Source organism: Lethenteron reissneri, unplaced genomic scaffold, assembly GCF_015708825.2.
Source record: "Lethenteron reissneri isolate LAM-NWPU_2019-01 unplaced genomic scaffold, ASM1570882v1 scaffold_1408, whole genome shotgun sequence".
NCBI classification, from domain to species: domain Eukaryota; kingdom Metazoa; phylum Chordata; class Hyperoartia; order Petromyzontiformes; family Petromyzontidae; genus Lethenteron; species Lethenteron reissneri.
The window spans coordinates 45,205-115,394 of record NW_026891122.1 but is presented as its reverse complement, the minus strand read 5'-3'; the positions used below and the strand labels follow the sequence as shown (position 1 = coordinate 115,394).

The 70,190-nt window shown below is 56.3% G+C and overlaps 3 protein-coding genes, 1 long non-coding RNA gene and 1 pseudogene across 5 annotated transcripts in view; 4 read left to right on the top strand and 1 right to left on the bottom strand.

Moving 5' to 3' along the window:
- Positions 1-4,471, top strand: part of LOC133362238 (uncharacterized) — a 15,650-nt gene extending 11,179 nt beyond the window's left edge. The window contains exons 3-4 of the long non-coding RNA XR_009757477.1: positions 3,737-3,821; positions 4,337-4,471. This is a non-coding gene — a long non-coding RNA (uncharacterized LOC133362238). The remainder of the gene's footprint in view (positions 1-3,736; positions 3,822-4,336) is intronic.
- Positions 4,472-15,013: 10,542 nt separating this feature from the next.
- LOC133362233 (catenin delta-2-like) lies at positions 15,014-25,655 on the top strand. Its single transcript, XM_061581166.1, has 9 exons — positions 15,014-15,217; positions 15,715-15,859; positions 16,800-16,998; positions 17,115-17,232; positions 20,258-20,393; positions 22,050-22,177; positions 22,595-22,775; positions 22,971-23,214; positions 24,091-25,655. Exons 2-9 carry the CDS (start codon positions 15,736-15,738, stop codon positions 24,338-24,340), a joined length of 1,380 nt encoding a protein of 459 aa, XP_061437150.1. The 5' UTR covers positions 15,014-15,217; positions 15,715-15,735; the 3' UTR covers positions 24,341-25,655.
- A 1,192-nt stretch (positions 25,656-26,847) lies between these two features.
- On the bottom strand, positions 26,848-35,673 carry LOC133362229 (gap junction gamma-1 protein-like). The gene is made up of 5 exons (XM_061581163.1): positions 35,523-35,673; positions 32,136-32,467; positions 31,492-31,968; positions 27,576-27,722; positions 26,848-27,100 (listed from the first exon to the last, which is right to left on the bottom strand). Exons 2-5 carry the CDS (start codon positions 32,435-32,437, stop codon positions 26,902-26,904), a joined length of 1,125 nt encoding a protein of 374 aa, XP_061437147.1. The 5' UTR covers positions 32,438-32,467; positions 35,523-35,673; the 3' UTR covers positions 26,848-26,901.
- Positions 35,674-37,991: 2,318 nt separating this feature from the next.
- LOC133362226 (endothelin receptor type B-like) lies at positions 37,992-48,520 on the top strand (annotated as a pseudogene).
- Positions 48,521-63,189: 14,669 nt separating this feature from the next.
- LOC133362228 (uncharacterized) lies at positions 63,190-68,700 on the top strand. 2 transcript variants are annotated; one of them, XM_061581162.1, is made up of 4 exons: positions 63,190-63,785; positions 64,693-64,855; positions 67,845-67,966; positions 68,150-68,700. In XM_061581162.1, exons 3-4 carry the CDS (start codon positions 67,879-67,881, stop codon positions 68,470-68,472), a joined length of 411 nt encoding a protein of 136 aa, XP_061437146.1. In that variant the 5' UTR covers positions 63,190-63,785; positions 64,693-64,855; positions 67,845-67,878; the 3' UTR covers positions 68,473-68,700. The 2 variants fall into 2 exon arrangements, with proteins under 2 accessions (XP_061437146.1, XP_061437145.1); XM_061581161.1 differs by lacking the exons at positions 67,845-67,966; positions 68,150-68,700 and adding an exon at positions 66,613-66,733 and having other exon boundaries at positions 63,255-63,785.
- The last annotated feature ends 1,490 nt before the right edge of the window (positions 68,701-70,190 follow it).

Here is a 70,190-nt window from a genome sequence, read left to right as displayed (position 1 = left end):
ACCACAACCACCACCACGACAACCACGACAACCACTACAACCACCACCACCACTACCACCACCACAACCACCACCACAACCACCATTACCACCACCACCACTACCACCACCACCACAACCACCACTACCACCACAACCACCACCACAACCACTACCACAATCACCACCACAATCACCACCACCACAACCACCACCACGACAACCACGACAACCACTACAACCACCACAACCACCACAACCACAACTACTATTACAACCACCACCACAACAACCACTTCCACCACCACCACCACAACCACCACCACCACCACAACCACCAGAACCACCACCACAACCACCACAACCAACATCACCACTACAACCACCACTACCACCACCACCACTACCACAACCACCACAACTACCACAACCACCACAACCACCACCACCACAACCACCACCACTACCACAACCACTACCACAACCACTACCACAACCAGTACCACAACCACTACCACAACCACCACAACCACCACCACAACCACCACTACCACCACAACCACCACTAATACCACCACAACCACTACCACCACTACCACCACAACAACCACCACCACTACCACCACCACAACCACTACCACAACCACCACCACCACAACAACCACCACCACAACCACCACCACCACAACCACCACCACAACAACCACTACCACCACCACTACCACCACCACAATAACTACCACAACTACAACAACCACCACAACCACCACTAACACTACCACAACCACAACAACCACCACAACCACCACTAACACTACCACAACCACCACTACCACCACAGCACCACTACCACCACAACCACCACTACCACTACAACCACCACTACCACTACAGCCCCACTACCACCACTACCACCACAACCACCATAACCACCACTAACACCACTACCACCACAACCACCACAACCATAACCAACACACTCACCACAACCACAACAACAACCACCACCGGCTGGGTTACTCCACACGGCCAGAGAAGATCCTCTCAATCGCATGGAGGGTGGGTGGTGGTGGTTGTGGTGGTGGATGTGGTCAAAGTGGTGGTGGTTGTAGTGGGGGTTGTGGTGGTTGTGGCGGTGGTGATGATTGTGGTGGTGGTGGTTGATTTGGTTATGGTGGTGGTTGTGGTTGTGATGATGGTGGTTGGGGGTGGTAGTTGTGGTCTTAGTGTTGGTGGTTGTGGTGAAGGAGTGGGCGAGTGGGTGGGTGAGTGGGTGAGTGAGCGAGCGGGTGAGTAAGTGAGTGGGTAATTGAGTGGGTGGGTGAGTGAGCGAGCGGGTGAGCGAGCGGGTGGGTAAGTGAGTGGGTGAGTGAGTGGGTGATTGAGTGGGTGAGTGAGTGGGTCAGCGAGTGAGTGAGTGGGTTAGTGAGTGAGTGGGTGAGTGGATGAGTGTGTGAGCGAGCGGGTGAGTGGGTGAGCGAGTGAGTGGGTGAGTGTGTGAGTGGATGAGTGTGTGAGCGAGCGGGTGAGTGTGTGAGTGAGTGTGTGTGTGAGTGGGTGAGTGAGCGAGCGGGTGAGTGAGTGCGTGAGTTAGCGAGCGAGCGAGTGGGTGAGCGAGTGAGTGGGTGAGCGGGTGAGCGAGTGAGCGAGTGAGCGAGTGAGCGAGTGAGTGTGTGTGCGTCTGCCCAGGTGCCTGCGTGACTTCCACCACCACAACCACCACCACCACAACCACTACCACCACTACCACCACAACCACCATAACCACCACTAACACCACTACCACCACAACCACCACAACCACAACCATAACCACCACACTCACCACAACAACAACCACCACCGGTTGGGATACTCCACACGGCCAGAGAAGATCCTCTCAATCGCATGGAGGGTGGGTGGTGGTGGTTGTGGTGGTGGATGTGGTCAAAGTGGTGGTGGTTGTGGCAGTGGTGATGATTGTGGTGGTGGTGGTGGTTGATTTGGTTATGGTGGTGGTTGTGGTTGTGATGATGGTGGTTGGGGGTGGCAGTTGTGGTCTTAGTGTTGGTGGTTGTGGTGAGGGAGTGGGCGAGTGGCTGGGTGAGTGGGCGGGTGAGTGAGTGGGTGAGTGAGTGGGTGGATGGGTGAGTGGGTGAGTGAGTGGCTAGATGAGTGAGTGGGTGAGTGGGTGAGTAAGTGAGTGGGCGAGTGAGCGAGCGGGTGAGCGAGCGGGTGGGTAAGTGAGTGGATGAGTGAGAGAGCGGGTGGGTGAGTGGGTGAGTGAGCGAGTGGGTGAGTGAGTGGGTGAGTGGGTGAGTGAGTGGGTGAGTGGGTCAGCGAGTGTGTGAGTGAGTGTGTGAGTGAGTGAGTGGGTGAGTGAGTGGGTGAGTGAGCGAGCGGGTGAGTGAGTGGGTGAGTGAGTGTGTGAGTGGGTCAGCGAGTGTGTGAGTGAGTGTGTGAGTGAGTGGGTGAGTGAGTGAGTGGGTGAGTGAGTGAGTTTGTGAGTGAGTGAGTGAGCGAGTTGTGCAAGTGATCACCATCACCACCCACTCATCACCATCACCCGGCTTTGTGCAGTTGATCACCATCACCACCATCACCACCATCACCATCATCACCATCGTCACCATCACCATCATCACCATCGCCACCAGGGTACATCGCCATCGTCACCACCATCATCACCATCATCACCATCACCACCAGGGTACAATCACCACCATCACCACCATCATCACCATCACCATCGCCACCAGGGTACATCGCCATCGTCACCGTCATCACCATCATCTCCATCATCACCACCATCATCACCATCATCACCATCATCACCATCACCACCATCATCACCATCATCACCATCATCATCACCACCAGGGTACAATCACCATCATCACCATCATCACCATCACCACCATCACCACCAGGGTACAATCACCATCGCCACCATCATCACCATCATCATCCACACCATCACCACCATCATCACCATCACCATCGCCATCGCCATCATCACCACCATCATCATCATCATAGTCACCATCATCACCATCGCCACCAGGGTACAATCACCATCATCACCATCATCACCATCATCGTCACTATCATCGTCACTATCATCGTCACTATCATCGTCACCATCATCGTCACCATCACCACCATCACCACCATCATCACCACCATCATCACCACCATCATCACCATCATCACCATCATCACCATCACCACCATCATCACCATCATCACCACCATCGCCACCAGGGTACAATCACCATCGTCACCATCACCACCATCATCACCATCATCACCATCATCACCACCATCGCCACCAGGATACATCGCCATCGTCACCATCACCACCATCGCCACCATCATCACCATAGTCAACATCACCATCATCACCATCATCGTCACCAACATCACCATCATCACCATCGTCCCCATCGTCCCCATCGTCACCATCATCACCATCATCACCATCATCATCACCATCATCACCATCGTCACCATCATCACCACCATCGTCACCATCGTCACCATCGTCACCATCATCACCATCATCGTCGATGTGTCTCTGTGTCTCTCCCCGTGTCTCAGCGTGTCTCTGTGTGTCTCTGTGTGTCTCTCTGTGTCTCTCTGTGTCTCTCCGTGTCTCTGTGTCTCAGCGTGTCTCCCCGTGTCTCTGTGTCTCAGCGTGTCTCCTCGTGTCTCTGTGTCTCAGCGTGTCTCCCCGTGTCTCTGTGTCTCAGCGTGTCTCTGTGTCTCTGTGTCGCAGCGTGTCTCCGAGGTGCAGCTGATGCACGTCTTCCAGGAGGACTTCATCCTGGGCCATCGACACCACGAACTCTCCATCTCACACGGTGATGGGGCTGGTAGTGATGGTGGTGGTGATGGTGATGGTGATGGGGGTGGTGGTGATGGTGGTGGTGGTGATAGGGGTGGTCGTGATGGGGGTGGTGGTGGTGATGGTGGTGGTGGTGATAGGGGTGGTCGCGATGGGGGTGGTGGTGATGGTGATGGTGGTGATAGGGGTGGTCGTGAAGGGGGTGGCGATGGTGATGATGGTGGTGGTGATAGGGGTGGTCGTGATGAGGGTGGTGGTGGTGATGGTTGTGGTGGTGATGGGGGTGGTGGTGGTGGTGATGATGGTGATGATGATGGTGGTGATGATGGTGGTGGGTGGTGGGGGTGGTGATGGGGGTGGTGATGATGGTGGTGGTGACGGCGGTGGTGGTGGTGACGGCTGTGACGTTCGTGGTGGTGGTGACGTTGGTGACGTTGGTGACGTTGGTGGTGGTGATGTTGGTGGTGAGCTCCGTCGACCCTCGCCCCCCCCTCTACCCCCCCTCTCCCCCCCCCCCCGTGTGGGTGTCAGGCCACCTCAGCTCATCGTCCATCTACCCGGTGTGCCTGGCCCCCCACCTACTACTCACCGCCTGCTCCGACGGCTCCGCAATCTTCTGGCGCTGCCCAACCTCTCCGCTCGCCCCGCGGTCGCCCAGTGGCGTCGCCCCCTCTCCCACCTCCTCCACCTCCTCGTCGTACGGCGACGGTCGCCACGACGACGGCGGGCGCCGTGACGACGACGAAGAGGAGGAGTCGGAGGATATCCACGGCGGCCACCGCTCCGTTTGGGAGCAGTGGCCCCTGGTCAGCCGCTGCGGCGACGACGAGCCGGCCGGCCCCCAGAGCAGCGGCCACGTCCACGTGCGGGGCCTAGCGCAGGCTCTGGGCTGCTCCTACACGGGGCGGCTGGCCCTGGGCCACACCGCCGTCACGCCGGGCGTCGCCACGGGGGGGGAGGAGGAGGAGGAGGGGGTGGTCAGTGTGACGCTGTTTGTTACTGCATTAACCACACACACAACAGTACATACATGTGGGGATACCGGAAAAATGGTCGACAATTTGTTTAAGTTAACGAAACTAAATTATTAGTTTTATTTAACCCGCTAAGGGCCCCCACGCCGAGCTTGCTATGTGCAGATCTTTTTTCGGAAGTGGCCCCGCAAATGTTTGGTACCAGTTGAAAGGGTAAAAACCTATTACTATATTTTTCCACTGGTAAAGGAGGTCTCGTAGTGTAATCTCCATCTGTTCCATCTCACTCCCTTCTACCCCGTGTGTGGACTAATCTCCATCTGTTCCATCTCACTCCCTTCTACCCCGTGTGTGGACTAATCCCCATCTGTTCCATCTCACTCCCTTCTACACCGTGTGTGGACTAATTTCCATCTGTTCCATCTCATCATCATCATATTGATCTTCATTCAGCAGTGGATAGATCACGGTGACGATGATTACGCTGAGATACAGAGGGTGCTAGGAGCAGGCCGTGAGGGGTGAGTTGACGAGTTGACTGAGCCGGTTAACTTCCCTTTGCGGTTCAGCGGTCAATCGGGGCGCCTTGCCACAAAGTGGATTTTGTTACACAACTTGCCTCCTACTCCTCATCTCTCTCCGACACCCAACATCTCTCTCCCCTCTCTCTTTCTCTCCCTCCCCTCCCCCTCCACTCTCTCTCTCCCCTTTTTTTCTTTCAATGCTTTGCTTTATGTGCCCCCCCCCCCTGTTTAAATGAAATATTTCACGAAATATTTCACGCTCCGTTCTCCTCCTTCTTACCCCTTCCCCCTCTCTCTCTACCCCCCCCCCCCCCCTCTCCTCCCACTCTCCCCTCATCTCTCTCCCCTCCCCTCTCTCTCCCCATCCTCCCTCTCCGCTCTTCTTTCTTTTTGCTACGATCAGAGGAGCTCCCCTCCCCGACTCTCTGTGCCGCACATTCCGTTGCGGCGTCGCCTGGACGTGTCCCGTTGCTCCCCTCGGCACATTCCGACCCAGACCGCACACACGCACACACACGCACACACACACGCACACACACACACGCACACACACGCACACACACACGCACACACACACGCGCACACACACGCACACACACGCGCGCACACGCACGCACACACGCGCACACGCACACACACACACGCACACACGCACACACACAGGTACACACACACACAGGTACACACACACACAGGTACACACACACACAGGTACACACAACAACAACAACCGCCATTCGCCAATAAGTGGCGGTGACGTCACCACGACGCTTGTGCCATGCCAAGTGCACCTTGAGGCCATGTGAAGTGTCGAACGCCCGCTGGCAGGAGGTCACGGGGCAGACCCAGCAGGTGCCACTGGTCGACTGACCGAGATGACCGAGATGACTGGCTGATGTACCACCTTTGCCCCCTACTGTACCAACTTGCTGTGCTTTAGCCACCCGGCGCTCCGCTCGTTGTTGTGAGCGTCGCTCCTCCGCCCTCCGTTGTTGTTGTAGGGCGACTGCCTCCCAACTGCCCAGTAGCATCCTTCACGAGCCTCCTCCACTGAGGCCGATCTTGACACCGCTGGTACCAGTCATCGGCAAGTCCACTCAGCTCCACGTCCTCCTGTACCACATCACTCCATCTCTTCTCTAGCCCGTGTCGCGCCCGTTTAGCCCCCTCGATCCGGCCGAACAAAAGCTGTTTAAGCATGCGGTGGCTGGGCATGCGGGCTACATGACCCAGCCAACGCAGCCTTGCCTGCCGGAGGAGCTCACCGATGGGACTTTGCCCAGATCTTTCAAGGATTTGTGAGCTCCTCACACAATCCAGCCTGGTTAAACCCAGGATGGATCGTAGGCAGGCCAGCCTAAATGTTTACAACCGGCGAAGATGCTCCATTAGGGGGGTCCACGTTTCGCAAGCGTAGAGAAGGGAGGGAATGACCGTGGCCGAGAAGACCTGAAGCTTCGTGCGGAGCGACAGACCAGGTAGCTTCCACACAGCGTTACGCAACCGATGAAAAGATATTGCCGCTCGACTGATTCGGAGTGAGACCTCTGCTGTTAAACTGGAGCCGGTCATAAGCACACTGTCCAGGTATGGGAAACTCTCCACTCTCTCCACAACTTCCCCATCACCGATTGGGAGTTGTGGGGGTGGAGTGTCCGATGGTACAAAATACCCAGGCAGGTGCTTAGTTTTGGTGGGGCTGATGGTAAGGCCCCACCTCTTAGTGGCACGCTCCAGTCTCAGCAGCAGCGTCTCCAACTCCTCTTCTGAATGAGCAGCTATTACCAAATCATCGGCATACATAACGTGGTTGACCAATAGGGAGCCATCCCTTGATCGCACCTGGGCATCGATCAATAGACCCTCGAGCAATGAGAACAACATTTCAGGGTTGCTTACCCCAGAGGGGGAGACAGCAACTGCCGAGGGGGAAATTGCTAAGATCGCGAAGGACTTCTATTCACACCTGTTCAAGGCTGAGCACGTACAGGACGAGGCGGTTGAAGAACTACTAGCCGCGGGCCCTACTCTGGGGGACGCGGAGAGAGACAAACTGGAAAGCCCCAACACCCTGGAGGAGCTGCACACTGCCATGAAAGGTCTGGCAGCTGGCAATCCCCAGGGATCGATGAGCTGCCAGTTGAGTTCTATGAAACCTTCTGGGATGTACTCGGCCCTTGCCTGCTGGAGTGCTGGAGGAGAGCCTGCGGGAAGGGGAACTCCCGCAGAGCTGTAGGAGGGCGGTGGTCACCCTGTTGCCTAAGAAGGGGGACCTGCATCGCATAGAAAACTGGCGGCCCGTCTCCCTCCTGTGCGCCGACTATAAAATCTTCGCCAAGGCGCTGGCAAACCGCCTCAAAGAGGTGGTGGGTCAGCTAGTGCAACCCGAGCAGGCGTATTGCATCCCCGGCCGCTGCATCTATGACAACATCGGCACGGTCAGGGATGTGATCTCCCTCGCGGATATGCACGACATGGACGCAGGTCTCCTATTCATGGACCAGGAGAAGGCGTTCGACAGGGTGAGCCACGAGTACCTGAGAAGACTGCTCCTCTCCTTCGGGTTCGGCCAGAACTTCACGTCACACGTGCACCTCCTATATACGGGCATATCCAGCCTCATAAAAATCAATCAAAGGCTTGGCTGCCCTGTTCCCATGACAAGAGGAGTCAGGCAGGGGTGCCCTCTCTCGGGGCTCCTTTACACCCTGTCCCTTGAGCCGCTCTTGCGACGCCTGAGAAACACCTTGTCCGGGTTCAAGGTCCCGGGGCCGGAGAACGCAGTCATAAAGCTCTCCGCATATGCGGACGACGTATGCGCTGTGATCAACGACGCGCAGGACGTCGCTGCACTCTGCCGGGCGGTGGAGGTCTATGAAAAGGCCTCCTGCGCCAAAGTCAACTGGCGGAAGTGTGAGGTGTTATGGATGGGGTCACAAGGTGCAATGAGTTCCGTGCTCCTCCCAGGCGGAGTCACCTGGCAGGGTGAGGGCGTGAAGTACCTCGGAGTGTACCTAGGAAAGCCCCAAGTCGTTAATAAAAACTGGACTGAGATGAGCGACGTATTTGATGCTAAACTGAGAGCGTGGGCACATCTCGCCCCACAAATGTCCTTCAGGGGGAGAGTGCTCATAGGGAATAACCTGGCAGCCTCGGTGCTGTGGCACAGATCCAAGGCCCTCCAACCCACGGGCTGGTTACTCACGAGGGCGAACAGGTCGCTTGCCCACTTTGTCTGGAACGGCAAGCACTGGATGAGGCCGGGGGTCCTCTGCTTGCCGGTGGGTGAGGGCGGCCAGGGCCTGGTAGACGTCACCGCTCGAGTGATGAGCTTCAGGCTCCAGGCCGTGAGAAACTTGCTGTACGAACAAGAAGAGCTGCCCCGGACGTCGCTGGCCCTCGCCCTGCTGAGAAATGCGGGCGGGCGGCTGGGATATGGGAGGGAGCTCTTCCTTATGGACCTGACCCGAGTCGATTGCACCGGACTGCCGGGCTATTACCAGAGCCTGTTGGAGGCGTGGCGGAGCCTGGAATGGAGCAGGGCGAGCCCGCACCACGGCCTTACCGGCTTCATGACCGAACCCCTGTTCCACAATAGCCTCCTTGATGGAATCAGGGAGGAGGGGACGCTGGCCCTCCGTTTCGCCTCGGCAGGAGTGCGAACGGTTAGGGATCTTGTGAGGAGCCAGGACGGCCGCTCCAAATGGAAGAACGCGGCTGAGGTGAGCGGCGCCGCTGGGCTCCGCTCCATGATGGCTGGAGAAAAGTTGTTGCGAGAGGCGATCGCGGCGATGCGGAAGCTGCGTTTGCAGCTAGAAACGCCAGGAGACAGCGGTGCCGCACGGCCGCCGCCCTCCTCCTCCTCCCCCCCCTCCCCTCCCCCCGCTTTCCAGGAGTTGCGCGTCTCCTGCATCCAGCCCCCCGGGCGCTGTGAGGCAGGGAGGTTGCTCAAGATCGCGAACTGCAGAGACGTGGCCCTCAAGGGCGCCTCCAAGCGGGTGCTGTACGACTGCTGCGTCAAAACACTGCGGTGTCGAGAGCTGGAAAACCTACCGGACACGAAGTGGAGGGAGTTCTTCTCTCCCTTGATCGACACCACCCCCCAGTGGAAACAGCTCTACAAGGCCCCCGTTTCAAAGCGCAGCGGGGACCTCCAGTGGAGGCTGGCGCACTGGACGCTACCCTCGGCGGCGTGGATCAGCAAGGTCACCCCGGGGGCGTCAGACCTGTGCGTGTTCTGTGGCGCGAGGGAGGACCTCGCCCACCAGTATGTGGGGTGCTCGCGGCTGGACCCGCTGTTCAGACTCCTGGGAGCCGTTTTTAAGAAATTGGGGGTGCCCTTCTACAAGAGCGTTTTTATATGCGGGGTACCGTACCGGGCGGACAAGCGCCACATCCTGGCAAACTTTGTCTGCGCGCAAGCCAAGATGGCGGTGTACAAAACGCGAAAAAAGAAGCTGCAAGGTGACACGGACGACGGTTGTTCAGCGGAGGCAACGCTGAAAGGTCTGCTGAAAGTGAGGCTCCGGCTGGAGCACGCGTACTTTTCCCAGGTTGGAGATGCGCACGCCGTGTTCAAGGAGCGGTGGGGGGCCGGTCAGGCCCTCTGCACCAACACGAATGGTGAACTGACCTTCACTTTTTAATGATCGAGTCGAAACGGGCGTTAGACGCAGTGACGCGGGCAGGACGTATGCAGCGGTGCAGCGCGCGTGGTGGAGCGGAGCGCCTGGCGGTGCGGCACATGTGCTGAGGTGTGGCGCACGTGGCGGACCCACAATGTGCGCACGTGCGCGGCGGTGTGGCGCACGTGCCGCGGTGTGGCGCAGGGCGTTGTGGCACGTGTACCTGCGGCGTGACGTGCGCGTCGCAGTATGGTGCGCGTGATGGTGTGGTTCACGCGGTGGTGTGACATGCGTGTCACGGGAATCTCGCGGGGCGGTGGTGCGCGCGCAGCGGTGTGGCACACATGACGCGGAGGAATGTGCACGTGGCGGTGTGGCTCGCGCGGTGGCGTGGCGCACGGGCCGCGTTGTCTAGTGGTGGTGATGTTACCGATGACTGTGACCTCGAACCATCAGGAGAGGAAGTGTGGAATAAGCGAGGGGGCCCTGCCAAGAAAAGAGGTGCCAAAGCTCAAAATGACACAGCGCGTCGGATGCTGTTGCGCGGCCGGTGCGTGGGGATTGTGGTGGCGTTGCGCGTCGCGGGGCGGCGGTGGGATGGTGAGCTGTGCTTTTTGGTGTCGCCATAAAGGCTTGAATATTGCAAAATTCCAGGGCAATTTGCCGCTGGTGAATAAACTTATATAAAGTCTCTACTCCTCCGTTGGATCCAGCTAACTGGCCAACAGTCATTAATGACAAAGTACGCATTGATCTGGTTAGCAGAGGACCAGCACATGTTGACCACCACTTCACATTTCCAAAAAGACCATCAGACAATAGGAGATTTCACTATCATTTCATGGTGAGTGATGGTGGTGGTGGTGAGGGTGGTGGTGAGGGTGGTGGTGGAGGTGAGGGTGGTGGTGAGTGATGGTGGTGAGTGATGGTGGTGGTGGTGAGGGTGGTGGTGGTGGTGAGTGATGGTGGTGAGTGATGGTGGTGAGTGATGGTGGTGAGTGATGGTGGTGGTGGTGAGTGATGGTGGTGAGTGATGGTGGTGAGTGATGGTGGTGGTGGTGAGGGTGGTGGTGGTGGTGAGTGATGGTGGTGAGTGATGGTGGTGAGGCCACCTCCATCATTACCATCACCACCACCTCCACTATTACCACCACCACTGTAACGTCCACCAACACCACGACCTCTACACTTCCAACATCACCACCTCGATCTCCACCACCACCACTATAACTTCCACCATCGCCACCACCTCCAACATCACCATGATAATCACCACCATCACCTCCACCATCACCACCTCCAACATCACCACCTCCAACATCACCATGATCACCATCACCACCATCATCACCACCCCCCCCGACCACCACCCCCCCCCACCACCCCCACCACCACCCCCCCACCACCACCACCCCCCCCACCACCACCACCACCCCCCCCACCACCACCACCACCACCCCCCCCACCACCCCCACCACCACCCCCCACCACCACCACCCCCCCACCACCACCCCCACCACCACCCCCACCACCACCACCCCCCCCCACCACCACCACCACCACCACCACCCCCACCACCACCATTCCCACCACCACCATTCCCACCACCACCACTACCACCACCACTACCACCACCACCACCATTACTACCACCATCACCACCACCACCACCCCCACCACCACCCCCACCACCATCACCACCACCACCACCACGATTTCACCGCCACCCCCACCACCACCACCCCACCACCACCACCACCCCCACCACCACCATTCCCACCACCACCATTACCACCACCCCCACCACCACCACCATCACCACCACCCCCACCACCACCACCATCACTACCCCCACCACCACCATCACTACCCCCACCACCACCACCACCACCCCCACCACCACCACCCCCACTACCACCACCACCCCCACTACCACCCCCACCAGCACCACCACCACCACCCTCACCACCACCACCACCCTCACCACCACCACCCTCACCACCACCATCACTACCACCACCACCCCCACCACCATCACCACCACCACCCCCACCACCACCACCACCACCCCCACCACCACCACCATCACTACCCCCACCACCACCATCACTACCCCCACCACCACCACCACCCCCACCACCACCACCCCCACCACCACCACCACCACCATCACTACCACCACCACCACCCCCACTACCACCAGCACCACCACCCTCACCACCACCACCACCCTCACCACCACCACCCTCACCACCACCACCCTCACCACCACCCCTCACCACCACCACCACCCCACCACCACCCCACCACCACCACCCCCCCACCACCACCCCCACCACCACCACCCCCACCACCACCACCCCCACCACCACCCTCACCACCACCACCCCCCCCAACCACCCCCACCACCACCATTCCCACCACCACCATTCCCACCACCACCATCACTACCACCATCACCACCACCCCCACCACCACCACCACCCCCACCACCATCACCACCACCACCACGATTCCCACCGCCACCACCACCACACCCACCACCACCACCACCACCGCCCCCACCACCACCCCCACCACCACCATTCCCACCACCACCATTCCCACCACCACCACTACCACCACCACTACCACCACCATCACCACCACCATCACTACCCCCACCACCACCACCCCCACCACCCCCACTACCACCAGCACCACCACCACCACCCTCACCACCACTTAAACCTCATTTCACAGGCCACCAGGTTTGCCGCGACTGAAGGAAAAAAAAATATCAAACAAACATCATCAACAACAACAACAAATAAATAAATAAACACGTCTCGGAGTCCAGATCTACAGGCAACGGACGACAGGAAATGAACAACATTCATGTTTAATAACCATCCTGTCGCTTCATCGACAACGATAGCGCGTCAACAAAGACGCAGATCCACACCCACCCGTGTAGCCTCTAGCAGGCTGTGGGGGCAAGTGCTGTGAGTAGGGGGTTGTTGTGGTTGTTGTGGTGGTTGTGGTTCTGGTGGTGGTTGTGGTGGTTTTTGTGGTGGTGGTGGTGGTTGTAGTGGTGGTTATTGTGGTCAGGGTCGGGATGGAACCCACGACCTCCTGTAGACCAGGCGAGGTGGTCAACATCTCATAGCCACACGAAGCCAGCGGAACGGATAATGTAATCGATGATAATCGATCATCAGAGAGAGGGAGACACGCAAAACGATGATTATAATCGATGGGAATCGATTAGCAGAGAGAGACGCGCAAACCAACGATGAGAATCGAACAAACGATTCCCGGTGACGTCATCACCCGGAGACCATCGCCAAGTTCAAGATGGCGGCACCCAGGTTGGAGGTTGTAGTGGTGGTGGTGGTGGTTGTTGTGGTGGTGGTTGTTGTGGTGGTTGTTGTGGTGGTGGTGGTGGTTGTTGTGGTGGTTGTTGTGGTGGTGGTTGTTGTGGTGGTGGTTGTAGTGGTGGTGGTTGTGGTGGTGGTGGTTGTTGTGGTGGTTGTTGTGGTGGTGGTTGTTGTGGTGGTGGTGGTGGTGGTTGCTGTGGTGGTTGTTGTAGTGGTGGTTGTTGTTGTGGTGGTGGTTGTAGTGGTTGTGGTGGTGGTTGTTGTGGTGGTTGTTGTGGTGGTGGTGGTTGTTTGTGTGGTGGTTGTTTGTGTGGTGGTTGTTGTGGTGGTTGTTGTTTGTGTGGTGGTGGTTGTGGTGGTTGTTTGTGTGGTGGTGGTTGTTGTTGTTTGTGTGGTGGTGGTTGTTGTTGTTTGTGTGGTGGTTGTTGTTGTGGTGATGGTGTTTGTGTGGTGGTGGTTGTTGTGGTGGTTGTTGTTTGTGTGGTGGTGGTTGTTGTGGTGATGGTTGTTTGTGTGGTGGTGGTTGTTGTTGTGGTTGTTGTTTGTGTGGTGGTGGTTGTGGTGGTTGTTGTGGTGATGGTTGTTGTTGTTTGTGTGGTGGTGGTTGTTGTTTGTGTGGTGGTTGTTGTGCTGGTTGTTGGGTTTAAATAGGCTGGATTGTGTGAGGAGCTCACAAATCCTTGAAAGATCTGGGCAAAGTCCCATCGGTGAGCTCCTCCGGCAGGCAAGGCTGCGTTGGCTGGGTCATGTAGCCCGCATGCCCAGCCACCGCATGCCTAAACAGCTTTTGTTCGGCCGGATCGAGGGGGCTAAACGGGCGTGGCACGGGCTAGAGAAGAGATGGAGTGATGTGGTACAGGAGGACGTGGAGCTGAGTGGACTTGCCGATGACTGGTACCAGCGGTGTCAAGATCGGCCTCAGTGGAGGAGGCTCGTGAAGGACGCTACTGGGCAGTTGGAGGCAGTCGCCCTCCAACAACAACGGAGGGCGGAGGAGCGACGCTCACAACAACGAGCGGAGCGCCGGGTGGCTAAAGCACAACAAGTTGGCACAGTTGGGGGCACAGGTGGTGCATCAGCCAGTCATCTCTGTCAGTCGACCCGTGGCACCTGGGTCTGCTCCGTGACCTCCTGCCAGCGGGCGTTCGACACTTCACGTGGCCTCAAGGTGCACGTGGCCTGGCACAAGCGTCGTGTTGACATCACCGCCACTTAGTGGCGAATGGCGGTTGCTGTTGTTGTAATGTGTGTGTGTCTGTGTGTAATGTCTACACACACACGCTCACCTCTCCCCCACTCTCCCCCTCCCAGGCCGAAGGACTTTGTCACCACCATGGCCACCACGGCCCTCCTGTCTGACGCTCCACGCCCTGCCCCTGCTCCTGCTGCTGCTGCCCCTGCTGCTGCTGCCCCTGCTGCTGCTGCCCCTGCTGCTGTCTCTGCTGCCCCTGCTGCCCCTGCTGCCGCCGCACCACCGCTTGGCTCCCTGCCGCGCCGCTGGTGGTCCGGCTTCATTGGCGCTCTCAGAGGCTGCTTCTTTACCAGCACCGCCACCGCCGCCACTGCCAACACCGCCGGAGGGGGGCGGCAGCGAGAGAGAGGAGGCTTCTCGGTGGGGGAGGGTGGGGGAGGTGGCGGTGTTGGTGGTGGTGATGGTGGCGGTGGCGGCGGTGGTGTTGGCGTTGGTGGTTGTGGTGTTGGCGGTGGCGGTGGTGGTGTTGTTGGCGGTGGTGGCGGTGGTGGCGGCAGTGGCGGTGCTGGTGTTGGCGGTGGTGGTTGTGGTGTTGGCGGTGGTGTTGGTGGTTGTGGTGTTGCCGTTGGTGGCGGTGATTGCCAGCAACCTGACAAGTTGGCGGTGGCGGTGGTGTGGGCGGCTGGGAAGCTGCGCTCAATATTCACGCTGCTCGTTGAGTGTGAGGAGGACGACCATGTGAGACCACGAGTGGGGCGCACGGGGGGACAAGGATATGTGTCTGTGTGTGTGTAGGTCGACTCAGCCTCAAATGTGTAAACATCGCTGCTAGGGCGACAAAGGGCGTGATGTTGGCCACCGACCCCCTCGTGTGCCGTGCCGGCCTTTACAGGTGCTACTCGCTCACAGCACTTGCTCCTACAGTCTGTTAAGGCTACACGGGGGATTTTTGTCTGTGAGGCAGTCGCCCTCCAACAACAACGGAGGGCGGAGGAGCGACGCTCACAACAACGAGCGGAGCGCCGGGTGGCTAAAGCACAGCAAGTTGGCACAGTAGGGGGCACAGGTGGTGCATCAGCCAGTCATCTCGGTCATCTCAGTTGACCCGTGGCACCTGGGTTTGCCCCTTGACCTCCTGCCAGTGGGCGTTTGACACTTCACGTGGCCTCAAGGTGCACATGGTCTGGCGAATGGCGGTTGTTTGTGCATCTCCTCACCTCCCCGTGCCCCTACAGGTGCTTGTGTCTGCATGCGAGATGTTGCAAGTCCTCAGCTCCAGCCATGCTGGTGCATTGGCATTTAGCAACAATGGAAGCCTCGCGGCCTTAGCCAGCCTGCTGGGACGCACTCACAACCCTCAAGCCCTGGAGAAGATCACCAGTAGCAACCCACCCACACTCACCACCCACACTCACCACCACCCACACTCACCACCCACACTCACCACCCACACTCACCACCACCCACACTCACCATCCACACTCACCACCACCCACACTCACTACCCACACTCACCACCACCCACACTCACCACCCACACTCACCACCCACACTCACCACCCACACTCACCATCCACACCACCCACACTCACCACCCACACTCACCACCCACGCTCACCACCCACGCTCACCACCCACGCTCACCACCCACGCTCACCACCCACGCTCACCACCCACGCTCACCACCCACGCTCACCACCCACGCTCACCACCCACGCTCACCACCCACGCTCACCACCCACGCTCACCACCCACGCTCACCACCCACGCTCACCACCCACGCTCACCACCCACGCTCACCACCCACGCTCACCACCCACGCTCACCATCCACACTCACCACCCACACTCACCATCCACGCTCACCACCCACACTCACCACCCACACTCACCATCCACGCTCACCACCCACGCTCACCACCCACCCTCGCCACCCACACTCACCACCCACGCTCACCACCCACGCTCACCACCCACGCTCACCACCCACGCTCGCCACCCACCCTCGCCACCCACACCACCCACGCTCACCACCCACCCTCGCCACCCACACTCACCACCCACACTCACCACCCACACTCACCACCACCCACACTCACCACCCACGCTCACCACCCACGCTCACCACCCACGCTCACCACCCACGCTCACCATCCACGTTCACCACCCACCCTCGCCACCCACACTCACCACCCACACTCACCACCCACGCTCACCACCCACGCTCACCATCCACACTCACCACCCACACTCACCACCCACACTCACCACCCACACTCACCACCCACGCTCACCACCCACCCTCGCCACCCCTACCCCAGGCACGCTGTGGAACCTGTCGCGCCACGAGTCTCTGAGGGCTGCGCTGGTGGAGCTTTGCCTCCCGGCGCTGGTGGAGCACGTGCTGGTGCCAGAGAGCGGCTGGAGGAGCAACTTTGGAGACTCGCCCGCCTCAACCTCCCCACCCGGCTCGTCCGCCTCGCCTTCCGCGGCGTTCTGCAACGCCTTGACGTGCCTACGGTAAGGGGCGGTGATTTCGTGGTGGACGCGACGGGGAACGCCGCGGTTGACGCGACGTCACGCGGTGGACGCGACGGGGAACGTCGGGGGTTCACGTCACGGCGGTGACATTGCAGGGAGTTGAGCTCGGCAGATCCGGACGGACGGCTGAGCACGTGGAAGGGCGAGGGGCTGGTGGACTGCGTGCTGCGCTTCGTCCGCTCGGCACTGAGAGGACGCAACATCGAGACCAAGGTGACCCCCACAGCGCGATGGGTAGCGGTGGTGTAGCGGTTAGCGCTACGCTGCTCTATGAACCCGGCGGCGGGTCCAAGTGTGTCGAGTCCAACTCGGTCGCAGACGTTGTCTTGGGAGCAACACTCTTCAGCGACACAACACAAGCTACACTTGGGTGTTGACCGCGTGACTAGAGGCTTCTTCAACCCGATGCGGATCTTCATCGCCAGCAACACGAAGAACCCCGAGCCCCTCACTCTTTGGTCTGCATCAGCAGCAGGCCACGCTTTCCCGCCCGTTGACAGACACTTGCGTGGCGTCCGAAACGTCGTGATTTAATTTAGTTTTAATTTTATTTTATTTTTCACCTACGTGACTTTACCGAAAACACCAAAGAGTATGAATCATCGCAGTCGCGAAAACTTCAGATCTACAACCCCTCGCCCCGCCCACCTTCTAGATCTCTCCGGCTCTTTCCCGAAGGCTCCCGAGGGCTCTTGTAGACCATGTGACCGCCCAGCGGCCCCCCGTCCACCGGTGGCCCCCTCCAATATCATCCGGTGACGTGTCGGCAGGTCAACCGGCGCATCGTGCCCCAACGTAACCCTGGCTGGCTGACGCTCCCTCTCGCTCCCTCGCCGGGAGCCCGCACCGCACGCCGTACGTGGTGCCTCCACGCTGACCAGCGCTCACCCAGGCCCCGCTAGGGCTGGCGGTACTACGCCCAGTGAGCGGGCTGCACGTAATGCCAACACATCATCCGCCGTGGCTTCGTAAGCCCGGCACCACACAGTGACAATCGCAGTCACTACACAAGCAAGAACATCTGCTGGACTACATAGTGACGGATCAGCGGATGCGGGCCCATGTCCTTGACACCAGGATCTACCGTGGAGCTGATCTGCCCTCTGACCATCGACTTGTCATCTGCAAGATGCGCCTGCCATTCTTCCACTCCGGTGGTGGGTGTACACCCAGGACCCCATTCCAACCTAAGGTGGCCTGGTCTCAGCTGATGAAAGTTGCAAGCGAGAATTTCATCATCGCTTGCGGCTGGGGTTGGCATTGTCCCCCACTCCTCATGTCGAGGGTAAATGGGCGAGGTTTAGGACTGTGGCTCATGCAGCTGCAATGGCTGCTTTGGGTACACGGTCCAGACCTCCCCAGAGACCCTGGCTGACAGAGGAGGTGTTTAGGCTGGCTGAAAAAAGGCGACAGGCCCACTCTCATCGGCTTCAGTATCCCACATCAGAGAATGAGGCGGTTTACCGCAGCCTTCGCTCGGAGGTTCGGAGAGCCGTGAGGCGCTGCAAGGATGGTTGGTGGCGTCAGGTTCCTGAAGAGATGGAGTCTGCCTCAATGGCCCGCGATCACAAATCGCTGTTTAATTCAATCAAAAAAGTGACCTGCAGCACCACACCTATTACCATCATTAAGGGAAAGAACGGTGATCCAATCTCCGACCCCTAGGAACAGGTTTGCAGATTTGCTGAGCATTTCTGTGAGGTCCTGGGAGAGGGGAACTCCCCCAGCCTGCAAAACATTGTGGGACAAAGAGAGGATAGCCCTGCTGAGGCTGCGGTGCCTCATTGTTTGAAGAGGAAGTCACCCCCTGTAAGTGGCTGGCTGAGCTGCCATCTAAGGAAGTACTCAAAGCGATCCAGAGCCTGAGACCAGGAAAGGCACCGGGCAGAGATGATCTCTCAAGAGAAATGCTGAGGGAGGGTGGCGTTTGTGCACAGACTGCCCTATATGACATCATAACAACAGTCTGGACTACTGGACGGTTCCGCAGGATTGGAAGGATGCCCTGGTAGTCCCCCTCTTGAAGAAGGGCGACCCTGCACAGACTAACAACTACAGGGGCATCTCACTCCTCAGTGTGCCGGGAAAGGTCCTGGCAAGGATTATTCAACATCGCCTTGCTAGGCACGCTGAGGAGAGGCTTGCGGAGCCCCAATGCAGTTTCAGGAAAGGACGGTCCTGCACAGATGCCATATTTTCTGTCCGTCTGCTACAGCAGAGGTGTAGGAAATTCCAACAAGACCTACATCTCTGCTTTATTGACCTGGTCAAGGCCTATGATATCATCAGTAGGCCTGGGCTCTGGGTTGTTCTTCGTGCTTTCGGAGTCCCTGACCCTTTGCTCACGATCATTAAGGACCTTCATGATGGTGAGCGGGCCCGGGTAAAACTACGTGGCCGGGGTGTGGACAGGGATGTCCTCTGGCTCCCGCATTATTTAACATCTATTTCGGCCGCGTAGTTTGTGAAGCCTTCAATAGCTGTACTGGTGATGATGATGGTGATGATGGTGATGATGATGGTGATATGCGTGTGTGTGTATCTGCGTGTGTGTGTATACCTGCGTGTGTGTGTGCATGTATGTATGCGTGCGTGTGTGTATGTATGTGCGTGTGTCTGCGTGTGTGTGTGCGTGTATGTATGCGTGCGTGTGTGTGTATGTATCTGCGTGTGTGTATGTGTGTGTGTATGTATGTGCATGTGTGTGTGTGCGTGTGTATGTATGTATGCGTGTGTGTGTATGTATGTGTGCGTGTGTGTATGTGTGTGTGTGTATGTACATGTGTGGGTATGTGTGTGTGTGTGTATGTGTGTATGTATGTATATATGTGTGTGTGTATGTGTGTGTGTGTATGTTCGTGTATGTGCGTGCGTGTGTGTGCGTGTGCGTGTGTATGTATGTGTGTGTATGTATGTGCGTGCGTGTATGTGCGTGTGTGTGTCTGCCTGGAGAGCGGTAGTGTAGCGGTTAGCGCGCTGCGCTATGAATCCGGCGACCCGGGTTCGATTCCTGCTCACGGCCAACACCAGTGACGATTATCTGAACCGGTCCCGGGCCTCCCCTAGGTCGACTCAGCCTCAAATGAGTACCTGGTGCGGTGTGTAAACATCACCACTGGGGAGACAAAGGCGGTCGGACGTGGTGCCACCCCCTCTTGCGCAACTAACAACACTCGCCCCTACGACCCGTCACGGCTACGCGGGGGAGCTTTGGTTGCGTCTGCCTCCGTATCCGCAGGCGGTGGAGGATGCAGTCTGTGTCCTGCACCAGCTGAGCGTCCACATGCTCCACAACGTGCCGCACTGCGGAGACTCAAGGCTGGGGGGGGGCAGCTGGGGGGGAGCTGCCAGCCACAGCTCCACCCTGAAGACAGGTGGACACTGTGACCCCCTCACTCCCCCCCTCACTCCCTCCCCCCTCACTCGCTCCCTCTCACTCCCTCCCCTCACTCCCTCCCCCCTCACTCCATCCCCCTCACTCCACCCCCTCACTCCATCCCCCTCACTCCATCCCCCTCACTCCATCCCCCTCACTCCATCCCCCTCACTCCACCCCCCTCACTCCCTCCCCTCACTCCCATCCCCCTCACTCCATCCCCCTCACTCCCCCCCTCATTCCTCCCCCCCTCACTACCCCTCCCTCCCCCCCTTCCCTGTGTGTATAGTGTAGTGTACAGTGTAGTGTATGGTATAGTGTATAGTGTAGTGTATAGTGTAGTGTATGTATAGTGTAGTGTATAGTGTAGTGTACAGTGTAGTGTATAGTGTAGTGTGTGATAGTGTAGTGTATAGTGCAGTGTGTGATAGTGTAGTGTATAGTGTAGTGTAGTGTATAATGTAGTGTATAGTGCAGTGTGTGATAGTGTAGTGTACGATGTGCGTGTGTATGTGTAGACACACCGTGTGTGTGTGTAGACACACCGTGTGTGTGTGTAGACACACCGTGTGTGTGTGTAGACACACCGTGTGTGTGGACACACCGTGTGTGTGGACACACCGTGTGTGTGGACACACCGTGTGTGTAGACACACCGTGTGTGTAGACACACCGTGTGTGTGTGTAGACACACCGTGTGTGTGTGTAGACACACCGTGTGTGTGTGTAGACACACCGTGTGTGTGTGTAGACACACCGTGTGTGTGTGTAGACACACCGTGTGTGTGTGTAGACACACCGTGTGTGTGTGTAGACACACCGTGTGTGTGTGTAGACACACCGTGTGTGTGTGTAGACACACCGTGTGTGTGTAGACACACCGTGTGTGTAGACACACCGTGTGTGTGTGTAGACACACCGTGTGTGTGTGTAGACACCCGTGTGTGTGTGTAGACACCCGTGTGTGTGTGTAGACACACCGTGTGTGTGTGTAGACACACGTGTGTGTGTGTAGACACCGTGTGTGTGTGTAGACACACCGTGTGTGTGTGTAGACACACCGTGTGTGTGTAGACACACCGTGTGTGTGTGTAGACACACCGTGTGTGTGTGTAGACACACCGTGTGTGTGTGTAGACACACCGTGTGTGTGTGTAGACACACCGTGTGTGTGTGTAGACACACCGTGTGTGTGTGTGTAGACACACCGTGTGTGTGTGTAGACACACCGTGTGTGTGTAGACACACCGTGTCTACACACACACCGTGTGTGTAGACAGACACACCGTGTGTGTGTGTGTAGACACCCGTGTGTGTGTGTAGACACACCGTGTGTGTGTGTAGACACCGTGTGTGTGTGTAGACACCGTGTGTGTGTAGACACACCGTGTGTGTGTAGACACACCGTGTGTGTGTAGACACACCGTGTGTGTGTGTAGACACCGTGTGTGTGTGTAGACACACCGTGTGTGTGTGTAGACACACCGTGTGTGTGTAGACACACCGTGTGTGTGTGTAGACACACCGTGTGTGTGTGTAGACACACCGTGTGTGTGTAGACACACCGTGTGTGTGTAGACACACCGTGTGTGTGTGTAGACACACCGTGTTTCTGTCCGCCTTGCTCCGCGCCGTAACGAGGCCTACGCCTGCAGGCTGGGAGCTGCTGTTCCAGGCCGACACAGTCAGCTGCTACGTGTCGCTGCTGCAGCAGTCGCACAACGTGCTCGTGCTGCAAGCGGCAACACGCTCCATCTACACGCTGGCCAGCGGAGACACCCAGGTGACGCTCCCTAGCAACGCTCCCTAGCAACGCTCCCCAGCACCGCTCTATAGCAACGTTCCCTAGCAACGCTCGCTAGCAACGCTCTATAGCAACGCTCGCTAGCACCGCTCTATAGCAACGCTCTCTAGCAACGCTCGCTAGCAACGCTCCCTAGCAACGCTCCCCAGCACCGCTCCATAGCAACGCTCTCTAGCAACGCTCCCTAGCAATGCTCTCTATCAACGCTCCCCAGCACCGCTCTATAGCAACGCTCCCTAGCAACGCTCGCTAGCAACGCTCGCTAGCACCGCTCTATAGCAATGCTCTCTATCAACGCTCTATTGCAATGCTCCCTAGCAACGCTCCCTAGCAACGCCCACTGTTTGACTGTCTGCGTGGTGGTGGTGTTGCGTTGCCGTGCGCCGTCGTGAGCAGTGGTCGGCGTTGTCCCGCACGGCCGTGGCTCACAACGGGGGGCTGCCCTGCCTCCTGGAGCAGCTGCGGAGCGGGAGGAGCAGGAGTAGTGACGACGACGAGCGCCGTCTGCTGGCGTACACCTCGGTGCACGCGCTGCGGGTCCTCGCTCGCAATGACCCCAACAACCAGCGCCTCATCGGTGAGATGCGGGGGGGTGGGAGGGAGGGAGGTGGTGGTGGTGGTGGTGGTGGTGATGGTGGTGATGGTGATAGTGGTGATGGTGATAGTGGTGATGGTGGTGATCGTGGTGGTGATAGTGGTGATGAAGTGGCGATGGAGGTGGCGATGAAGTGGCGATGGAGTCCGCTCACCACCGTCTCTGCGCGCTCCCCAGGGCTGCACAATGGCGTGAGGATCCTCACCGCGATGCTGCCTGACGCTGCCGAGGCAGGCAGCGGTGGCGGCGGTGGCGATGGTGGCGATGGTGGCGATGGTGGCGAGGCCTCGCGGCTGGGCGAGGAGGGGCTGTCGGCAGTGCTCTGGGCGCTGACGGCGCTGGTTTCCGGCAGCGTCGCCAACGCTCAGCGGCTGCATCGCGGCGGTGGCATCAGGCGCATCGTGGCCATCCGCACCAGCCGGTGAGCGGGGCGGGGGTCGGGGTACGATCCACGCTCAACCACGCACACTCACCACCCACGCTCACCACGCACGCTCACCACCCACACTCACCACGCACACTCACCACCCACGCTCACCACCCACACTCACCACGCACACTCACCACCCACGCTCACCACCCACGCTCACCACCCACACTCACCAGCCACACTCACCACGCACGCTCACCAGCCACACTCACCACGCACACTCACCACCCACACTCACCACGCTCACCACCCACACTCACCACGCACGCTCACCACCCACACTCACCACGCTCACCACCCACACTCACCACGCACACTCACCACCCACACTCACCATGCACACTCACCAACCACGCTCAACCACCCACGCTCACCACCCATACTCACCACCCACACTCACCACCCACGCTCACCACGCACACTCACCACCCACACTCACCACGCTCACCACCCACACTCACTATCCACACACTCCAAGCTCACCACTCACGCTCACCACCCACACTCACCACCCACCCCCACCACCCACACTCACCACCCACCCTCACTATCCACACTCACCACCACTTACCAGGCACCCTCACCACCCACACTCACCATCAACACTCACCACCCACCCTCACTATCCACACTCACCACGCTCGCCACTCTCACCACCCACACTCACCACGCACACTCACCACGCACACAAAGATCTTTGTCTTTGTGTCTGTGTGTATCTGTGTGTGTCTAGGTCGACTCAGCCTCCCACCCCCTCGTGTGCCGTTCCGGCCTTCACAGGTGCTCGCTAACAGCACTCGCCCCTACAGTCTGTTACAGGCTACACGGGGGATCTTTGTCTTTGTGCGTGTGTTGGTGCTGTGTCAGGACGGCGTGCAGCCAGGACCTCTTTGCAGCGAGGGCTTTGCTCACCGTCCTCTGGGCTCATCACGACCTCCGCGCCAGCTACAAGAAGTGTGGCGGCTGGGACAGGGAGCACTTCTTGTCACCGAGATGCCACGAGCAGCAGCAGCGGCGCCGGCAGCAACAGCAGCAGCGCGTGCACTCGCTGTGGCACCAGTGGCAGCTGTGCCAGCAGTGGCAGCTGTGGCAGCAGTGGCGCCAGTCGCAGCTGTAGTAGCAGAAGCAGCAGTAGCAGAAGCAGTAGTAGTAGTAGGGGTAGTGGCGGTAGTAGCAGTCCGCTCGGCGGACGCTGGCGTTCTCCTCTTGAATCTTGACTTGAAGCTTTCGTGCCTTGCAGGGATTTATGGGTCTGTCGGTCAGGTGGCGTGGGTAGGTTCAAGAAAATAACAAAAAACTACGACGTTTCGATCGCAACACAAGCGGTCGTCATCAGTGTTGCGATGGAAACGTCGTGTGTTTTTGTTATTTGCTTTGAACCTACACACGTGATGTTACCGACAGACCCCAAAGAATATGCTCTTCTTAACTTCGCTTGTTGATGTTGATGAAGATGTCGATGGTGCTGTTGTTGATTTTGTCGTTGATGTTTATGATGTTATTGATTTTGATGATGTTGTTGAGGATGTTGATGTCGTTCGACCGGTGGCTATGGGAACAATCCCCCTAGGGGAGGCTAATTGACCCGACCCAGCCAAGGTGCGGGTCTGGACTCTGGCTTCCTCGGAACTCGCCCTCACAAGGACGTAGAGCCGGGAGTCCCAGAGTCCCACCACTGGCCCTCACAGCGTCCCGGCCCTTACAAGGACAAGCGGGACAAGGGGGTCCAGGGTCCTAAGCTGGCTGGCTGGCAGGTCTTGACCTGCGACTGGCCCTGATCGGCCAGGGAGCTGCCCTTTTATGCCTCGTGCCCAACGAGGGTTGGGGTTGTGTGCACCCCCAGGTATCCCACAGAGCACACACAGCCCCCCTGTTGGTGGCACCAAGGGGCTTAAGCATCTGGGGTGCCTGGGATCCTAGCGCCTGGCGCCAAGGGGCTTCTCTGCCTAGGGTCCCAGAGCCCCCAGCAGCCCCTCCCCTCTTGGGCTGGCACAGTAGCCCCTCTCATGGCACTGCACCTGTAGTATAAATGGGCTGTTCTATGGCGACAGTGGGTGTACTATACACAAAGGCTCACTAGAGGGCACATTCCAGATGTGACGGAGCACGTGGCCCAGAAGGGGATGGCCACGTGATGTGGACCCAGAGTGTGACTGACGGGGGGGAGGGGGGGGGGTGCGGAGTCCCCCCGTGGTTCTTCAACCGCGGGAAAGAAGTCGTCCACTTCCATCTTCGCTTTTCAGCCTCCGTACGCGTCGCCTGTTCCCGTCCCACCGTAGCGAAGGGGTTCCGCTCAAGCGGCGAGGTGGTTAGGGCCGGCGGCCACCACCTTACGTGGTTAGCCCGCGATGAGCGCAGTCGCTCGCAATGTGCTTGGTTCACCTGGGAACGTTGAATAGTGTTGGTTGTGTGAGAGATTAAAACTTGCTGCCTCCCAGTCTTGGCGTGCCCCTGATGAGAACCGACTGCATGTGCGTTGATGTGTGGTAATGGGATGTTGTGGGCGGATGTTTTTTTTATCTGTACAAGGGAGATCGTTTAAACGCAGTTTTTTGTGTACATCTGGTGCATAATGGTTGAATGATAGCTTTCAAACACTACGCAAAATTCATGCAGAACTGCTGTGATCCGCTGTGACACGGGGGAACACCAATATAGCTGCTGATCTTATTATCTGTGGGGCCATCTGCAAATCTTTACCTTCCAGCTAAAAGGAGCAAAATGACAGATAACCTCGCCAATAAGAGGATGAGAATACCGCGTGACTCTTCTTATCCGCGAGATATCTAAACGTGATTTCCCAATTTTATTTTATACTTTTCAGAAAAACAATATATACAACACCGTGTCACCTGATGTTCAGATTTGGCCACAGCTGTTCACAAACCGCATAGCCAAAATCTTAAATGCCGTTTGTTTCGTCAATATAAATGGGAGCCGGCTGTTATGGTATAATAACGACGTGCGCCCGCTAAACTCAGGCCCTCCGATCCACCGATGGAGTGAGGAAATTTAACGAAAAAATGAAAACAGAAACTCACGCAAATTAAGAAGTTAGCTAAAGAAACAAAAAAATGTGGGTTTCTGTAAATCAAACATCCCCCCGACTCGTGCATTTATACGTTGGCCCAATACGAAAGCCACGATGCCACAAAAAACGCATTTTAATGAGATTGAACTCTCAATCAGAGGTCGCAACCGGGTACCCGATTGCCGTACCCTACCCGATACCCGGCTACCCGTACCCGGCCGGGTACGGGTAGCCGTTTGCGACCCTGGTGCGGCCGGGTACGGGTAGGCCGTGAGTCACTGGTGAGTCACCGTTTGTCACTCATTTACCAACGACTCGTCTCTTCTCACAATTCAAGTTCCTATAATCAACCCACCCGCGCCTGCAACATGGCTTCATCCCAGAGGTCGCAATCGGGTACCCGTACCCTACCCGATACCCGGCCGGGTACAGGTATCGGGTAAGGAATCAAACCCCGTTTGCGACCTCTGCTCTCAGTACTCTGGGGTTACAAACCCAGCAGAGCTGAATCCCCCGAGCTACGAGGCTGAGTGCCGACGTGCCCCCCACACCGTCGCGTGCGCCGCGTGAGCGGGGTGCCCGCGCTCCGCCGCTCGGATCTTCACAAAGAGCACAGAGGGTCGCCGCGAGGGTGACACTCGCTCGCGCTAAACCCAAGCCGTGCGGCCGGTGCCGCCGCCGGCGCTCTGCCCGGGGGGCTCCTGGCGGGGCCTCGGCGTCGCCCTCAGCTCCGTCTGAAGTTCCCGCAACTCGTCACGGAGCTGACGCAATTCCCGCGGCGACATCATCGCTGCTGCTGCTGCGGGAACTGCCGTGGGGGGGTCCGGCTCGCCGGGATCTGCCACCCTAGAAACGAGTCGAATTTCAAGAGGAGTGTTTTCATTAACAACAATAAATATACACTCTCCATGATAGAGGATTTGTATGGGTTATATTGCGTGTATAATGTATAGTGCAATGTATAGTGTAGTGTGTAGTGTAGTAGTGTATAGTGTATAGTGTGTCGTGTATAGTGTGTCGTGTATAGTGTAGTGTAGTGTATAGTGTGTAGTGTATAGTGTGTCGTGTATAGTGTGTCGTGTATAGTGTAGTGTAGTGTATAGTGTGTAGTGTAGTGTATAGTGTAGTAGTGTATAGTGTATAATGTAGTAGTGTGTAGTGTATAGTGTAGTGTATAGTGTAGTAGTGTATAGTGTAGTAGTGTATAGTGTGTAGTGTATAGTGGATAATGCGATCTAAACCCAAAAACCTTGATTATGAATAATAATAGTCAACGTCGTAATGTATGAGGAGCGGTGTGAGCGCTCCTCGCGAAACTCACCCGGTGCCGTTCCCGTCAGAGGAGGCCCCCGCCAGCGAGTGGTAACCCGGGGGCGCCAGCGACACTCGGCGACTGCCCTGGGCCACTGCCACCTTCACCCTGGAAGCCTCCAGCGTCGCGTGGGCCGCCTGTTTGCCCTCCGCGGATCTACATCACACACACACACGTCTATATACATTGCTGTGAACACATCACACTACACTATACACTACACTATAAACTATACACAACATCTATATACATAGTTGGCAACACATACACTACATGATACACTATAAACTATACACAACATCTATATACATAGCGGTTGGGAAGCTGACGGAACCACTCTCATAGCTGTAAACAAATACACTACACTATACACTACACACTACACTATCACATACCTGGCAACACTATACACGACACTGCTACACACCTGGCAACACTATACAACAACAACCGCCATTTGCCACTAAGTGGCGGTGACATCACCACGATGCTTGTGCCAGGCCATGTGCACCTTGAGATCACGAGAAGTGTCGAACGCCCGCTGGCAGGAGGTCACGGGGCAGACCCAGCAGGTGCCACGGGTCGACTGACTGAGATGACCGAGATGACTGGCTGATGCACCACCTGTGCCCCCTACTGTGCCAACTTGCTGTGCTTTAGCCACCCGGCGCTCCGCTCGTTGTTATGAGCGTCGCTCCTCCGCCCTCCGTTGTTGTTGGAGGGCGACTACCTCCAACTGCCCAGTAGCGTCCTTCACGAGCCTCCTCCACTGAGGCCGATCTTGACACCGCTGGTACCAGTCATCGGCAAGTCCACTCAGCTCCACGTCCTCCTGTACCACATCACTCCATCTCTTCTCTAGCCCATGTCGCGCCCATTTAGTCCCCTCGATCCGGCTGAACAAAAGCTGTTTCGGCATGCAGTGGCTGGGCATGCGGGCTATATGACCAAGCCAATGCAGCCTTACCTGCCGGAGGAGCTCACCGATGGGACTTTGCCCAAGGATTTGTGAGCTCCTCACACAATCCAGCCTGGTTAAACCCAGGATGAATCCTAGGCAGGCCAGCCTAAATGTTTCTAACTGGCAAAGATGCTCCATTAGGGGGGTCCACGTTTCGCAAGCGTAGAGAAGGGAGGGAATGACCGTGGCCGAGAAGAACTGAAGCTTCGTGCGGAGCAACAGACCAGGTAGCTTCCACACAGCGTTAAGGAAACCGATGAAAAGATATTGCCGCTCGACTGATTCGGAGTGAGACCTCTGCTGATAAACTGGAGCCGGTCATAAGCACACTGCCCAGGTATGGGAAGCTCTCCACTCTCCACAACTGCCCCATCACCGATTGGGAGTTGTGGGGGTGGAGTGTCTGATGGTACAAAATACCCAGGCAGGTGCTTAGTTTTGGTGGGGCTGATGGTAAGGACCCACCTCTTAGATGCACACTCCAGTCTCAGCAGCAGCATCTCTAACTCCTCCTCTGAATGAGCAGCTATTACCAAATGATCAGCATATATAACGTGGTTGACCAATAGGGAGCCATCCCTTGATCGCACCCGGGCATCGATCAGCCTCCCATTATATCTGTACGAGATGGAAATTCCCCCGGTACAGCTGCTGAAGACTTCACGAACCACGTGGTCAAAATTGATGTTAAATAATGTGGGGGCCAGAGGACATCCATGTGGCAACCCAAGGTGTACAGGGAATGGCTCTGACTCCCGGCCATGTAGTTTTACCTGGGCCCGCTCACCATTATGAAGGTCCTTAATGATCGTGAGCAGAGGGTCAGGGACTCCGAAAGCATGAAGAAGAACCCAGAGCACAGGCCTACTGATGGTATCATAGGCCTTGACCAGTTCAATAAAGCAGAGATGTAGGTCTTGTTAGAATTCCCTACTCCTCTGCTGTAGCAGACGGACAGAAAATATGGCATCTGTGCAGGACCGCCCTTTCCTGAAACCGCATTGGGGCTCCGCAAGCCTCTCCTCAGCGTGCCTGGCAAGGCGATGTTGAATAATCCTTGCCAGGACCTTTCCAGGCACACTGAGGAGTGAGATGCCCCTGTAGTTGTTACAATCTGTGCGGTCCCCCTTCTTAAAGAGGGGGACCACCAGGGCATCCTTCCAATCCTGCGGAACCCGTCCAGTGGTCCAGACTGTTGTTGTTATGATGTCATATAAGGCAGTCTGTGCACAAACGCCACCCTCCCTCAGCATTTCGGTTGGGAGATCATCTCTGCCCGGTGCCTTTTCTGGTCTCAGACTCCGGATCACCTTCAGTACTTCCTCAACAGCTGGCACCTCAGCCAGCCACTCACAGGGGGTGACTTCTTCCAATATTTGAGGCACCGCAGCCTCAGCAGGGTCATCCCCACTTTGTGTCATGATGTTTTCCTGGCTGAGGGATTTTCCCTCCCCAGGACCTTACATAAATGCTCAGCAAATCTGCAAACCTGTTCCTGGGGGTCGGAGATTGGATCACCGTTTTTTCCCCTTATGGTAATCAGTGTGGCGCTGCAGGTTAATTTTTTTGTTGGAGTTAAATAGTGATTTGTGATCGCGGGCCACTGAGGCAGACTCCATCTCCTCAGCAACCCGTGACCACCACCCATCCTTGCAGCGCCTTATGGCTCTCCGAACCTCCGAGCGAAGGCTGTGGTAAGCCTCCTCATTCTCTGATGTGGGATGCTGTAGCCGATGAGAGTGGGCCTGTCGATTTTTCTCAACTATCCTGAACACCTCCTCTGTCAGCCAGGGTCTCTGGGGAGGTCTTGACCGCGTACCCAAAGCAGCCATTGCAGCTGCATGAGTCACAGTCCTAAATTTTGCCCATTTACCCTCGACATCAGAAAGAGTGGGGGACGATGCCAACTTTCATCAGCTAACTGAGACCAGGCCACTTTAGGTTGGAATGGGGTCCTGGGTGTGCACCCAACCACCAGAGTGGAAGAATGGCAGGCGCATCTTACAGATGACTAGTCGATAGTCAGAGGACAGATCAGCTCCACGGTAGGTCCTGGTGTCAAGGACATGGGCTCGCATCCGCTGGTCCGTCACTATGTAGTCCAGCGGATGTTCTTGCTTGGGCCCGGCATGCATCCATGATGTTGTGTGGATGCGCCGATGCCGGAAGAGCGTGTTGGTAATTACAAGCCCATGGGCTGCACAAAAATCTAGCAGCCTCCTACCAGTGTTATTGAGCTGATCTGACCCATGCCCTCCAATCACTCCAGACCAGGTGCCAGTATCATGACCAACTCGGGCATTCAAGTCACCCAACAAGATGACTCTATCCCGAGTGGCCACTTTAGCCAGCACCTGTGACAGGAGGTCATAGAAGGCATCTGGCTCAGCGGCTTTGCCTGCATCCCTCCACGGATGTTCGTCGTCGGTGGGGGCATAGGTAACCACGACCACCACGGTTGATGGGAAAGCGAGCCCAATGTAGCCTAGGGCTTACAGCTTCCCACTCTTCACCGTCCCGCTCCCACGCCCCTTTCATTCTTTTGTTCAGAAGAAGAGCCACACCCTGTTGTTTGGCAGTCTCCCGCCCCGAATAGAGGACTGTCCACCCCTCATGGTGGCAGGAGCCAGAACCGGTCCACCGGACCTCCTGAATGCCACAGAGATCCAGGCGGTACCGGTCCAGCTCCCGACAGAGGAGTGGCAGCCTCTCCTCCGCAGTGAGCGTTCGAACATTCTACGTAGCCACACGAAGTGGTTTTTCGTTGTTTCTGGAGGAACCCCGAGGGTAAAGATTCAATCTCCTGGCTCCGCCAATTGGGGTTTGGCCAGGAGACGTCATAGACGCCTGTCCCCCCGGGGCCTCCGGCACAAGCTTATTAGTTACATATTTAATTTGTGGTGCGCCCCCCCTCCCTCCGCGTAGCCGACCGTGGCCAACCGCTTAGCTGGCGAGGCCCCCCACCTGCTCTGCAGCCAGCGCCTCCCGCTCAGCGAGTCGTGGAGGGCTCCCAGCCCCAAGTAGCAAATCTCGGTCAGTTCCAGCAGGAGGCTGAGACAGGCGACCGTGTACATGACCAAAAGGAAGATGGTCTTCTCCGTGGGGCGCGACACGAAGCAGTCGACACGATGTGGGCAGGGGTCGCGGACGCACTGAAAGCGTGGGGCCACCTCAAAGCCGTAGAGCAGGTATTGCCCCAGCAGGAAGCCAATCTCAGCCAGCGTGCGGGCGAGTAGCTGGAGGGTGTAGGCTACCATCAGGCCGTCAGTCTTGATCCTCCACCGCTCGTTGCCTTGCCGTCGCTTCTCCTTGCCGTCTTCTTCATCCTCCTCCACCTCCTTTTCCACCTCCTCTTCCACCTCCTCCTCATTCTCCGTGCATTCAACCATGCGGTCGGAGCCGCCGGTTCGCTTTGTTCGTTCGTCTCGCTCGTACTCGATCCTACCACGACAGAGAGCGGCGTCAAGGGGACCAAATCGACGGTGCAACCAAATACAAAACATTTTTAAAACAATTTCAAACTGTGAGAAGCCATTCAAATTTCCACCGTAGCCCCCCCCCCCCCCCCCCCCCCCCACTGTGAAAACTCCTTCCGGGGACCTGCGGACCTGGTGATGCGATGTACAGCGAATCCGAGGTACAGGATGGTGGGCGTGGCAACGACGATGATCTGGAACACCCAAAAGCGGACATGGGAGAGCGGTGCGAAGCTGTCATAACAGACGTTCTCGCAGCCGGGCTGCGCCGTGTTGCACGTGAACTGGCCCTGCTCATCGTAGTAGATCGACTCTCCGGCGACCGTCGTGAGAACGATGCGGAAGATGAGGAAGGTGGTGATCCACAGCTTGCTCAGGAATGTGGAGTGTCGGTGAACCTCATCCAGCAGCTGCGTCAGGTAGCCCCAGCTCATCGTGATCGCCGGTCAGAAGCAGCGACGCCGCTGCGGGGAAACATTCACCCGAGTTTGTACGGGCACTACTGTACTTATACACATTCAACTTCAGGACTTTTAGAGATAATTAAAAGACCTGTCCCATTTGTCCAGTTGCCCGTTTGGAACAAGTCGTAAGTTCAACCTCCACGCACAATAGATGACAGTGGTGGCATCTACATCTATAGAACGTGAAGAACCAGTGGCATCTACATCTATAGAACGTGAAGAACCAGTGGCATCTACATCTACAGAACGTGAAGAACCAGTGGCATCTACATCTATAGAACGTGAAGAACCAGTGGCATCTACATCTACAGAACGTGAAGAACCAGTGGCATCTACATCTATAGAACGTGAAGAACCAGTGGCATCTACATCTATAGAACGTGAAGAACCAGTGGCATCTACATCTATAGAACGTGAAGAACCAGTGGCATCTACATCTACAGAACGTGAAGAACCAGTGGCATCTACATCTACAGAACGTGAAGAACCAGTGGCATCTACATCTACAGAACGTGAAGAACCAGTGGCATCTACATCTACAGAACGTGAAGAACCAGTGGCATCTACATCTACAGAACGTGAAGAACCAGTGGCATATACATCTGCAGAACGTGAAGAACCAATGGCATCTACATCTACAGAACGTGAAGAACCAGTGGCATATACATCTGCAGAACGTGAAGAACCAGTTGCATCTACATCTACAGAACGTGAAGAACCAGTGGCATCTACATCTACAGAACGTGAAGAACCAATGACATCTACATCTACAGAACGTGAAGAACCAGTGGCATCTACATCTACAGAACGTGAAGAACCAGTTGCATCTACATCTACAGAACGTGAAGAACCAGTGGCATCTACGTCTACATGAGATTATACGACTTTTAAGGCTATTCTCTGTGTGTGGTGTACATGCCGTAGACCACGTTTGGATCGACAGGAGTCAAGTTGGACTTACACACAGAACCTCTGGAACCTAACTCGTTCGTAAGTCGAAGAGTCCCTGTACCAGAGTGAGCTCGCTTTCTCCCTCGCTATAAATGTTCCGCATAAGCCACGACTTGGTGTGTGGCTCTACCAGGGGTGGTGGCAAGCAGGTCGCTTCTGCAAAGAGCTACACAGCAGCCCAGTGAGGGGCTGACACCTTGGTAACGTAAGTTGAGTTCGCTCAGCGTTGTGTCCACACGCTCACAACAACAACAGCCATTCGGCAGTCAACCCAAGGCACCTACCATGGGTTGGCTGACAGATGGCTGGCCGATGCAACAACTGTGCCCCCTACTGTGAATACTCGCTGCACTTTAAACGCCCGGCGCTCCGCTCGTTGTTGTGAGCGTCGCTCCTCTGCCCTCCGTTGTTGCTGGAGGGCGACTGCCTCCAACTGATTCTAGATTTGAAGCTTTCGTGACTGCAAGGATTCATACTCTTAGGTTATTTCGGTAAAATCACGTAGGTAAAAATATTAATCAAATATTTAAAAAATTGAAATAAAATAATAAATCACGACTTTTAGGAGGCAACACAAGTTTCCGTCATCAGATGGGACCGTCACAGCTAAATTTACTGTATCAAGTGAGGAAAAATCCAAGAAACAAGCTCTTAAATACAAGTTAAGGGGGAGGGGGGGGCTTATCTGAATGTGGTAGCCAGGAGGGAATGGCACGGTGGGGGGGGGGGGGCTACAATAGAACAATTGGTGCACGTTGACTCGGGGTTGCGGCCGGTGTTGGCTGACAATCCAAATACAAAAAAATGTACCCGTAAAAACAAAGTTTTTCACTATAAATCTTTATATGCGTGGCATTGGGGCGGCTAGAGTCCTCTCGTCCTCTGGCTTGAGATGGCTGCCACCTATGGGTCAGATGATTGTCTGGCAGCATTAAATAATTTGTAATTAAATATTTTAAACAATTTCCCGAAACAGTGTAAAATTTTGGAATTTTTTTTCTCACGAAAATGCATTGTCACGCACAACGAGCCTGTGTGCAAAATGTCAGCTCGATTGGATCACGGGAAGTGGGTTAAAAAACGACCGAAAGATTTGCACGGTCCTAAGCAAGCAAGCGAACTTAATATAAAGGATTTAAAAAGGCAGTACTGTTAAACGCGGGGGATGTCAACACTCGGAAAGTAGAATAGTACCTGTCAAATAAGATGGTACAAATATGTGTAGTTAAATATTTTACCGTGATGATGAGTACAAACTGAGTAATCATTGGAAAGATGTTATTAACCATGTAAAAACAGTCACTCACCCACCCACTCACTGTCACTCACCAACCAACTCAGCCACTCATCCCCTCACTCACTCACTCACCCACCCACCCACTCACCCACCCACTCACCCACCAACTCACCCACCCACTCACCCACTCACCCACCAACTCATCCACTCACTCACCCACCCACTCACCCACCCAATCACTCAGTCACTCTCCCATCCACTCAGTCACTCACCCACCAGTCACTCACCCACCAGTCACTCACCCACGAACTCACCCACCCACAACCCACTCACCCACTTCCGACTCACCCACCCACCCACTCACTCGGCCACTCACCCACCCACTCATTCACTCACCCACCCACCCACTCAGTCACCCTACATTATAGACTGTATCTGTGTGTACAGTCTACATTATAGACTGTATATGTATGTACACAGTCTACATAATAGACTGTATCTCTGTGTAGACTACAGTCTACATTATAGACTGTATATGTGTAGACTGTATCTGTGTATAATCTACATTTAGACTGTATATGTATGTACACAGTCTACATAATAGACTGTATCTCTGTGTACACAGTCTACATTATAGACTGTATCTGTGTACACATTCTACATTATAGACTGTATCTCTGTGTACACATTCTACATTATAGACTGTATCTGTGTACACAGTCTACATTATAAAAAACTCTAACCTACCTGTTAGAGTTTCGAACAGACAACAGCAGCAAGGGGAGACAAAGACGGCAGCGGCTGCGTGGGAGACAGAGCGCAGAGAGAGAGAGGAGGGGGAGGAGGAGGGGGGTGGTGGGGTCAGACCTCTGTAGGAGCGCACGAGACGTCCCTGACGATCCGCTGTGAGAGGCCGCAGCGAGTGCAGAGACTTGAGCAGCAGCAGCACCTGGCAAAGACGCCGCCTGTGCGCCCCTCCCCCCTCACCCCTCGCCTCGTCTCCATTCACCTGCAGCCCCCCCCCGCCCCCCCTTCCTCGCCCTCCCCCCTCCGGCCCCTCCCCTCCCTCATGCCCCCCCCCCTCACTTCCGGCTCATCATCCCCCCCCCTCACTTCCGGCTCATCCCCCCCCCCTCACTTCCGGCTCATCATCCCCCCCCCTCACTTCCGGCTCATCATCCCCCCCCCTCACTTCCGGCTCATCATCCCCCCCCCCTCACTTCCGGCTCATCATCCCCCCCCCCTCACTTCCGGCTCATCATCCCCCCCCCTCACTTCCGGCTCATCATCCCCCCCCCCTCACTTCCGGCTCATCATCCCCCCCCTCACTTCCGGCTCATCATCCCCCCCCCCCTCACTTCCGGCTCATCATCCCCCCCCCCTCCTGTTGGGGGCGGGGGTTCGCGTTGCACGGGGGGGGGGGGGGCTTCCCCCTCGGTCCACAAAGTCAGTCTGTCAATTAACTCCTCCACTTACGAACACCCCGACTTACAAACGCGCTTCAATGTAAATTCATGTTATTTATATTGACAACAAGTATAACCCGTAAAAACTAAGTTCTTCACTATAAATCCTTTATATGCGTGGCGGCTAGAGTCCTCTCGTCCTCTGGCTTGAGATGGCTGCCACCTATGGGTCAGATTGTCTGCAGTATTAAGCAATTGGTAATTAAATATTGAATTTGTTTTCCCTAAACAGTGTAAAAAACGAACATTAATTGTCTCGCACAACGAGTCTGTGTGCAAAATGTCAGCTCGATTGGATCACGGGAAGTGGGTTAAAAAACGACCGAAAGATTTGCACGGTCCTAAGCAAGCAAGCAAGTGAATTCTTTGGTTCTTTCGGTTAAGTCACGTCTAAAGATAAAATAATAAATTAAAATAAAAGCATATTACGACGTTTCGATTGCAACACAAGCAATCATCATCAGGCAAAAAAAGAAATAGCAACAAAAATCTAACTAGAAAACTGTAGACAGACACACGAGCAGTTTTCTAGTTAGATTTTTGTTGCTATTTCTTTTATACCTGATGATGATTGCTTGTGTTGCAATCGAAACGTCGTAATATGCTTTTATTTTAATTTATTATTTTATCTTTAGACGTGACTTAACCGAAAGAACCAAAGAATAATTCCTGCAGTCACGAAAGCTCCATAATTAAGATTCAAGCAAGTGAACTTAATATAAAGGATTTAAAAACACTCAAACTATTGTCCGTTTATTACACGCTTTTATTATTTAACAAACTCCGTCTGTTGTTGAATCCTCAGAGCAGCCGCGCCGAGGGGCGGGGGGGGGGCAGGAGGGGGAGGGGCGATGGGGGAAGGGGGGGGGCACGGGGGGGGGGGCGGGGGGGGGCAGGAGGGGGAGGGGCGATGGGGGAAGGGGGGGGGCACGGGGGGGGGGCGGGGGGGGGCAGGAGGGGGAGGGGCGATGGGGGAAGGGGGGGGGCACGGGGGGGGAGGGGGGGGGGCACGGGGAGGGGCGGGGGAAGGCAGGAGGGGGAGGGCGATGGGGGAAGGGGGGGGGCACGGGGAGGGGCGGGGGGGGGGCAGGAGGGGGAGGGGCGATGGGGGAAGGGGGGGGGCACGGGGGGGGAGGGGGGGGGGCACGGGGAGGGGCGGGGGAAGGCAGGAGGGGGAGGGGCGATGGGGGAAGGGGGGGGGCACGGGGAGGGGCGGGGGGGGGCAGGAGGGGGAGGGGCGATGGGGGAAGGGGGGGGGCACGGGGGGGGGGGCGGGGGGGGGGCAGGAGGGGGAGGGGCGATGGGGGAAGGGGGGGGGCACGGGGGGGGGCGGGGGGGGGCAGGAGGGGAGGGGCGATGGGGGAAGGGGGGGGGCACGGGGGGGGCAGGAGGGGGAGGGGCGATGGGGGAAGGGGGGGGGCACGGGGGGGGGGGCATCTGGGACAGTAACATTTAATTAAAGCGTGGGGGGGGGGGGTTTGATTTAAAGTTTTCGTGACTGCAGGGATTCATCTTCTTGGTTCTTTCGGTAAAGTCATCACGTACAAGGGAAATAATAAAAGAATAAAAATAAAACTTTACATTATAGTAATAAAATAAAAATAGAAAAAATAATTAAATAATAATAAAATACTTTTTTATTGTTGTCTTTTTATAATTTTTTTATTTCCCTTCTACGCGACTTCACCGAAAGAGCCAAGAAGATGAAAGCGTGGGGGGGGGGGGGTTTAATATTTCAAAAAAAAAAATTGTTCACCCGGAAGCTGCACGCCAAGTGAACTTTGCCCCGGGAGGATCAGCAGGAGGAACACGTGGACACGAGTTCACACCCAGCGCGACCACACACACGCACACCGCCACCTCGACCACGATGTCCACCCCTAGGAGGCTCACGTCCACCTTCTCCTGCCTCTCCCTGGCCACCCTGGTCGGCTTGGCCTCGGTACACGGCCAAGGAACCCCACCGTCACTTGCACCCTTAGAGCAGTCCCAGGGGACAGACGCCCAGACCATCGCCGTGACCAGTCCAGCGATGGCCTCGTCCTCTCCTCCTCCTCCTCCGTCTTCCTCCTCCTCCTCCTTCTCGGCGTCCCCACCGGGACCCAGAGCTGGCGGGAGGCCGCCCCCGTGCCTGGCGCAGAGCGGCGTGGGCCGCGTCTTCAAACGCGGCCGTGGCGAGCGTCGTCTTCCTCGTGGGGAGCGTCGGCAACTCGGCGCTGCTGCTCGTCGTCTACAGGAACAAGTCGATGATGCGCGACGGGACCAGCGTCCTCATCGCCAGCCTTGCTCTCGGAGACCTCTTCTACATCGTCGTAGACATGCCCGTCAACGTGTACAAGGTGAGGAGGGGGAGGGGGGAGGACGCGCGCACGTGGTGCGGTATCAATAACAACTCGAGTTCTTAGTCACGTGCTGCTACCACGTGATGATTATGCAATTCGTGACAATATTGTCGGGTGTGAGAGGGGGGGTGACGGCAATAATTTTGGCATTGAAGCCACCACGGGTTGCCTTACCCCAAACAAACAAGAATGTGGATCGTTGTTTTTAATGAATATTGATACAACTCTCATTCACAGTCCTCTGTCAACCCACTGTGAGAAGGTGTTGCCTGGATGAGGGCCCTCCCCATAGCGCGTCAGCCACGCGGCCTGCTTGACCACGCCTCGCCGTGCTGGCCAGGGACAGGTTGGGGCAGGACCAGTTCAGATGTCACTTGTCACTGATGTTGACCATCGCTGGGAATTGAACTCAACTCGCCGGTTCAATATTACTGTGCGGTAACCACTGCCGCCACTACTACCACTCCACCACGCACCTCGTGTGTGACTTGATAAGTAGCAAGCTTTAAAGCGTTGAATTATATAGACTGCTTCAACATTTCGTTTGCTTCCATATGGGTGATAAACAGATGGACAGAAAATCAGCAACAATTCCCTCTGATGTATCCAGAAAAGCCCCGAGGAGTTGCAAGACTCTGTAGAACGAGCATCCTGCTTGAGGATGTTTGGCCAATATGTGTAGCTTCTGCACGTGATGGATTCCAGAGACCACTTTGTGGACTGCCCATCTCCAGGGCGCCTCGCAGCCCCAGTGGGTTGGGAGTTTGACAAATCTCTGCGTGACCCACCAACCCTTGCCTCCAGAGCACTGCCCCACAGGCGAGCACCAGCGTGCCCCCCCCCCCCCCCCAGCTACAGCATGCGACGGATGTACAACCATCGTAGAGGTCGCGTGTTTTATATTTGCGCGATCTAATCCCAAAAACAATCCCCTTATGGATAATATTGGTCGCCAACGTCTACGTGTTGTGTGCTGTGTGTGTGTACCTGTGTGTGTGTGTGTACCTGTGTGTGTGGTGTGTGTACCTGTGTGTGTGTACCTGTGTGTGTGTGTACCTGTGTGTGTGTGTGTACCTGTGTGTGTGTACCTGTGTGTGTGTACCTGTGTGTGTGTGTACCTGTGTGTGTGTGTACGTGTGTGTGTGCACCTGTGTGTGTGTACCTGTGTGTGTGTGTGTACCTGTGTGTGTGTGTACCTGTGTGTGTGTACCTGTGTGTGTGTGTACCTGTGTGTGTGTACCTGTGTGTGTGTACCTGTGTGTGTGTGTACCTGTGTGTGTGTACCTGTGTGTGTGTACCTGTGTGTGTGTGTGTACCTGTGTGTGTACCTGTGTGTGTGTGTGTACCTGTGTGTGTGTACCTGTGTGTGTGTGTACCTGTGTGTGTGTGTGTACCTGTGTGTGTACCTGTGTGTGTGTGTACGTGTGTGTGTGTGTGTGTGTGCACCTGTGTGTGTGTACCTGTGTGTGTGTGTGTACCTGTGTGTGTGTGTACCTGTGGTGTGTACCTGTGTTGTGTGTGTGTACCTGTGTGTGTGTACCTGTGTGTGTACCTGTGTGTGTGTGTACCTGTGTGTGTGTACCTGTGTGTGTACCTGTGTGTGTGTACATGTGTGTGTGTACCTGTGTGTGTGTGTGTACCTGTGTGTGTGTGTACCTGTGTGTGTGTGTACCTGTGTGTGTGTGTACCTGTGTGTGTGTACCTGTGTGTGTGTACCTGTGTGTGTGTGTGTACCTGTGTGTGTGTACCTGTGTGTGTACCTGTGTGTGTGTGTACGTGTGTGTGTGTGTGTGCACCTGTGTGTGTGTACCTGTGTGTGTGTGTGTACCTGTGGTGTGTGTACTGTGTGTGTGTACCTGTGTGTTTGTGTGTGTACCTGTGTGTGTGTGTGTGTACCTGTGTGTACCTGTGTGTGTGTGTACCTGTGTGTGTGTACCTGTGTGTACCGGTGTGTGTACATGTGTGTGTGTACCTGTGTGTGTGTACCTGTGTGTGTGTGTACCTGTGTGTGTGTGTACCTGTGTGTGTGTGTACCTGTGTGTGTGTACCTGTCTGGTCTGTGTGTGTACCTGTGTGTGTGTGTGTACCTCTGTGTGTGTGTGTGTGTGTACCTGTGTGTGGTGTACCTGTGTGTGTGTGTACAACACGCTCGCGTGTCTGCAGCCGATTAGCACGCTCGGCTATGTGTGGCGTGAAAGCGGTTTAACATACGTACGTACACTTGGATACTATATACACGTAACTATATATAGACTGTCATGGTTTTTTTTCACTTTGTTGTTCTAACGTTCTGACCCCGTGCCCCTACTGGACATCTGTGAAAAAGAGCTTCATAGCTCATCGGATTCCTCCTCCAGTGTCAATACATATTCAGACTTTGTTATACAAAGAGAATATTCGCAAAAAGTTAATTGCTAATATCCAGTTGTTATTCACTAACTTAGGAATATTCTGGCCAAAGTAAAGTGTAAAAACTGTTGTTATATAACAAATAGAAATGCATAGATGAAACGACGATGCCTCAATTACAAAAAGAAATGTTTTACCCAGTGGCGGCTCCTGCAAAATCTCTCAGGGGGGGCAAATGTCTGGATGATTGATAAGGATAAGGTCCACCCATGCAATGGATAAATTAACAGCTTCAGCATGTAAAGGCAACTTCACTTCTTTAATATTAATGAAAAATAAAGTGACTCTTACAATACATCTTGTTTGTTTCTATACTCACTATTAAAACAAACCACTCAAGTTTATTTTATTAAAGATTCCACTAGGTGGCCACAAATTATATTGTTGGATGAAACGTGCTTGCGTATGATGACGTAAGCACGTATGATGACGTTAGCACGTATGATGACGTAAGCACGTATGATGACGTAAGCACGTTAGTGCGAGCCCTCCCGGAAGCCATAGAGAATGCATTGCAGCGCCCGCCGTTCGAAAAAAAACATCTTTGAATGTAAGTCTATGGGGCCACTCGGAGCGATTCTCAGCCGGAGTGAAATCGCCCAAAAAGAGGCGGTACTCCACAGAACGTGACATGACGCTGATTGGACTATATCCAGAGGCTGCAGTGACGGCTAGCGTGACTCTGTGGTTGAATGACATTGGTGGTGCGTCGCCCAATCGCCCTAATGAAGAAACCGCCCCTGGTTTTACCCCATGATGGTGAAGTCAACAGCGGTGTTGCGATGAGCAGACTCGCCACTGTCATGGGAATGTGGAATTGGCGCGTTGTTTACGTGACAAACCTTACTGGCTGTGTCGGGTGGTGGAGGGTTAGGACACAACATTTCTACTTACGTGACCTAACACAAAAAACCTTTGTTGTGATCATTAACTCGATTGACTTTTACCCCCCCCCCAAAAAAAAAGGCCTCTAAAAGTTCTGGAGACTTTTGTTGTTGAAGACGGAAGCTTGTGTTGCCTCCGAAACGTCGTGATTTCATTTATTTTTATTTTCTTTTTCACCTACGTGACTTTACCGAAAAACACCAAAGAGCATGGACCCTTGCAGTCACGAAAACTTCAAATCTAGAACTGTTGTTGTTGTTGTTGATTCTAGATTTGAAGCTTTCGTGACTGGCTGTGACGGTCCCACCTGATGACGGAGACTTGTGTTGCCTCCGAAACGTCGTGATTTTATTGTTTTATTTTTATTAATTTTTATTTCATTTTTTGCCTACATGGTGTCTTTACCGAAAGAACTAAGAGTATAGTTGTTGTTGATGTTTGGGAGGACCCCAATTCATTTCCTCAATTCATTTCCAGAGAAAACCTGCGGGGTGCGTGCGGTGCGTTCTTATCTTTCCAGCTGCACGCCGAGAGCTGGCCATTCGGTGCCACCGTGTGCAAGACGGTGCCCTTCGTGCAGAAGGCCTCTCTGGGCATCAGCGCGCTGAGCCTGTGCGTGCTCAGCGGAGACAGGTGAGGAGAGACCCGGCCGCTCGCTGTTCCCGTTCACGGCTCAAATCTCGGAAGCGCTCAAAGCGCTTGTTGGCGTGAACTTTGTCTGGAGAGGCGTGTTCCTGAAGACATCGTGCTCACCGCGGAGAACTGTCACGACACGATTCCCAACGTCTTGTCTCTTCTCACAATTCAAGTTCCTAGACTCAACCCACCCGCGCCTGCAACATGGCTTCATCCCAGAGGTCGCAATAGCCACACTCCCTCCCGCATGGCCTTGTGGGAGCCTCGGTTACCGATAAAGTAATTTTATTTAGTTGTTCTTCCAATTCCGTTCCGATGACGTACGTGTGCATGACATACGTGTGCATGACATACGTGTACGGAATCAGAAGAAAAATGTAAATGGGTTAACTACCTCGCCTGGTATACAGGAAGTCGTGGGTTTGATCTCGACCCCTGACGCCTGCTGCTGCTGTATATTTCCAGTTTGCATATTCTCCCCGTGGTCGTGTGTATTTTTCTCCGAGTCCTCTGGTTTTTCCCTCCAAATTAGACAAAAAACATGCGTTTGATTATAAATGCTATTTGGCTGCTGCTCTAAATGTCCCCACGTGATCAGCTACTTCGTTGAGCTGTCGTTTGTGGCCAGGTCGTATACAGCTGAGTGGGCCTTGCCTGGTAACATACAAATAGAATAGGAACAGTCGTAGTACATCTCCAGAGTTTACATTCCTCCTCCTCCCTCCCTCCTCCCTTCTGCTCCTTCTGTTATAAGCAGCAGGCTACAACAGTATTTTAGATAATTAAGTGACGGTGTCATTCCTTGGGTGTCACCCAGAACCTCATTTCTCACTGAATATTGTCCGACTTCCTGGTAGACTGTTGTAGATGGCACCAGCGCCGTCTAGCAGCCACAGACATAGCGATCTGTATGATGGATGTGGTGAGCCGCTGTGCGTACACATTGTTTCAGGTTGCCAAACCGGACGGACGCGGCCGAAACTAATCCCCGCTTCCCAAACATGCGGCACGTGTCAACGTGTTGATCCAGCTCGCTCCTGCGAGCGAGACCCGTCCCGCTCACTCGCGAGTTCTCGCCTCGACAAACCAACCAGCACCAACTTGGCCGCCCCCTCCTCTGCTTCAGGACCCGAAGCGATCGCCCGTTCCCGCTCACGGCCAACACCGGTGACGATTATTTGAACCGGTCCTGGGCCTTCCCTAGGTAGACCGGCCTCAAATGAGGACGTGGTGCGGTGTGTAAACATCGCCACCGGCGAGACAACAGCCTGTTACAGGCTACACGGGTGGGGGGGGGGGGGTCATTGCCTTTATCTTTGGTGGCTGTGCAGGTGTAGTCGGTGTAGTAGGTTTATTAAACGGTTCACTCAGCACAGGCCAATGATACAACACTCGCAGGGGTATCGTCCCCTTCACCCGTCTAACAGGGAGATCCCACAATCTATGTCACAGCTAGCCTACTCCCAGGTCCTCCACTCGAGAGCTAGGGGAGGCTAGTGATCCAGCTCTGGCCAAGCTGGGATCACGGCACCCTGAGTCACCAGACCGGCCACTTCACCCGTCTAACAGGGAGCTCCCACTGTCTCTAACCCGGCTAGCCTACTCCCAGGTCCTCCACTACAGGGCTAGGGGAGGCTAGCTGATCCAGCTCTGGCCAAGCTGGGATCACGGCACCCTGAGTCCCAGACCAGCTCTTACAAGAACATCGGCTCTGGGCTCTGGGGGCCACGCCACTGGCTTGCCCTGGTTGCTCCTTAGAAGCACGGCGAGCCAGGGGAGTCCCAGGGCCTATCTAGCCGGTCTTCTCTCTTCTCTGGTTTAAGCTAAACACTGAACCCCGAGCCCACCGGCTCACCGCCTTATATAGCAACTCCCCCCCAAGGGGTGGTGCCGTGGGGGATCACAGCGCCATTACAGCCCCCCAGGGCTAACCGATGCGGACGTGGATGTAAGCATCTTTCCGCGTGCAGGCACAAGCACCCCCGGTGTGTTTGTTCGCCCTCCCGTGACCCCTCTACGCAGGTACCGTGCGGTCGCGCACTGGGACCGCCTCCAGGGCGTGGGCCTCTCCCTGCTCACGGCGCTTAAAGTCCTGGCCATCTGGACGCTGTCGCTGGTGCTGGCGGTGCCTGAGCTCCTGGCCTTCGACACGCTGTCCTGGGAATACCGCAACCGGACGCTCGACACGTGCATGGTCATCCCGCAGACGAGCTTCGTGGAGGTGCGACACGGCGCGTCAAGAACGTGGCAACCACCGGCGTCGCCGTAACCGTGGGGGGGGGGGGGCGGGGTGGTTTCGCAAACTCCGGTCGGCACAAACGGGGATGTGAATCGTCACCGAATGTTTTTTGTCCGGGTTGCTGTACTCGTACCCGGCCGCACCAGGGTCGCAAATGGGTACCCGTACCCGTATCCAGTCGTACCCGTACCCAGCCGGGTATGGGTAGGGTACGGGTATCGGGTACCCGATTGCGACCTCTGGGATGAAGCCACGTTGCAGGCTCGGGTGGGTTGATTCTAGGAACTTGAATTGTGAGAAGAGACAAGACGTTGGGAAATGAGTGACAAACGGTTACTCACCAGTGACTCACGGCCTACCCGTACCCGGCCGCACCAGGGTACGGGTAGTCGGGTATCGGGTAGGGTACGGGTATCGGGTACCCGATTGCGACCTCTGACACACGGTCTGTCTTTCAGTCACTCACAGAGACAGGCAGCTAATTAGATACTCCACCAACCCTGTGCTCGGCTATCCCACGAGGAGATTTGTCGCCCCGCCTGACTCTGACGAAACCTCTTGTCTGGGCCCTCGCAGTTTTACGCCAAAGCCAAGGACTGGTGGCTGTTCGGCTTCTACTTCTGCATGCCGCTGGCCTGCGCGGCGGTCTTCTACACGCTCACGACCGTCGAGATGCTCGGGATGAAGAAGCGAAACCTTGGCAGCGCCATCGACGAGCACCTCAAGCAGGTGTCGAACCTCGGGACCTCCCTCCGGTACCGCCGGCCCCATCGGCTAGAGGCCGAACGGCTCCCCGTGGTTGTGCGGTTACGTAACCGATTTGCGGTGGCGGGCAGGAGGGGAGGGAGGGGTCCGTGACGTTCGCTCTCCGACTTTGTCACCGAACGATTCGTGAAACTGCGAGATGTTGATTCGACGGATGTTTGCGTGTGTTTGCGTGTGTATGTGCGTGTGTGTGTACGTGTGTGTGTGCGTGTGTGTGTGCGTGTGTATGTGCGTGTGTGTGTACGTGTGTGTGTGCGTGTGTGTGTGTGCGTACGTGTGTGTGTGCGTGTGTGTGTACGTGTGTGTGCGTGCGTGTGTGTGTGTGCGTGTGTGTGTACGTGTGTGTGTGCGTGTGTGTGTGTGCGTACGTGTGTGTGTGCGTGTGTGTGTGTGTGTACGTGCGTGTGTGCGTGCGTGTGTGTGTGTGTGCGTGTGTGTGTGCGTGTGTGTGTGCGTGCGCGTGTGTGCGTGCGTGTGTGTACACACAGCAACGGGAGGCAGGCAAGGCGGTGTTCTGCCTGGCGGTGGTGTTTGCGCTGTGCTGGCTGCCGCTGCATCTCAGCCGCATCCTCAAGAGAACCGTCTACGACGAGATGGACCCCAACCGCTGCGAGCTGCTCAGGTGGGGGGGGCACCCCCGAACCGTCCCCCCCCCCCCCTCTCTCCCTCTCTACTCGTGCCCTCCTCGTCCCATGGGAGAATGAAGAGTCAATTGTATCGTCTTCGCGTGAATCAGAGGTCGCAAACGGGTTTTGATTCCTTACCCGTACCCGTACCCGGCCGCACCAGGGTCGCAAACGGGTACCCGTACCCGTACCCTACCCGTACCCTACCCGTACCCGTACCCTACCCAGACCCTACCCGTACCCAGACCCTACCCGTACCCTACCCGTACCTTACCTGTACCCTACCCGTACCCTACCCGTACCCTACCCGTACCCTACCCGTACCCGGCCGGGTACGGGTAGGGTACGGGTATCGGGTACCCGATTGCGACCTCTGGGATGAAGCCACGTTGCAGGCGCGGGTGGGTTGATTCTAGGAACTTGAATTATGAGAAGAGACAAGTCGTTGGGAAATGAGTGACACACGGTGACTCACCAGTGACTCACGGTCTACCCGTACCCGTACCCGGCCGCACCAGGGTCGCAAACGGGTACCCGTACCCGGCCGGGTACGGGTAGCCGGGTATCGGGTAGGGTACGGGTATCGGGTACCCGGTTGCGACCTCTGGCGTGAATATCGCAGCAGCAGCAGCAGTGATAATACCAATCGCAACCACCACGCCCTGCGCGTGGAACTTCTTTGGCACCGTACGTAGCCGAGCGCACTCACCGCAGGTGCGGGGGAAGGACGACGAACTGAACGCGAAGTGTTCTTTGCGAAGAGGCGTCGTTCTCAATCTACTTTGCAAACGACGCCCTTGGCAATAGAATACACTCAGCGAGTGTCAAGAGTGGGGTTTGTTTTAGGAGCGTCCTGCTCTGTCATGTTTCACCAATGCCAATGCCCCCCACCCCCCCCACTCCATCCAGCCCCGCGTTTCCTCCAGGGCGTTGTTGTGAACGTCCGACGCACCCGCTACACCCCCCCCCCCCCCCCCCGGTGGCTTGCTTCTCACACGGCCCCCTTAACGCGAACAACGGCACGTGGCCGGTGAACGAGCGCAGCTGGATCGCGTCACGGATCGTGTCACGGATCGTGTCACGGATCGTGTCATGCGAGCGGCGTGGTAAACGAGGGGGGGTGGATGGGACCCCCCACAAAACATCGCAGCTCAACAGCGTGGGGAGGCGGGGGGGGGGGCGTCTCGCCGGACCGAGGACACTTTGCACTCATTAGCGTAGTTTGCTGTTGCGACGTTCTGTCGCGCCCCTACGGGACAGCTGCGGGGAGAGAGCTTCGTAGCTCATCGGATTCCTCCTCCAAGTCCAAATCAATATTGAGATTCTGATCCGATCGCGATCACCGCTTCACCGGCGTGTCGTTGTCACGCCGCTCGGAGCGTGGCTGTGTTCGTCACGGTTGGGCTACGGGTGCATTCTGTGCGTGGCCCCGATGCAATGTGAAGGTCTCCTGGCTCCTGATTCACAACGGGTGTGTCCTCTGCCGCCATCACCACCACCGCCCCCTGCAGCTTCCTGCTCGTGCTGAACTACATCGGCATGAACCTGGCGACCCTCAACTCGTGCGTCAACCCCGTCGCCCTCTACGTCGTCAGCGCAAAGTTCAGGAACCGCTTCAAGGTGCGTTTGGTGGCGTCGGCCACGTTTCTGTCGTCACGTTTAGATCATGGGGGGGGGTGCTTCTCAATCGCCGGCGCTCGGGAACCACGACAACAACAACAACATCAACAACAACAACAATCACCGCTGGTGCACAGGTCTGACGATCGCGTCGCACGTTCGCGTGACGAATTCCAACTGATACGGGTCTCGTGAATTGATGCGTATCTACTACGTGTTTGTATGCAAGTATGTATGTTTGCATGTGTGTACGTGAGTGGGTGTGTGTTAAGGGGAGCGGTGGTGTAGCGGTTAGTGTTAACCAGAGGTGCGGGGTAAGGACAACAAACTAAGCACAAAAAGCAGTTCTAAAGAAATGAGTTTGTCAACGTGGATAATTTAAAAGTGCGTAGCTCCAGTGGCTTCCTATTATCGGAAGAGCGTTGCAGACGGCCGCAGAAGCGCGTCTGAAAGCGCCGCGCGATGCGGTGATCCCCACCGCCGCCTGTGTTCGATGGCGAGCAGTCAGAAGCCACCGCTGCCGCTGCTGCTGCTGCTGCCGCCGCTGCTGCTGCTGCTGCTGTGAGGATGATGAGCGGAGTTGGCGCGATGGGTTGACGCTCACTTGACGAGATCGGCGAAGGTGTCGCGGTTCATGTGTGGCGAGCGCTTTGCGTGCGGCGAGAGCGAATTTGACGTCGCTCGTCGCAGTGCCGACCCTCCTCGCTCCAACTCTCTCTCCTCCTCCTCCTCCTCGTCGTCGCCGCCGTGCACAGTCCTGCCTGTGCTGCTGCTGGGCGACAAGCAGACGGCGCTCCAGCAGAAGGCCGTGGCGGCGCCGGGCAGCCCGCTCGGCCGCAGCAACTCCCGCTCCAGCAACAGGTTCATCGTCACTTGAGCTGAGCTGGCCCCCCCCCCCCCCCCCGCGGGATGTGGATGGAGGGGAGGTGGGAGAAGAGTTGCCGGGGGGGGGTGGGGCAACGGGGGCCGAAGTGAACTAGACAGCCGTGGCCACGTGGGCCAGGCGACCGGCTTGGCTGGAGGACGGTGAAAGCAAACGACGCGAGCGGCTTAGCGAGGCAATCGCGGTCGGTCGCGTGACGTGCGCTTGCACGGCTTGGTGCGACAGACAGCCAGAGAGAGGGAGCAGAGATGATGGGGGGGAGGTGTTTAAGCACTCGCTCGAGCGGAACGAGCGCGTGCCGCCATCTCGCCCAGCTGGGCTGCTTCTCCACGGCCTGGGGGGTCCCCCCTCGCTCGCTCACCCCCCTCCCTGTCTCCACCCCCCACCCCCCACCCCCCACCCGGGTCTCTCTTGCTTAGACGTCGACGTCGCAGCAACACGGCAGGGGGAGCGCTCGCTCGCCAACTGTTGATGCGACTTCATTTTATTTGTTGGCCTCCTTGATGCTTTCACTTGTCCAACTTTGGCTGTCCCTTGGCACGATCAAGCGCAGCGTACGGACGTTAACAGGATGTCGCTGGCTGGGTTCTGGCCGGCGCCGGTCTCTTTTGCAAAGTAGTCGAAAGAGCCGAAGAACCGGGGTAATGTTGCAGTGGTGGGACTTTACTTCCGTTAGCTACGTACATACAGTTGCAATCATACGTGTGTGTCACGTTTTTGTCATATAGCATCAATGGGCAGAGTTGCTTTCAAGAGGCACACAAAAAATATTGTACGTTCAAATAAACAACGTCTACGCAACATGTCTGTGAATACATGTAAATAGACATTTACTGATGGATGCGCCTGTGTGTGTGTGTTCAAACATGCCGCACACGTACACGTGAAGCAACAGCGGTGTTTTTAAATCCTTTATATTAAGTTCGCGTGCTTGCGTGCTTGCTTGCTTGCTTACGACCGTGCAAACCTTTCGGTCGTTTTTTAACCCACTTCCCGTGATCCAATCGAGCTGACATTTTGCACACAGACTCGTTGTGCGTGACAATTAATGTTCGTGAAATTTTTTTTCCAAAATTTTACACTGTTTAGGGAAAACAAATTAAATATTTAATTACCAATTGCTTAATACTGGCAGACAATCAGCTGACCCATAGGTGGCAGCCATCTCAAGCCAGAGGACGAGAGGACTCTAGCCGCCACGCATATAAAGGATTTATAGTGAAAACGTTTTTTAGGGTTAATTTTTTTAATATCGAGGTGTCGAGAGAGGGCCACACATGTGAAGGCTTACGCAGCGAGAAAGAGCGAAAGCATCGGGGTTAAGAAGAGAAGAGTGACAGAGTTAGAGAGATCGTGCAGGGGAGGAAGGGAAAACGACGTAGAACAAGAGACGGAAGAAGACAGAACAAAAGAGCTCATTCTCATGAGAGCAGATGAACAGATTATCTTAATAAGTATAACCCGTAAAAACAAAGTTTTTCACTCTAAATCCTTTATATGCGTGGCGGCTCGAGTCCTCTCGTCCTCTGGCTTGAGATGGCTGCCACCTATGGGTCAGAGATGATTGTCTGCCACCATTAAGCAATTGGTAATTAAATATTTAAAAGAAATTGCCTAAACAGTGTAAAAATGTAAAAAAAAAAATTCACGAAAATTGTCACGCACAACGAGTCTGTGTGCAAAATGTCAGCTCTATTGGATCACGGGAAGTGTGTTAAAAAACGACCGAAAGAGTTGCACGGTCGTAAGCAAGCAAGCAAGCGAACTTAATATAAAGGATTTAAAAAAGAGCTTATTCTCATGAGAGCAGATGAACAGATTATCTTAATAAGAAAGCAGTGGTTGTGTGTGTGCTGTGCGTGGTGGTGGTGGTGGGTGGTGGTTCCCCAGCTGTCCGCGTGAAAGCGAGAGAGATGAGGAGGGAGAGGGAGGGAGATGGGGCCACGGGACAGACAGACGGGCAGGTGGGGAAGCTTTCCGAGGGTCGATAAGTCACGTGACCTGACGGCTGGACGGGCTGTCACGTGACCCTCAAGCAAGAAACTCAGGTTCAGGCCTGTCCCTAATGTACACTTGCAATTACAAACATCAACACACAACAACAACAACAGTCATTCGCCACTAAGTGGCGGAGACGTCACCACGACGCTTGTGCCAGGCCAAGTGCACCTTGAGGCCACGTGAAGTGTCGAACGCCCGCTGGCAGGAGGTCACGGGGCAGACCCAGCAGGTGCCACGGGTCGATTGACTGAGACGAGTGGCTGATGCACCATCTGTGCCCCCTACTGTGCCAACTTGCTGTGCTTTAGCCACCCGGCGCTCCGCTCGTTGTGAGCGTCGCTCCTCCGCCCTCCGTTGTTGTTGGAGGGCGACTGCCTCCAACTGCCCAGTAGCGTCCTTCACGAGCCTCCTCCACTGAGGCCGATCTTGACACCGCTGGTACCAGTCATCGGCAAGTCCACTCAGCTCCACGTCCTCCTGTACCACATCACTCCATCTCTTCTCTAGCCCATGCCGCGCCCGTCTAGCCCCCTCGATCCGGCCGAACAAAAGCTGTTTAGGCATGCGGTGGCTGGGCATGCGGGCTACATGACCCAGCCAACGCAGCCTTGCCTGCCGGAGGAGCTCACTGATGGGACTTTGCCCAGATCTTTCAAGGACTTGTGAGCTCCTCACACAATCCAGCCTGGTTAAACCCAGGATGGATCGTAGGCAGGCCAGCCTAAATGTTTCCAACCGGCGAAGATGCTCCACTAGGGGGGTCCACGTTTCGCAAGCGTAGAGAAGGGAGGGAATGACCGTGGCTGAGAAGACCTGAAGCTTCGTGCGGAGCGACAGACCAGGTAGCTTCCACACAGCGTTACGCAACCGATGAAAAGATATTGCCGCTCGACTGATTCGGAGTGAGACCTCTGCTGATAAACTGGAGCCGGTCATAAGCACGCTGCCCAGGTATGGGAAACTCTCCACTCTCTCCACAACTGCCCCATCACCAATTGGGAGTTGTGGGGGTGGAGTGTCCGATGGTACAAAATACCCAGGCAGATGTTTCGTTTTGGTGGGGCTGATGGTAAGGCCCCACCTCTTAGTGGCACGCTCCAGTCTCAGCAGCAGCGTCTCCAACTCCTCTTCTGAATGAGCAGCTATTACCAAATCATCGGCATACATAACATGGTTGACCAATAGGGAGCCATCCCTTGATCGCACCCGGGCGTCGATCAGCCTCCCATTATATCTGTACCAAATGGAAATTCCCCCGGTACAGCTATGGAAGGCTTCACGAACTACGCGGTCAAAATAGATGTTAAATAATGTGGGAGCCAGAGGACATCCCTGTCGCACCCCAAGGTGTACAGGGAAAGGCTCCGACTCCCGGCCACGTAGTTTTACCCGGGCCCGCTCACCATCATGAAGGTCCTTAATGATCGTGAGCAGAGGGTCAGGGACTCCGAAAGCACGAAGAACAACCCAGAGCCCAGTCCTACTGATGGTATCATAGGCCTTGACCAGGTCAATAAAGCAGAGATGTAGGTCTTGTTGGAATTCCCTACACCTCTGCTGTAGCAGACGGACAGAAAATATGGCATCTGTGCAGGACCGCCCTTTCCTGAAACCGCATTGGGGCTCCGCAAGCCTCTCCTCAGCGTGCCTAGCAAGTAATCCTTGCCAGGACCTTACCCGGCACACTGAGGAGTGAGATGCCCCTGTAGTTGTTACAGTCGGTACGGTCCCCCTTCTTAAAGAGGGGGACCACCAGGGCATCCTTCCAGTCCTGCGGAACCCGTCCAGTGGTCCAGACTGTTGTTATGATGTCATATAGGGCAGTCTGTGCACAAACGCCACCCTCCCTCAGCATTTCGCTTGGGAGATCATCTCTGCCCGATGCCTTCCCTGGTCTCAGACTCCGGATCGCCCTCAGTACTTCCTCAACAGCTGGCACCTCAGCCAGCCACTCACAGGGGGTGACCTCTTCCAATATTTGAGGCACCGCAGCCTCAGCAGGGTTATCACCACTTTGTGCCATGATGTTTTCCTGGCTGAGAGAATTTCCCTCCCCCAGGACCTCACAGAAATGCTCAGCAAATCTGCAAACCTGTTCCTGGGGGTCGGAGATTGGATCACCGTTTTTTCCTCTAATGATGGTAATAGGTGTGGCGCTGCAGGTTACTTTTTTGATGGAGTTAAATAGTGATTTGTGATCACGGGCCACTGAGGCAGACTCCATCTCCTCAGCAACCCGCGACCACCACCCATCCTTACAGCGCCTTACGGCTCTCCGAACTTCCGAGCGAAGGCTGCGGTAAACCTCCTCATTCTCTGACGTGGGATGCTATAGGCGATGAGAGTGGGCCTGACGCTTTTTCCCAATTAACCTGAACACCTCCTCTGTCAGCCAGGGTTTCTGGGGAGGTCTGGACCGCGTACCCAAAGCAGCCATTGCAGCTGCATGAGTCACAGTCTTAAACCTCGCCCATTTCCCCTCGACATCAGGTGGAGTGGGGGACGATGCCAACCCCAGCTGCAAGCGATGATGAAATTCTCGCTTGCAACTTTCATCAGCTAACTGAGACCAGGCCACTTTTGGTTGGAATGGGATCCTGGGTGTACACCCACCACCGGAGTGGAAGAAAGGCAGGCGCATCTTACAGATGACTAGTCGATGGTCAGAGGACAGATCAGCTCCACGGTAGGTCCTGGTGTCAAGGACATGGGTTCGCATCCGCTGGTCCGTCACTATGTAGTCCAGCAGATGTTCTTGCTTGGACCCGGCATGTATCCATGATGTTGTGTGGATGCGCCGATGCCGGAAGAGCGTGTTGGTAATTACAAGCCCATGGGCTGCACAAAAATCTAGCAGCCTCCTACCGTTATTATTGAGCTGATCTGGCCCATGCCTTCCAATCACTCCAGACCAGGTACCAGCATCATGACCAACTCGGGCATTGAAGTCACCCAACAAGATGACTCTGTCCCGAGTGGCCACTTTAGCAAGCACCTGTGACAGGAGGTCATAGAAAGAGTCTGACTCATCGGCTTTGCCTGCATCCCTCCACGGATGTTCGTCTTCGGTGGGGGCATAAGTAACCACGACCACCACTCCTCGCCTCTGGTTGATGGGAAGGCGAGCCCAAAGTATCCTGGGACTTACAGCTTCCCACACCTCACCGCCACGCTCCCACGCCCCCTTCATTCTTTTGTTCAGAAGAAGAGCCACACCCTGTTGTTTGGCAGTCTCCTGCCCCGAGTAGAGGACTGTCCACCCCTCATGGTGGCAGGAGCCAGAACCGGTCCACCGGACCTCCTGAATGCCACAGAGATCCAGGCGGTACCGGTCCAGCTCCCGACAGAGGAGTGGCAGCCTCTCCTCCGCAGTGAGCGTTCGAACATTCCACGTGGCCATCCGCAATGGTTTTTTGTTGTTTCTGGAGGAGCCCCGAGGGTGAAAATTCAATCTCCTGGCTCCGCCAAATGGGGTTTGGCCAGGAGACGTCATAAAAGCCTGACCCCCCCGGGGCCTCCGGCACAAGCTTATTTGTTACAGGTTTATGTTTAATTCGTGGTTTAGTGGTGGTTAATTGAAGGTGGAGGGGTTACCAGCCCCTCACACCCGTCCAGAGCCCCCGTTTAGCCACTGTGGTGGTCACAGACGCCATGAGGGGAGAGGCCAATGGGCATTGGACTTCCCCCCACAGCACTGCCCACGACAGTGTTGCCCGTCCGGCACCGCGAGGAGGTAGGAGGTTGTTTTGCCGGACCTTACACACACACACATGGACACACACCCACGATAGTCTATTTCCATGTTATCTCAACGTAAATCGATTCCAATAGCTTAATCAACTATAAATCGATTCCCATGTTATCCCAATAGAAATCGACTCTATAAATCCACTACAAGAATCGATTCCTAATGTTATCCCATTAAGAATCGACGCAAGTGGAGTTAATCGAACCGGGAATCGAATTTCTCTGCACCACGTGACTTGAGAAACTGAAACACGTGGGTCCCAGGTGGGTGTCATGGCGGTGCGAGAACTCTTCTCGAGACTTGGCCTACTCTTCCTCTCCCTCCTCGTCACGTGCACACGCGGTGAGCACAGCCAGAGGTGGTCGATACATCGGGTACCAGGTTGTGGTGGACGTGGGGAGCGGTGGTGCAGTGGTTAGCGCACTGTGTGTGTGTGTGGGGAGTGGTGGCACAGTGGTTAGCGCACTGTGTGTGTGGGGGGAGCGGTGGTGCAGTGGTTAGCGCACTGTGTGTGTGTGTGTGTGGGGAGTGGTGGTACAGTGGTTAGCGCACTGTGTGTGTGGGGGGAGTGGTGGTACAGTGGTTAGCGCACTGTGTGTGTGGGGGTGGGAGTGGTGGTGCAGTGGTTAGCGCACTGTGTGTGTGTGTGGGGAGCGGTGGTGCAGTGGTTAGCGCACTGTGTGTGTGTGTGGGGAGTAGTGGTACAGTGGTTAGCGCAGTGTGTGTGTGTGGGGAGCGGTGGTGCAGTGGTTAGCGCAGTGTGTGTGTGAGTGGGGAGTGGTGGTGCAGTGGTTAGCGCACTTTGTGTGGGGAGTGGTGGTGCAGTGGTTAGCGCACTGTGTGTGTGAGTGGGGAGTGGTGGTGATGAGGAGGGAGAGGGAGGGAGATGGGGCCACGGGACAGACAGACGGGCAGGTGGGGAAGCTTTCCGAGGGTCGATAAGTCACGTGACCTGACGGCTGGACGGGCTGTCACGTGACCCTCAAGCAAGAAACTCAGGTTCAGGCCTGTCCCTAATGTACACTTGCAATTACAAACATCAACACACAACAACAACAACAGTCATTCGCCACTAAGTGGCGGAGACGTCACCACGACGCTTGTGCCAGGCCAAGTGCACCTTGAGGCCACGTGAAGTGTCGAACGCCCGCTGGCAGGAGGTCACGGGGCAGACCCAGCAGGTGCCACGGGTCGACTGACTGAGACGAGTGGCTGATGCACCATCTGTGCCCCCTACTGTGCCAACTTGCTGTGCTTTAGCCACCCGGCGCTCCGCTCGTTGTGAGCGTCGCTCCTCCGCCCTCCGTTGTTGTTGGAGGGCGACTGCCTCCAACTGCCCAGTAGCGTCCTTCACGAGCCTCCTCCACTGAGGCCGATCTTGACACCGCTGGTACCAGTCATCGGCAAGTCCACTCAGCTCCACGTCCTCCTGTACCACATCACTCCATCTCTTCTCTAGCCCATGCCGCGCCCGTCTAGCCCCCTCGATCCGGCCGAACAAAAGCTGTTTAGGCATGCGGTGGCTGGGCATGCGGGCTACATGACCCAGCCAACGCAGCCTTGCCTGCCGGAGGAGCTCACTGATGGGACTTTGCCCAGATCTTTCAAGGACTTGTGAGCTCCTCACACAATCCAGCCTGGTTAAACCCAGGATGGATCGTAGGCAGGCCAGCCTAAATGTTTCCAACCGGCGAAGATGCTCCACTAGGGGGGTCCACGTTTCGCAAGCGTAGAGAAGGGAGGGAATGACCGTGGCTGAGAAGACCTGAAGCTTCGTGCGGAGCGACAGACCAGGTAGCTTCCACACAGCGTTACGCAACCGATGAAAAGATATTGCCGCTCGACTGATTCGGAGTGAGACCTCTGCTGATAAACTGGAGCCGGTCATAAGCACGCTGCCCAGGTATGGGAAACTCTCCACTCTCTCCACAACTGCCCCATCACCAATTGGGAGTTGTGGGGGTGGAGTGTCCGATGGTACAAAATACCCAGGCAGATGTTTCGTTTTGGTGGGGCTGATGGTAAGGCCCCACCTCTTAGTGGCACGCTCCAGTCTCAGCAGCAGCGTCTCCAACTCCTCTTCTGAATGAGCAGCTATTACCAAATCATCGGCATACATAACATGGTTGACCAATAGGGAGCCATCCCTTGATCGCACCCGGGCGTCGATCAGCCTCCCATTATATCTGTACCAAATGGAAATTCCCCCGGTACAGCTATGGAAGGCTTCACGAACTACGCGGTCAAAATAGATGTTAAATAATGTGGGAGCCAGAGGACATCCCTGTCGCACCCCAAGGTGTACAGGGAAAGGCTCCGACTCCCGGCCACGTAGTTTTACCCGGGCCCGCTCACCATCATGAAGGTCCTTAATGATCGTGAGCAGAGGGTCAGGGACTCCGAAAGCACGAAGAACAACCCAGAGCCCAGTCCTACTGATGGTATCATAGGCCTTGACCAGGTCAATAAAGCAGAGATGTAGGTCTTGTTGGAATTCCCTACACCTCTGCTGTAGCAGACGGACAGAAAATATGGCATCTGTGCAGGACCGCCCTTTCCTGAAACCGCATTGGGGCTCCGCAAGCCTCTCCTCAGCGTGCCTAGCAAGTAATCCTTGCCAGGACCTTACCCGGCACACTGAGGAGTGAGATGCCCCTGTAGTTGTTACAGTCGGTACGGTCCCCCTTCTTAAAGAGGGGGACCACCAGGGCATCCTTCCAGTCCTGCGGAACCCGTCCAGTGGTCCAGACTGTTGTTATGATGTCATATAGGGCAGTCTGTGCACAAACGCCACCCTCCCTCAGCATTTCGCTTGGGAGATCATCTCTGCCCGATGCCTTCCCTGGTCTCAGACTCCGGATCGCCCTCAGTACTTCCTCAACAGCTGGCACCTCAGCCAGCCACTCACAGGGGGTGACCTCTTCCAATATTTGAGGCACCGCAGCCTCAGCAGGGTTATCACCACTTTGTGCCATGATGTTTTCCTGGCTGAGAGAATTTCCCTCCCCCAGGACCTCACAGAAATGCTCAGCAAATCTGCAAACCTGTTCCTGGGGGTCGGAGATTGGATCACCGTTTTTTCCTCTAATGATGGTAATAGGTGTGGCGCTGCAGGTTACTTTTTTGATGGAGTTAAATAGTGATTTGTGATCACGGGCCACTGAGGCAGACTCCATCTCCTCAGCAACCCGCGACCACCACCCATCCTTACAGCGCCTTACGGCTCTCCGAACTTCCGAGCGAAGGCTGCGGTAAACCTCCTCATTCTCTGACGTGGGATGCTATAGGCGATGAGAGTGGGCCTGACGCTTTTTCCCAATTAACCTGAACACCTCCTCTGTCAGCCAGGGTTTCTGGGGAGGTCTGGACCGCGTACCCAAAGCAGCCATTGCAGCTGCATGAGTCACAGTCTTAAACCTCGCCCATTTCCCCTCGACATCAGGTGGAGTGGGGGACGATGCCAACCCCAGCTGCAAGCGATGATGAAATTCTCGCTTGCAACTTTCATCAGCTAACTGAGACCAGGCCACTTTTGGTTGGAATGGGATCCTGGGTGTACACCCACCACCGGAGTGGAAGAAAGGCAGGCGCATCTTACAGATGACTAGTCGATGGTCAGAGGACAGATCAGCTCCACGGTAGGTCCTGGTGTCAAGGACATGGGTTCGCATCCGCTGGTCCGTCACTATGTAGTCCAGCAGATGTTCTTGCTTGGACCCGGCATGTATCCATGATGTTGTGTGGATGCGCCGATGCCGGAAGAGCGTGTTGGTAATTACAAGCCCATGGGCTGCACAAAAATCTAGCAGCCTCCTACCGTTATTATTGAGCTGATCTGGCCCATGCCTTCCAATCACTCCAGACCAGGTACCAGCATCATGACCAACTCGGGCATTGAAGTCACCCAACAAGATGACTCTGTCCCGAGTGGCCACTTTAGCAAGCACCTGTGACAGGAGGTCATAGAAAGAGTCTGACTCATCGGCTTTGCCTGCATCCCTCCACGGATGTTCGTCTTCGGTGGGGGCATAAGTAACCACGACCACCACTCCTCGCCTCTGGTTGATGGGAAGGCGAGCCCAAAGTATCCTGGGACTTACAGCTTCCCACACCTCACCGCCACGCTCCCACGCCCCCTTCATTCTTTTGTTCAGAAGAAGAGCCACACCCTGTTGTTTGGCAGTCTCCTGCCCCGAGTAGAGGACTGTCCACCCCTCATGGTGGCAGGAGCCAGAACCGGTCCACCGGACCTCCTGAATGCCACAGAGATCCAGGCGGTACCGGTCCAGCTCCCGACAGAGGAGTGGCAGCCTCTCCTCCGCAGTGAGCGTTCGAACATTCCACGTGGCCATCCGCAATGGTTTTTTGTTGTTTCTGGAGGAGCCCCGAGGGTGAAAATTCAATCTCCTGGCTCCGCCAAATGGGGTTTGGCCAGGAGACGTCATAAAAGCCTGACCCCCCCGGGGCCTCCGGCACAAGCTTATTTGTTACAGGTTTATGTTTAATTCGTGGTTTAGTGGTGGTTAATTGAAGGTGGAGGGGTTACCAGCCCCTCACACCCGTCCAGAGCCCCCGTTTAGCCACTGTGGTGGTCACAGACGCCATGAGGGGAGAGGCCAATGGGCATTGGACTTCCCCCCACAGCACTGCCCACGACAGTGTTGCCCGTCCGGCACCGCGAGGAGGTAGGAGGTTGTTTTGCCGGACCTTACACACACACACATGGACACACACCCACGATAGTCTATTTCCATGTTATCTCAACGTAAATCGATTCCAATAGCTTAATCAACTATAAATCGATTCCCATGTTATCCCAATAGAAATCGACTCTATAAATCCACTACAAGAATCGATTCCTAATGTTATCCCATTAAGAATCGACGCAAGTGGAGTTAATCGAACCGGGAATCGAATTTCTCTGCACCACGTGACTTGAGAAACTGAAACACGTGGGTCCCAGGTGGGTGTCATGGCGGTGCGAGAACTCTTCTCGAGACTTGGCCTACTCTTCCTCTCCCTCCTCGTCACGTGCACACGCGGTGAGCACAGCCAGAGGTGGTCGATACATCGGGTACCAGGTTGTGGTGGACGTGGGGAGCGGTGGTGCAGTGGTTAGCGCACTGTGTGTGTGTGTGGGGAGTGGTGGCACAGTGGTTAGCGCACTGTGTGTGTGGGGGGAGCGGTGGTGCAGTGGTTAGCGCACTGTGTGTGTGTGTGTGTGGGGAGTGGTGGTACAGTGGTTAGCGCACTGTGTGTGTGGGGGGAGTGGTGGTACAGTGGTTAGCGCACTGTGTGTGTGGGGGTGGGAGTGGTGGTGCAGTGGTTAGCGCACTGTGTGTGTGTGTGGGGAGCGGTGGTGCAGTGGTTAGCGCACTGTGTGTGTGTGTGGGGAGTAGTGGTACAGTGGTTAGCGCAGTGTGTGTGTGTGGGGAGCGGTGGTGCAGTGGTTAGCGCAGTGTGTGTGTGAGTGGGGAGTGGTGGTGCAGTGGTTAGCGCACTTTGTGTGGGGAGTGGTGGTGCAGTGGTTAGCGCACTGTGTGTGTGAGTGGGGAGTGGTGGTGCAGTGGTTAGCGCACTTTGTGTGGGGAGTGGTGGTGCAGTGGTTAGCGCACTGTGTGTGTGTGGGGAGCGGTGGGGCAGTGGTTAGCACACTGTGTGTGTGGGGGGGGAGCGGTGGTGCAGTGGTTAGTGCACTGTGTGTGTGTGTGGGGAGCGGTGGTGCAGTGGTTAGCGCACTTTGTGTGTGTGGAGCGGTGGTGCAGTGGTTAGTGCACTTTGTGTGTGTGTGGGGAGTGGTGGTGCAGTGGTTAGCGCACTGTGTTTGTGAGTGGGGAGTGGTGGTGCAGTGGTTAGCGCACTTTGTGTGGGGAGTGGTGGTGCAGTGGTTAGCGCACTTTGTGTGTGTGTGGGGAGTGGTGGTGCAGTGGTTAGCGCAGTGTGGGGAGCGGTGGTGCAGTGGTTAGCACAGTGTGTGGGGAGCGGTGGTGCAGTGGTTAGCACACTGTGTGTGTGTGTGTGTGGGGAGCGGTGGTGCAGTGGTTAGCGCACTGTGTGTGTGTGTGGGGAGCGGTGGTGCAGTGGTTAGCGCACTGTGTGTGTGTGAGTGGGGAGCGGTGGTGCAGTGGTTAGCGCACTGTGTGTGTGTGTGGAGTGGTGGTGCAGTGGTTAGCGCACTGTGTGTGTGTGTGTGGGGGGAGCGGTGGTGCAGTGGTTAGCGCACTGTGTGGGGGTGGGAGTGGTGGTGCAGTGGTTAGCGCACTGTGTGTGTGTGAGTGGGGAGCGGTGGTGCAGTGGTTAGCGCACTGTGTGTGTGTGTGGAGTGGTGGTGCAGTGGTTAGCGCACTGTGTGTGTGTGTGGGGAGCGGTGGTGCAGTGGTTAGCGCACTGTGTGTGTGTGGGGAGCGGTGGTGCAGTGGTTAGTGCACTGTGTGTGTGAGTGGTGGTGCAGTGGTTAGCGCACTGTGTGTGTGTTGGGAGCAGTGGTGCAGTGGTTAGTGCTCTGTATGTGTGTGTGTGGGGAGCGGTGGTGCAGTGGTTAGCGCACTGTATGTGTGTGTGTGGGGAGTGGTGGTGCAGTGGTTAGCGCACTGTGTGTGTGAGTGGTGGTGCAGTGGTTAGCGCACTGTGTGTGTGTGTGTGTTGGGAGCGGTGGTGCAGTGGTTAGCGCACTGTATGTGTGTGTGTGGGGAGCGGTGGTGCAGTGGTTAGCACACTGTATGTGTGTGTGTGGGGAGTGGTGGTGCAGTGGTTAGCGCACTGTGTGTGGGGAGTGGTGGGGCAGTGGTTAGCGCAGTGTGGGGAGCGGTGGTGCAGTGGTTAGCGCACACCGAGTGCCGTTTTCCCATCTCCCCAGCTGCGACTCCCCCTCTGAATGTCCGCGTGGAGTCTCGCGACCTGCTGACGCAACTCCGCTGGGACCACGACGCTGAAGTGGACGTCGCCACCAGCAGCAGCTCAAAGCTCCTGGACGTTACCTACAGGGTGGACAGCAAACTGTGAGATGCTCGCTCACTCATCCACTCGCTCACTCACTCACTCACCCACTCGCTCACCCACTCACCCACTCGCTCACCCATCCACTCACTCATCCACTCGCTCAACCACTCACTCAACCACCCATCCACTCACCCACCCACCCACTCACCCACCCACTCACTCACCCACCCACTCACTCACTCACTCACTCACTCACCCACCCACTCACTCACCCACCCACCCACTCACCCACCCACCCACCCACTCACCTCACTCACCCACCCACCCACCCACTCACCCACCCACCCACTCACTCACTCACCCACCCACCCACTCACCCACCCACCCACTCACCCACCCACCCACTCACCCACCCACCCACTCACTCACTCACCCACCCACCCACCCACTCACCCACTCACCCACCCACTCCTCACCACCACCTCCTCCTCCCCGTGTCTCTGTCTGTGCAGCTATGCACGAGCCCACTGGCGGACCGTCTGCGCTGCCACCACAGAGACACGGTGCGATGTCTCCTCAGCGCTGCGACATCCTGGCGACCGCTATCAACTTCGCGTCAGATCCACCGTCTCATCACCACCACCAACACCACCATCACCACCATCACCACCATCATCACCACCACCATCACCACCATCATCGTCACCCTGGGTCGTGGTTGAGGTGTTACCCTTGAAGACAAGTGAGTGGCATTGTCTATGTCTCTGTGTGTGTCTCTGTGTCTGTGTGTGAGTGTCTCACTCTCTGTGTCTCTGTGTGAGTTTCTCTGTGTGAGTGTCTCTGTGTGTGAGTGTCTCTGTGTGTGAGTGTCTCTGTGTGTGTCTCTGTGTCTGTGTGTGAGTGTCTCACTCTCTGTGTCTCTGTGTGAGTTTCTCTGTGTGAGTGTCTCTGTGTGTGAGTGTCTCTGTGTGTGAGTGTCTCTGTGTGTGTCTCTTTGTCTGTGTGTGAGTATCTCACTCTCTGTGTCTCTGTGTGAGTTTCTGTGTGAGTGTCTCTGTGTGTGAGTGTCTCTGTGTGTGAGTGTCTCTGTGTGTGTCTCTGTGTCTGTGTGTGAGTGTCTCACTCTCTGTGTCTCTGTGTGAGTTTCTCTGTGTGAGTGTCTCTGTGTGTGAGTGTCTCTGTGTGTGAGTGTCTCTGTGTGTGTCTCTGTGTCTGTGTGTGAGTGTCTCACTCTCTGTGTCTCTGTGTGAGTTTCTCTGTGTGAGTGTCTCTGTGTGTGAGTGTCTCTGTGTGTGAGTGTCTCTGTGTGTGTCTCTGTGTCTGTGTGTGAGTGTCTCACTCTCTGTGTCTCTGTGTGAGTTTATCTGTGTGAGTGTCTCTGTGTGTGAGTGTCTCTGTGTGTGAGTGTCTCTGTGTTTGTCTCTGTGTCTGTGTGTGAGTGTCTCACTCTCTGTGTCTCTGTGTGAGTTTCTCTGTGTGAGTGTCTCTGTGTGTGAGTGTCTCTGTGTGCGTGTGTGTCTCTGTGTGTGTGTCTGTGTGTGTGTCTCTGTGTGTGTGTGTCTGTGTGTGAGTGTCTCTGTGTGTCTCTGTCTGTGTGTGTCTCTGTGTGTGTCTCTGTGTGTGTGTCTCTGTGTGTGAGTGTCTCTTTGTGTGAGTGTCTCTGTGTGTGTCTGTGTGTGTGTCTGTGTGAGTGTGTCTCTCTGTGTGTGTGTCTGTGTGTGAGTGTCTCTCTGTGTGTGTGTCTGTGTGTGAGTGTCTCTTTGTGTGTGTGTCTGTGTGTGTGTCTCTGTGTGTGAGTGTCTCTTTGTGTGAGTGTCTTTGTGTGTCTGTGTGTGTGTGTCTGTGTGAGTGTGTCTCTCTGTGTGTGAGTGTCTCTTTGTGTGAGTGTCTCTGTGTGTGTGTCCCTGTGTGTGTCTGTGTGTGTGTCTCTGTGTATGTGTGTGTTTGTGTGTGTGTCTGTGTGAGTGTCTCTGTGTGTGTCTCTGTGTGTCTCTGTGTGTGAGTGTCTGTGTGTGTGTGTGTCTGTGTGTGTGTCTCTGTGTGTGTGTGTCTGTGTGTGAGTGTCTCTGTGTGTGTGTCTGTGTGTGAGTGTCTCTGTGTGTGTGTGTGTCTGTGTGTGTGTCTGTGTCTGTGTGTGTCTGTGTGTGTGTCTGTGTGTGTGTCTGTGTGTCTGTGTGTGTCTCAGCCGTGCTGAGTGCTCCGACTGTCACCTTGATGCTCCACAAGGATGCGACGCTGGAGGAGGGTGGTGAGGAGGGTGGTGAGGAGGGTGGTGAGGAGGGTGGTGAGGAGGGTGGTGAGGAGGGTGGTGACGAGGGTGGTGACGAGGAGGAGGAGTGTGGTAGTGAGCGTGAGGACTACAAACATGACGACAAAGATGGCTACGAGAATGACGACGACGATGACGGTGATGGCGGCGATGACGGTGATGGCGGTGGCGACGAGGGAGAGCGGTGGGAGCTGTCCGTGCGGGTCTCCATGAGGAGCGAGTGGAGGAGGAGGATGGCGCAGAGTGACGTGCTGTACCATCTACAAGCCGAGGTCTCCACAAGGAGGGGTGTGACTAGCACGGTGAGAGTGGGTGGGTGGGTGGGTGTGTGGGTGAGTGGGTGGGTGAGTGGGTGTGTGGGTGGGTGGGTGGGTGGGTGGGTGGGTGGGTGGGTGAGTGGGTGGGTGGGTGAGTGGGTGGGTGAGTGGGTGGGTGAGTGGGTGGGTGAGTGGGTGTGTGGGTGGGTGAGTGGGTGTGTGGGTGGGTGTGTGTGTGAGTGGGTGGGTGGGTGGGTGGGTGGGTGAGTGGGTGTGTGGGTGAGTGAGTGGGTGAGTGGGTGTGTGGGTGGGTGAGTGGGTAGGTGGGTGTGTGTGTGTGTGAGTGGGTGGGTGGGTGGGTGGGTGAGTGGGTGGGTGGGTGGGTGAGTGGGTGGGTGAGTGGGTGGGTGAGTGGGTGGGTGAGTGGGTGGGTGGGTGAGTGGGTGGGTGAGGGGGTGTGTGGGTGGGTGGATGAGTGGGTGGGTGAGTGGGTGGGTGGGTGGGTGAGTGGGTGGGTGGATGAGTGGGTGGGTTGGTGAGTGGGTGGGTGAGTGAGTGGGTGAGTGGGTGAGTGGGTGGATGAGTGAGTGAGTGGGTGGGTGGGTGGGTGAGTGGGTGAGTGGGTGGGTTGGTGAGTGGGTGGGTGGGTGGGTTGGTGAGTGGGTGGGTGGGTGGGTGAGTGGGTGGGCGGGTGGGTGGGAGAGTGAGTGGGTGAGTGGGTGGGTGGTGATGCTACTACTACTGATGACGATGCTATTGCTGCTGCTGCTACTGAATGTCCAGAAATGGTTGAGTTCTGTCAGCTTCCACTTCCATGCTGAACTGGATGGATGGGTTTTGCGAGTTGAGATGATTTAGAAACGCGCTCAGTCTATCTTTGCCGTGTGGCCAGACCACCAACGTGTCATCCACGTAACCCGGCACACTGAGACCATCTGCTTGCTCCTGCCAGGAGCGCTTTGTGGGATGTCGCTACCGCCACGCGCTGCCTCAGCCTGCAGGCGCTGCTGAGTACTGCGTCCGCGTGAGAGTCGCGGCTCGCTACCCGCGGTGGAAGACAGGGGAGTGGTCTCCACTGTCGTGTGTCTCCGTCCCTCCACCACACAGCGCCGTGGGTGAGTGGGTGGGTGGGTGAGTGGGTGGGTGGGTGAGTGGGTGAGTGAGTGGGATGGTGAGTGAGTGGGTGGGTGGGTGAGTGAGTGGGTGGTGAGTTAGTTGGTGGGTGAGAGAGTGGGTGAATGAGTGGGTGAGTGAGTGAGTGGGTTGGTGGGTGAGTGAGTTGGTGGGTGGGTGGGTGAATGAGTGAGTGAGTGGGTGGGTGAGTGGGTGGGTGAGTAGGTGGGTGGGTGGGTGGGTGAGTGAGTGAGTGAGTGAGTGGGTGGGTGAGTGGGTGAGTGGGTGGGTGGGTGAGTGAGTGAGTGGGTGAGTGAGTGGGTGGGTGAGCGAGTGATTTGGTAAGTAGTTGAGTGAGTGGGTGGGTTAGTGGGTGGGTGAGTAGTTGACTGAGTGGGTGGTTGAGTGAGTGGGTGCGTGAGTGAGTGGGTGGGTGAGTAGGTGGGTGGGTGAGTGAGTGGGTGGGTGGGTGAGTGGGTGGGTGAGTGGGTGGGTGAGCGAGTGATTTGGTAAGTAGTTGAGTGAGTGGGTGGTTTAGTGGGTGGGTGAGTAGTTGACTGAGTGGGTGGTTGAGTGAGTTGGTGCGTGAGTGATTGAGTGGGTGAGTGGGTGGGTGGGTGAGTGAGTGGGTGGGTGAGTGGGTGGGTGGGTGAGTGGGTGGGTGAGCGAGTGATTTGGTAAGTAGTTGAGTGATTGAGTGGGTGAGTGGGTGGGTGAGTGGCGCACCCATTTAGCCCTCTCTATCCGGCTGAACAAAAGCTGTTCAGACATGCGGTGGCTGGGCATGCAGGCTACATGGCCCAGCCAACGCAGCCTTGCCTGCCGGAGGAGCTCACCAATGGGACTTTGCCCAGATCTTTCTGGGATTTGTGAGCTCCTCACACAATCCAGCCTGCAGGTTAAACCCAGGATGGATCGTAGACAGGCCAGCCTAAATGTTTCTAACCGGCGAATATGTTCCATTAGGGGGGTCCACTTTTCGCATGCGTAGAGAAGGGAGGGAATGACCGTGGCCGAGAAGACCTGAAGATTCGTGCGGAGTGACAAACCAGGTAGCTTCCACACAGTATTATGTAACCGATGAAAAGGTAATGCCGCTCGACTGATTCGGAGTGAGACCTCAGCCAGTCATGAGCACACTGCCCAGGTATGGGAAACTTTCCACTCTCTCCACAACTCCTCAATCACCAATTGGGAGTTGTGGGGGTGGAGTGTCCAATGGTACAAAATACCCAGGCAGGTGCTTAGTTTTGGTGGGGCTGATGGTAAGGCCCCACCTCTTAGTGGCACGCTCCAGTCTCAGCAGCAGCGTCTCCAACTCCTCTTCTGAATGAGCAGCTATTACCAAATCATCAGCATACGCAACATGGTTGAGCGATAGGGAGCCATCCCTTGACCGCACCCGGGCATCGATCAGCCTCCCATTGTATCTGTAACAGATGGAAATTCCTCTGGTACAGCTATTGAAGGCTTCACGAACTATGTGGTTAAAATAAATGTTAAATAATGTGGGAGCCAGAGGACATCCCTGTCGCACCCCAAGGTGTACAGGGAAAGGCTCTGACTCCCGGCCACGTAGTTTTATCCGGGCCCGCTCACCATCATGAAGGTCCTTAATGATCGTGAGCAGAGGGTCAGGGACTCCGAAAGCACGAAAAACTGCCCAGAGCCCAGTCCTACTGATGGTATCATAGGCCTTGACCAGGTCAATAAAGCAGAGATGTAGGTCTTGTTGGAATTCCCTACACCTCTGCTGTAGCAGACGGACAGAAAATATGGCATCTGTGCAGGACCGCCCTTTCCTGAAACCGCATTGGGGCTCCGCAAGCCTCTCCTCAGCGTGCCTGGCAAGGCGGTGTTGAACAACAACACACAGACAGGTACACACAGACACACACACAGACACACACAGACAAATATCCCCCGTGTAGCCTTAACAGACTGTTGGGGCAAGTGCTGTTAGCGAGCACCTATGAAGGTCAGAACTTTACACGAGGGGGTGGGTGGCCAGCACCACGCCCGGCCGCCTTTGTCTCCCCAGTGGCGATGTTTATACGCCGCACCAGGTACTCATTTTGAGGCTGAGGCGACCTAGGGGAGGCCCGGGAACGGTTTAGATAATCGTCACCGGTGTTGGCCGTGAGCGGGAATCGAACCTGGGACGCTGGGTTCATAGCGCAGTGTAGCGCTAACCGCTGCACCACCGCTCCTCATCCAACAACACTGCTCAGCATCCCACTCTGTCTGTGTCTCTGTCTGTGTCTCTCTGTGTCTCTGTCTGTGTCTCTGTCTGTGTATCTGTCTCTCTGCCTGTATCTGTCTCACTGTGTCTCTGTCTGTGTCTCTCTGCCTGTATCTGTCTCACTGTGTCTCTGTCTGTTTCCCCCGTGACTCTGTCTCCCCATGTCTCCCCGTATCTCCTCGTGTGTCCCCAATCTCGTAGCCACCACCCCCGCCACCACCACCACCACCACCCCCACCACCACCCCCACCACCGCTGCCACCACCACCACCACCCCCACCACCGCTGCCACCACCACCACCCCCGCCACCACCACCGCCACCACCGCCACCACCACCCCCACCACCACCGCCACCACCACCACCACCCCCACCACCATCCCCACCACCACCACCGCCACCACCACCGCCGCCACCACCACCACCACAACCCCCACCACCACCACCCCCACCACCCCCACCACCACCACCCCACCACCACCGCCACCACCACCCCCACCACCACCACCACCCCACCACCACCACCCCCACCACCACCACCACCCCCACCACCACCCCCACCACCACCGCCAACACCGCCACCACCACCACCCCCACCCCCACCACCACCCCCACCACCGCCACCGCCACCACCACCCCCACCACCACCCCCACCACCACCACCCGCACCACCACCCGCACCGCCACCACCACCGCCCCATCCACCTCGCGTGGGGTGTCCACGGGGGACGTGGTGACGCTCTTTGCCAGCGGCCGTGTCGCCTCCATCAGCTCGCTGGTGGCCATGGCGACGCTGCTGGTGACGCTGCTGGTGCTGGTGCTGGCGCTGGTGTGCACCGTGCGGAACAGACGGAGCCCCGGCAATCGTCCCGGTGAGCGGCGGCGGCTACACAGATGTTGACTACCTCGCCTGGTGCGTAGGAAGTCGTGGGTTCGATCCAGACCCTGACGCCTGCTGCTGTATACTTGGAGTTTGCGTGTCTCTCTCTCATCATCATCTACTACACTATAAGAGTTTCTCTCCCCACGCTGCGTGCGATCTTCTCGTTCCCCAGCGATGGAGCAGCCAGCGACCGCCCCGAGCCTGCTCCCTGACAGTCCCGGCAGCCACCACCACCACTGCGACCACCACCATCACCGCCGCTGCGACCACGACCACCACCACCACCATCACCACGGTGGCGGCGGTGGAGGAGCAGAGCTGGCAACTCTAGAATCCCGCCCCCGGCCCTGGTTGACATTGCCGGATGAAAGCCGCTCACCGAGTCGTCTCCGCACCAACCCGTTCACCTCCTGCAGGGTGACCGTGCGCTGGCCGCGAGACAGTGACCACCTCGCGTGGCACGCGCGACGTGCCGGGTTCCAGCTCGAGCCGTGACGACGACGCCCGCCGCTGTTGGCTCGGAGTTGGCGGCGTCCGTCTCTCCGCGTGGCGACGTCCGTTCCAGAGGAGAATGAATGATGTTTTACACGGCAAGTTATACATGTGTAGTGTTGTAAAGGACGGACTAATAAACCTCTTTATGGCACACACAGTTTATTGTCTTAATGACACAGTCCCTAACACACACAAGGGTTGTACGGTCCCCTCACCCGTTACCCTGAGGAGGTACAGCCTCCTGACCTGCACAGCTCACACTTCACTCCTAATCTACGGAGCTACAGCCTCCAGACTTGCCGTCTATCCAATCTCCCCGCCATCCCAGCGTCCTCCAGACTTGCCGTCTATCCAATCTCCCCGCTAGCCCAGCGTCCTCCAGACTTGCCGTCTATCCAATCTCCCCGCCATCCCAGCGTCCTCCAGACCTGCCGTCTATCCAATCTCCCCCCTAGCCCAGCGTCCTCCAGACTTGCCGTCTATCTAATCTCCCCGCTAGCCCAGCGTCCTCCGGACTTGCCGTCTATCCAATCTCCCCGCTAGTCCAGCGTCCTCCAGACTTGCCGTCTATCCAATCTCCCCGCCATCCCAGCGTCCTCCAGACTTGCCGTCTATCCAATCTCCCCGCCATCCCAGCGTCCTCCAGACCTGCCGTCTATCCAATCTCCCCCCTAGCCCAGCATCCTCCAGACCTGCCGTCTATCCAATCTCCCCCCTAGCCCAGCGTCCTCCAGACTTGCCGTCTATCCAATCTCCCCGCCATCCCAGCGTCCTCCAGACTTGCCGTCTATCCAATCTCCCCGCCATCCCAGCGTCCTCCAGACTTGCCGTCTATCCAATCTCCCCGCCATCCCAGCGTCCTCCAGACTTGCCGTCTATCCAATCTCCCCCCTAGCCCAGCGTCCTCCAGACTTGCCGTCTATCCAATCTCCCCGCCATCCCAGCGTCCTCCAGACTTGCCGTCTATCCAATCTCCCCGCCATCCCAGCGTCCTCCAGACTTGCCGTCTATCCAATCTACCCCCTAGCCCAGCGTCCTCCAGACTTGCCGTCTATCCAATCAACCCCCTAGCCCAGCGTCCTCCGACTTGCCGTCTATCCAATCTCCCCGCTAGCCCAGCGTCCTCCAGACTTGCCGTCTATCCAATCTCCCCGCTAGTTCAGCGTCCTCCAGACTTGCCGTCTATCCAATCTCCCCGCTAGTTCAGCGTCCTCCAGACTTGCCGTCTATCCAATCACCCCGCTAGTTCAGCGTCCTCCAGACTTGCCGTCTATCCAATCAACCCCCTAGCCCAGCATCCTCCAGACTTGCCGTCTATCCAATCAACCCCCTAGCCCAGCGTCCTCCAGACTTGCCGTCTATCCAATCTCCCCGCCATCCCAGCGTCCTCCAGACTTGCCGTCTATCCAATCTCCCCGCCATCCCAGCGTCCTCCAGACTTGCCGTCTATCCAATCTCCCCGCCATCCCAGCGTCCTCCAGACTTGCCGTCTATCCAATCTCCCCCCTAGCCCAGCGTCCTCCAAACTTGCCGTCTATCCAATCTCCCCGCCATCCCAGCATCCTCCAGACTTGCCGTCTATCCAATCTCCCCGCCATCCCAGCGTCCTCCAGACTTGCCGTCTATCCAATCTCCCCCCTAGCCCAGCGTCCTCCAGACTTGCCGTCTATCCAATCAACCCCCTAGCCCAGCGTCCTCCGACTTGCCGTCTATCCAAT

Coding starts and splice junctions, on each gene's coding strand:
- LOC133362228 (XM_061581161.1), top strand. CDS start 63,429: ATGCTCCACAAGGATGCGACGCTGGAGGAGGGTGGTGAGGAGGGTGGT. Junction 63,786..64,692: donor GGAGGGGTGTGACTAGCACG/GTGAGAGTGGGT, acceptor TGCTCCTGCCAG/GAGCGCTTTGTGGGATGTCG. Junction 64,856..66,612: donor TCCACCACACAGCGCCGTGG/GTGAGTGGGTGG, acceptor CCTCTGCTGTAG/CAGACGGACAGAAAATATGG.
- LOC133362233 (XM_061581166.1), top strand. CDS start 15,736: ATGTTGCAAGTCCTCAGCTCCAGCCATGCTGGTGCATTGGCATTTAGC. Junction 16,999..17,114: donor AACGCCTTGACGTGCCTACG/GTAAGGGGCGGT, acceptor GTGACATTGCAG/GGAGTTGAGCTCGGCAGATC. Junction 23,215..24,090: donor GTGGCCATCCGCACCAGCCG/GTGAGCGGGGCG, acceptor GTGCTGTGTCAG/GACGGCGTGCAGCCAGGACC.
- LOC133362229 (XM_061581163.1), bottom strand. CDS start 32,437: ATGAGCTGGGGCTACCTGACGCAGCTGCTGGATGAGGTTCACCGACAC. Junction 31,969..32,135: donor GCTGTACATCGCATCACCAG/GTCCGCAGGTCC, acceptor CTGTCGTGGTAG/GATCGAGTACGAGCGAGACG. Junction 27,723..31,491: donor AGGCGCTGGCTGCAGAGCAG/GTGGGGGGCCTC, acceptor TGTGTGATGTAG/ATCCGCGGAGGGCAAACAGG.